General features: G+C 35.6%; 2 protein-coding genes across 2 annotated transcripts; one reads left to right on the plus strand and one right to left on the minus strand.

Moving 5' to 3' along the window:
• The first annotated feature begins 35,233 nt into the window (after positions 1-35,233).
• LOC131645795 (intracellular ribonuclease LX-like) lies at positions 35,234-37,817 on the plus strand. Its single transcript, XM_058916001.1, has 3 exons — positions 35,234-35,348; positions 36,917-37,129; positions 37,205-37,817. The coding sequence occupies exons 1-3, from the start codon at positions 35,277-35,279 to the stop codon at positions 37,646-37,648; spliced, it is 729 nt and encodes a 242-aa protein (XP_058771984.1). The 5' UTR covers positions 35,234-35,276; the 3' UTR covers positions 37,649-37,817.
• Positions 37,818-39,286: 1,469 nt separating this feature from the next.
• Positions 39,287-41,540, minus strand: LOC131645796 (F-box/kelch-repeat protein At3g06240-like). The gene is made up of 2 exons (XM_058916002.1): positions 40,740-41,540; positions 39,287-40,646 (listed from the first exon to the last, which is right to left on the minus strand). The coding sequence occupies exons 1-2, from the start codon at positions 41,380-41,382 to the stop codon at positions 40,162-40,164; spliced, it is 1,128 nt and encodes a 375-aa protein (XP_058771985.1). The 5' UTR covers positions 41,383-41,540; the 3' UTR covers positions 39,287-40,161.
• Positions 41,541-72,089: the final 30,549 nt, after the last annotated feature.

The raw sequence follows: 72,089 nt of genomic DNA on the forward strand, positions 1-72,089 counted from the left end.
TATTTCTAAGGATAAGGATGATATCGGCAACGGGTTCTACCAAGTGACCCAGAATTGTCAGCCCTCCTAAAGCACCCTCGAACATGATACATACATACCATGCAATGATACTTTGAGAAAGAACCTATCTGAGTTGTAGTATCGGGTAGCGACTATGCTCTCAACATACATCAAGAGTAGTCCCCCCACTACGTTCCTAAAAGTCAAGATGGGTTAAAGGTAACTAAAGGTCCTTAAGCTCCGACTCACCCACGGACATCCGCACGAACCTCCCTCATACAAGAGAAGCATGCAAACACCCATGGAGGCCTAACTTAAGCGTGAACTCTCATATTGACCAATCCTCCACATACGTGAAGGAGGTCGCCATGACTATGCCACTTCCTATCTTAGATGTACTTGAATCCGGGTGTAGGATTCGTCCTTCAATGAATTCCCAAAACAACCCTGAAAAATAAAGCAAGCAGAAGCAAACAACAGAATACAATTAAGTGAATCCTAAACTTTTAAGGTAACCCCTATTTTATCGAAATTTATCCCCAGCAGAGTCGCCAGTTCTGTAATACGGTGAACTGACTTTTTATCGATCGAAATGTCGCGGTAAGCAAGAGTCGCCACCGACTTTTATTTTATCCAAACAAATTCAGAAAGGCAAAAAGAAACAGAAAAAAACCTTTTAAAGAAAATCTAAGTTCGGGGGGTAATTTATGCAAAGGGAAGGTGTAAGGCACCCTTTGCATCCATGGTTTTCCATGGGCTCTTAATTGCTTTGCTTGCTCGTTTGTTTAGAAAATGTAGATGAAAGAGATAGGGACTTTAGCTCGTAAATGAGCGTAGCCCTTTTGAAAAATTATGAGAAAGAATATAATGAAAGTTTGAGCATTGCAAGGCAATTAGGGGCAATTACCTTAAACTCAGATGATAGGTCTCTTTTTAGCCTTTCAGAATGAAAGGGTCTATCCTTGCCATAAGAGGGCAGGAAGCCTTTCGTTTGGAGGTTGAAGGGTCGTCGAGTTATCGTTCGCCCGAAGACTGACCCATGCCATAGAGGGGCAGGTAGTCTAAGGGGAAGGATCAGAATAAACCTTTTCGTAGGCAACCAGAAGATACCTCAGCCTTTTTCCGTAGGCAACTTCCGAGGGTCGAGGTCATATTTGTGTATCGAAGGCAACATCATTTAGGGTCGCATGACCTTTATTTACCGAGGCAGCATGGCTGAGGTATCCTCAAATTCGAGGGACATGGCTTATTCTGCAAAAAACACAAAGGCAACAGGCAACAAGGCAACAAGGCAACAGAGAGGTTACCCCAAAAGCGTGCGTGTGTGCACCAATCACGTGATTCGATTCAGTTATTTATCTTGTAATTAGTCATTCTAGGTTCAATTCGAGGTTATCACTCCCTAAATTACTAGCCACGCAGATAATATAAGGCAAGAAACATTAATACGGGGGAGGGGACAATGAAACCAGCGGATCCCTTAATCAGGGTTTGACACAAGTAATAATAAAGCAGGAAAATATAAGGTTAGGGTTTAGGGTTACCAAACTCGTAGCTTTGGCGATCAACAACCCTGAAAATGCAAACCAATAAATAAATAGTGAGTGTATGGCTAATTCAAAGGCGAACAGGATTGACCTTAACATAAAGAATAAATAAATATAAAAAAAAAATAATTAAATAGGTAAGGGTACTTAGCTCTGATTTGATCTGATATGGTTGATAGGGCGCTTTTAAGATTAAGCCTGAAATGAAACAAGGCAGAAAAAGATGAAAGCGGAACAAACCCTAATTCTAAAAATAAACCAAATAGAATTTTAATTAAATTAAACAAAATACTTAACTTTGGGTTTTTGAATCAGGCGCGTAGTCGGAATTAATCATATTGCTAACCCTGAAAAGGCACAGAAGAAAAAGATTTCAGTGTATTGGAATGTTCATCGTAAACCCTAATGAGGGTACAAGTTAGCCATGGTTAATAGAACAAATAAAATCGAATTAATTAATTATTGGTTTTCAACCTAATTAATTAAATCGGTGAAAATAAGATTTCGATTAAATATATCACCTTAATATATTTTAATCAAATTATAAAGCAACTTACTTATACAAATAATTTATATAAATTAAAATCAATTGGAAATAATTAAAATTATTTAATAATAATAATAAGATAAATAAATAGGTATCTATTTATTTATTTTATGTTAAAAAGAAATTTTTATAAATAGATTTATGTATATATGGATCGAAAAGATTTAAATAAAATATATGTGTATATATTAAAAAAAGGAATGGTGTAATAAAAAATAAAATAACAATAAAAATCTTAGCTTTTTTGATCACGTGTGGTAGCTCCGTGGCCCCATGGTATACACCTCCTTTTCAGATGCGTTGGATTCCGCTGAGCAAGAAATATTTTGGAAAAAATACTGCAAAACCTGGGGATCGAACCCAGGCTCTAGGGGAACACATCCACTTACGTTAACCATTCCAACCAAGCGCGCGCTTCGTTATAGATACAATACCATTATATAATATATGAGAAAAAAAGAAAGACATGAATTCAAACTAACAGCCGCGCCTCCACTGTTCATCATCTTGTTCGTTTGGCACCAGACCTGCAGATCTCTATAGCAATTAAAACGCATTATAAACTTGTTATAACACCTGAGATCGAACGTAATTGGCCTTATAAACACGATTATGCTATCGGTTTCGCTCGATTTTACCTAAATCAAAAGAACCTAATTTGAAAGCTCTACACCCTAACAATGGTGTTATGTCATGTACGCATCAAACATCTAATTAAACCGATCAGAAACGTTCTAAACCTCAATATAAACACGTATACACAATCAAATCATGTTTAAGATGCATAAATCGTTCTCAGTGAATTTTGGAGAAAAAAAATGCAAACCGTGAATGATGCCCCTCGTGATTTCGGTGCTTCCGTCAATGGAAAGAGCGCGGCTGGATTCAGAAAGATGCGAGGAACGTGTTTTGATGCTTGAAATCTCTTGAATCCAAACGAAACTTTGTCTATGCTTCAGCTCTGGTGCACGGTTTTTTTTTTAATCTCTGTCCAGGTCTCCTTGCAGCCAATTCTCCTTACGGCCAAATCCTCCCCTCTTTTTGATTTCTGTTCTCAGTATATATACAAGTGATTTTAGGTTTAAGAACTTGAATCAAATCCCTCATATTTTGGATGATTGTAATTTGGTTTTGAATAGATATTGAATCCTTCCTTTTTAGTCTTCAATCAGATTCTACTCAATCCAATCTTACATGATTCCAAAAAATCAGAAATCAATTCCCATGATTCCAATAATTCAGAATTTAGGCTTCTAAAAAAAATCAGAATCTGACTTATAATCTAATCCAATTATTCCATAATTTTTATGATTTATTTAATATTTTAAATGAATAAAAAACTCAAATAAATATTAATAAATCCATAAAAAAAAAGTGGAATTAGAGATTTCTCTTAAAGTCATGGGCTTGGACTTTATTTCTATTTGCACCTAAAAACCAAAAAGAAAATAGAATGATATGTAAATATAATAAAATGATTCACTAATTTTAATTAAAATTCAACTTAAATTTAAATTGAATTAAAAAATATAATTGTAATCCTAAAAAGGGTTAGTGAACCGAAAATATTGTTAAATCGTAAAAACGACCAAAATACGCAAAGATGTACGTGTAATACATATTTTCGAAAAAAAATGCAAAATCAAGTTAATTTGTAGATGATATGCAAAGCACACGCTTAAAAAGAATCTGGAGGGCAAATTTTGGGGTATGACAATAATAATATTTAAATTAATACTAATAATTCTAACAATATATAGTTGAACTCCTATTTAATTTACAAATAAATACAACTATAAACTACAATTAATATACTTAAAAACATAAGGAATCATATTTTTTGATAAATAAACGAAAAGAGGTTAGAGAAAAAAACATTATGAAAATAAAAGAAGAAAAGTTAGAAGTGGGATTCGAGCCCGGGACCTCTCGATCGCACACTCTTATCCTTAAATTCTTACCGACTGCATCATATCAATCATTGGAAAAATGACATAGACAATCATAAGGGGGGCAAATTTTGGGGTATGACAGCTGCCCCTGTTCAATCTTCTTAAACCTGAAGAGGCGGACAGGCCTGCTCGCCTGTTGCGACCTGAAGGTGGAAGATTGTTGAACACTGAGAATGCCCTGAAATTTGCTGATATTGCGGAATGTGGAGTAGATGCGTTGCTGGCCACGGGATTAACGTGGTAGGGCGTGTTTGGGATTGGAATCTAAATTGAAATTGAAATGAGTTCCGGCTACTGCCGAAGAACGTGGTGCCATATCACTGCCGTGATAAGACGTAACGCGAGGGTTACGATTTGGATTGAAGTTGAAGGTGCCATTATCACTGCCAAGGGACTAACGTGATAAAACGTAACGCGAGGGTTACAATTTGGTTTGAAATTGCCATTATCACTGTCGTGATAAGACGTAACACGAGGGTTACGATTTAGTTTGAAATTGCCATTATCACTGCCGTGATAAGACATAACGCGAGGGTTACGATTTAGTTTGAAATTGCCATTATCACTGCCGTGGTAAGACGTAACGCGAGGGTTACGATTTAGTTTGAAATTGAAATTGCCATTATCACTGCCGTGATAAGACGTAACGCGAGGGTTACGATTTAGTTTGAAATTGAAGTTATCACTGCCGTGATAAGACGTAACGCGAGGGTTACGATTTAGTTTGAAATTGAAATTGCCATTATCACTGTCGTGATAAGACGTAACGCGAAGGATACGATTTGGTTTGAAATTGCCATTATCACTGCCGTGATAAGACGTAACGCGAGGGTTACGATTTGGATTGAAATAGGGGGTGCCATTATCACTGCCGTGATAAGACGTAACACGAGGGTTACGATTTGAATTGAAATTGAAATTGGAATAGCATTTGAAATTGGAATTGAAATGGGATTTGCAATAAAAATAGGAGTTTGGAGTTGGAATTATAATGGGAATTGGGATAGGATAGAAACATAGAAGTTTGGAATTGGAATTGGAATGGGAATTGGAATAGAGGTAACAGTCAGACGAGAACTGACTACTGGACGGGAACTGGCTTTGAAGTAAAAGTCAGACGCGAACTAACTACCAAACGAGAATTGGATTTTGAAATGTTTTGGACTGCTAATGAAGCTGGGCCTCTGTGATATGCAGTATGTGAATGCGCTAGATGATATGTATATGCTAATGCGTATGTACGTATGTTTATGAGTCAAATGGACGGCAAGGTTGCTATCATCGGTAGGGTTACCGGGATACATCAATCAGGTGATTGGAAATGAACCAACAGTAAGGTTACTGGCATCGGTAAGGTTACCGGGAAGCAGATGGATAGTATAGCTTAGCACCAGAGTTTTTTGCATTGGATGTTTTGATGTATGGGACAGTGCTTATGCATATGTTGATTGATGTAATGAGTGGAACGAAATAATGTCTTCTATAAGACTACCTGAAAAGGTTTCTGGAATGGACATGAATATTTGTCTTAAAGAAGACTACCTTAAAAAGGTTTTCAACAGAGAAAGAGGAATGTCTTGAGGGTGACTACCTGAAAAGGCTGGAAGAAATGTCTTAAAAGACTACCTAAAAAGGTTTTTGGAAAGGATAATGGATGTCTTAGAAAAGACTACTTAGGAAGGTTCGTAGAATGTCTTAAAGAAGACTATCTGAAGGGATTCCTGAAAAGGATGCCAAATTGTTTGAAAAAGACTACCTGAAAAGGTACTTAGAACAAGAATGTCTCGAAGAAGACTACCTGAAAAGGCACTTAGGAAAGGAATGTCTTGAAGAAGACTACCTAAAAAGGTACTTAGAAAAAGAAATATCTTGAAGAAGACTACCTGAAAAGGTACTTAGAAAAAGAAATATCTTGAAGAAGACTACCTGAAAAGGTTATTGGAAATGACGATGATTGTCTTAAAGAAGACTACCTAGAAATGTTCTTAGAATGTCTTAAAGAAGACTACCTGAAGAGGTTCCTGAAAGGATGATAAATGTCTTGGAAAAGACTACCTGAAAAGGTTCCTAGAAAGGATCGTAGGCTTTGTCTTAAAGAAGGCTACCTAAAAAGGTTCTTAGAAAGAGAATGTCTTAAAGAAGACTGCCTAAAAAGGGTTCTTGGAATGTCTTAAAGAAAACTACCTGAAGAGGTTCTTAGGAAAGAATGTCTTAAAGAAGACTACCTAAAAAGGTTATCGGAAATGATCATAGGATTTGTCTTAAAGAAGACTACCTAAAAAGGTGTGGTGTAATGTATCAGCCATTGTATGTAATGCATGAGTTATATGTACTTGCATGGTACTCGAATGATATGTTGTTGATAACCAAAGCGTATGCGAAATGTTGTGAGGTTGTTGGATAAGGTAGGGTGTGATGCTAGCGCGATTTCCCAATACCTGTTTTGTTCGAATTTTGAAGATCGTAGTTAGGAGGAAGATTTGTTCGAAGCTGCAGAGTATGAAAGTGTCTTTTGTTGTGCGCTTTATGGATTTAGTATCCATTGCCCCATTATTTTAGTGGAAGAAGATGCTTATGAGGGAAATGCCCCAGGAAATAACCTTGTCATATGCTTCGACGTTTAGATTGAAGGGTATGCCCTTGACTTCCCAGATATGGAGGGTTACTCATGGTGTTCTATCCTTTTGAATTTGAATTTTTCCCATGTTTGACATGCCCCTGATTGAAATTGCTTCGAGATGTGACCCAGGTCGATTGGACCTTAGGAAGAATGCCCCTAGTTAATAGGATGTTTGGTGGTATGCCCCTGTTTAGGAAAACCCTCTGGACGTGGTTTCCCCATTCAAGAGTCTTTATCAGAAATGATCGCCTTTGTGCAAAGTGTATATTCGTAAATGGCGTTGTATCCTTCGAAAGGTAATTCTAATGTAATGCGAATGCAAGTTTTGAAATCGAGGTCCGGCATGAATTAAGACTGAATGATTAGAAACGAATGTTTGAAGAAGCGTAGTGATTAGAAATAGTTTTAACAAACATAGGAGTCGGTATAACAAAATCTTGCTTAATATGCTTTCGTAGTTAACCTTGCCTCAATTAGGACTTTTGAAGTTTGTAACTTGGCTTGGTTCCAGGTTTAAGAAACAACGGATATAAGGCTCAAAATTTATTTAACCCACCCATTTCTCCTTGATGTTCTCCAAGTCCTAAAGATTCGACTAATCCAATGAATGTGCCTTGTTTGTAAGAGAAACGTTTCAGTTTTGATGTTGAGCAGAAGCCTTAGTATAGATGCAAGTATTGATGAAAATGTTGTAGAGATCCAAGCATTTATGAGAAGCTTCGATGATTTAGCAGTCACAAGATGGTATTTTGTATTTTGCTTTTTCTTTGTTTTTATCCCTTATTTTTGCATGAACTAATTCCTTTGAGTTTGATCCATCGGGATGCCCTAGTTTTTGCCTAAGTCATCTTTGTTTTTTTTTCTGAAATTCTCCATTTTGACTTAGCGGGCGTTTTTCTTTTGAAAGCTCCTTTTGAGATTTGATCCTTGGATATTGAATATTGCGACTGCTATGTTGACTTTGATTTGTAAGCTTCAATTTTGATATGTCCTCGATCTTAATTGATGTGTTGAGGAAGAAGATATTGTTATTCTCCATTGCCTCCTCAATCTTGGATGAATGCAAGGAAGAAGATGTGCTTGAACCTTCTGCTTGAACTTTTGCTTCAAATCTTGTTTGGATTGATTGATTCTCTTGACAACCAAAATACACCATTGAATTAGTCAAAATCTGCCCTGCCCCTGGTTGAAATCAGGGTTTATTTGAAAAGTAGAAACAAACTCTAACTCCTGGCTCGAGGGGGTAACGAGGGATTAACATCCTTATGTCTCCACTGTTTGGGAATTGAAACAATGCCTGTACATCCTCGGTTCGGTCTTACTTCGAAAGCATATGTTTAGCGAGACTTAAATATTTGTATTCGTCATTCTCCCTCAAGTTTGTTAATAATTGAAAGTTGAAATTGAAATGGAATAGAGGGGTGCGAGTAGAAAATCGTAGTAGTGAGAGAATGAAGCGAATGAATTAATTTCAAACATGCATGATTATTTTATTGAATTACTGTTCGAAAGATACAACGTTTTACATCAAATAGCATTTTGTGATCGTAGGAGTTACAACTTGAAGGATAGACCTATTAATCCTGAGGGCAATCTCCTTTGTAATTCTGTTGACCATATCCTACTCCTTAGTTCCTGGAATTGTAGGAGTGAAGGGTAATCTCGAATTCTCCTTGGGCACGTTGAATCTGTCGGGAATGAATTGTTAGTTGTGGGTTTTCGTCGTATCGGAACTTCACGAGTTTCCTTTGACTTAACCTCTTTTGCTTTTTCCTAAGGATAGTATCACACCATTTGCAATCTTCAGAGTTTGTAGATTGATATAGAAAACACATGACCTTTTTGCCCTTTGGTGGGGAGTTAACATATGTCGCTTTCCCTCCATCGTAGTTAAGCATCTTCGTTCAGGGTGTTGCCCCAGTTGGACTAACCCTTGCCCCCAGGTTATCGTAGAGCGTCCTTGTAACTTTGATATGTTCTAAGATGAACCCCTTTATGACTAGATACCTCTTAAGTGTATCTATGAGGGAACTCCTTTGTTGAACTAATCCTTGCTCGATGATAACCTTTGATGTATTTATGATACTGTTACGACAAGGCATGGACATGCGGCTGGCACAGTGATAGCTTATCTTCCTTTCTCCATAGTTTATGATCCTTTTATTTTTCTCCATGAGTTTCAGGAAACCGGCTAGCACGGTGAGTATGGATGCGGGTGAAGATGGAAATGCAAATGTGTATGTATGAATGCATGAAAATGCAAATGCATGCGTATGCAAAAGACTCTTTTATTTTTTGTATATTATGAATCCTTATATGTAATGCAATGCAGACGTGCAATAAATATAATCCTAAGGATAACCTATGCGGATTTAGGGATGACATTAGACTCTAATGAAACATTTGCGAGCTAGATATTATGACACGTTAATGGGAATAGATTAGGAAGTGCGTGGGAAGTAGCAGCTGATGACCGTTCAAGACGGTCACCAAGTCTCATGACCTTCGAGAGGTCGTTCGACGTGTACTTACGAAACTGTCCCTCGTGGGAAGGTTCTCTATGTGGAACGCATCCTATCTAAGGACGATATCGGGTGAAGAGAAATCCCTACAGGCTAGGGATGAAAGATGTATAAACGGAAATCCAAACCCTACAAGTTAGGGGTACGCGGGAATAAGCACGAGGAGACCGTTCAGGACAGTCACTGGATCTCATGGCCATCGAGAGGCCAATCGAACGCATGCTAATGAAGTTGTCCTTCAGGGAAGGACACGTCGTTGTGGAACACATGGATGTAAAAGAAAATCCCTATAGGCTAGGGAGTACGTAGGAGTAAGCACGGGGTGACCGTTCGAGATAGTCACTAAGTCGCATGGCCATCGAGAGGCCAATCGACGTATGCTAACGAAGATGTCCTTTGTGGGAACGACACATTTTTTTAGTTAGAATCCCTATAGGCTAGGGAATGTGTAGATGTAGGCACGAGGTGACCGTTCAAGACAGTCACTAGATCGCATGGCCATCGAGAGGCCAATCGACGTGCGTTAATGAGGATGTCCTTCGTACGAAGGATGCGATTTTAGAAATAGAGTCCCTACAGGCTAGGGACTGTGTAGGAGCACCTGCAAAATTAGAATGCAAGGCACTCGCAGTATATAAATTGCATATATAATAAGCACGTAAGCACATAAGCCCTAGGTTCATAGGTTCGACGTAACGGCTTAGGGTGCCTACCCTTCCCATTGGTATGTTCTAGAAGGTCTCATGGGGTCGTTCGTAGCCGCCGAGAATTTTTGTCTCTTTGGATTTTAGAACAACTCATTTTATCCATGAGGTTCGAGTTTTAGGGGTAGGTTCCTAGAGAGATCAGCCAAATACCAAGTCCAGCCCTCAACAAGGTCGAGCCTCGTATCAGACCTTTCCGGATATTCAACCCACTCTGAGTGGAATTATAATAAGACTCGTAGGCGATGTAATTCCCCTCTGGTCGTTATTATAATTCCCACGCTTAGGTTTCAACAACAATTTATATACAACCCAAAATGCAATAAAAATAACAAATATTCGAATAATCAAATATTTAATTTAAATTGCTATAAACAAATGTAATTGCGGCAAATAATTGAAATTGCAAGTAAATAATTGAAATTGCAAGTAAATAAATAAATAAATAAAATTTAAATATTTACAATAAACCATAAACCCTAATCCGAAACCCTAAAAATGGCAAAATTTGCCAAACCCTAAAATTCGCCAAAACCTAAACCGTTGACCACAAACCTAAACCCTCTCAAGCCTTAGGAGCATAATAATTCACCTATAGTGTATCTCCCCAGCAGAGTCGCCATCTGTAGCAACCTGCCCTAAAAATTATAGCTTTTAGAGTCGCCACCTATTCTAAAGGGCGAATAGGAAACCCTACGCAGTATAGAGATCGGGGTAAGATACTATATTCAGGTCGAGGGAAGGTGTTAGGCACCCTCAACCCTTTCCTAAAGGCTAACATTTCAAAGATAAAGGTTTATGGCTAAGGAATTGAATAGGGGGAAAATTGAGATATTGAGATTTTAGGGAGGGGGACTCACCTTGTTGCCAAATGCCTACGTACCTCCTTATGGAGGATCAGAGTCTACGTAGTTCGGGAACAGGGTTGTACGCCTTAGAATTGAATATAAATGTATTTGAAATTGTTTTGAAATGCGAAGTTCGAAGGTATTTTGAATTACCTTATCGTAGTTGTGAACATCGCAGTGTTGAAAATCTGTAGTGTCGTGGTTTAGTGTGTTTTAAATGTTTTGGGCGTACAACCCTGGTTTTAATTTGCATTATTAATCGCAATGATCAATAGGTTTGATCACCATAATAGAGAATTGCTGGCAATTCTAATCGATTGATTCGATTATCACTTTTAGCAAATGGATGTATTTTAATTATTTAATTTTATCGTTATCCCTCATAATCAATAGATTTGATTAAAAATAATAACGAATTTTTAAGGTTAAATGCTAATCATCGTAACCAATAAGATGGTTAAAACCTTTTAGCAAAATAAGCTTATTTGAATTATATTAATTAGGTAATTGATTATTAACCATCACGACCGATTAATTCGATCGAAACGAATAATAAATAAAATCCTAATATTAATTATTTTAATCGTTTTTGAATAGCTATTTCAAAAGCTAATAGGAAAATGTTCACGCTCTCTTTTATTATTTTATATAGCAAGACGAACTATAACAAATAACTTACATGTACTAATTTACATAAACTAAATAAAATCCTAAGGGAGTATGAATATGGATAGAGTAGTGTGAGTAGCAAAACTAAATTGGGCTAGTTAATTAAAACCCAAATAGAAATACACATAATTTAATAAATGAATAATAAGAAGAAAAAAAAATAGAACATAGAACCTTCAAAAATCCATTTGGGGCGGTGGATCCCTTGGCCATGTTTCAACCTACATTTTCTATCATTCGGAATTTAATTCACAAGAGCCAATCAACACTTTGACACGTGGCAGCCGCGGATCGGAAAGCAAAATGTCGGAGGGGATCCGATCGGGATCCAAGGATTCTGGTGGACTCTGAAGATGGCGGTGCTCGGGAGAAGTGGCTGTGCTCGTCGGCGATTGGCAGCGGGATGTGAGAACGTCGCGGTTGTTGGGTGGTTTATCCAGCGTGGATGCAGATTGCGGATTCAGAACAATTCATTGCGAGGGAAGGACGTGAGAGTTGCGTCGGCATTGTTGTTCGAGGCGGATCCACGGCATTGTCGGTTGAGATTTGTGGATCTACAGTGATTGTGTGGCTAACGTCGCGGATGGAGGGAGATGCGGTGGCGTTGTTGGTGCTGGTGTCGGTGTGGGTTGATTTACGGCAGTCTTGATTTTGCGACTGGAGTTGACCGCATCTCTTTTGCAGCGATGGAGCAAGTTTGGTTACTATCTTCCTCTTTTGTTCTTTCCACTTTTCTGCAAAAATAAACACTCAAACTATAGTGATAGTGATGTTATGTATGAGGTTATATAAAAGTGTGAAATATTGTTGTTACTTGATGTGGTTTTAATAACCGATATGTTACAGGTTTTAGAAAAATGTTAATAGGATCTAATCATGTTGCGTTGGTAAGTTCTATGGTTTTTTCATGTTCTGGTGATGATGAATAATAGAATTGAAACAAGGTTCTAATGAAGGGTTTTTTAGAAACGTAAAGGTTCCGAGAATTGAAAATTTCTTTTTAATGGTTAATATGTGTATTTGAATGGGAGGTCTCCATGGTGTTAGAAATTGTGCTGTTAATATGTGATATGGAGAATTATACAACAAAAGTTAGTGAATGGCTACTGTACGTGAGAGTTGTTAGAGTGGTAGTGTATGTGAGTGTCGAGAGATCAGGAAATTAGGTTGGCTCCTGTACTCTACATGTACGGCTGTGTAATAAGGGTTAGTTGGTTAGAAATTGGCCTCCCCTCATATGCACCAAAAATGTTTTATTTATATTAGTCAACATTAGGGTTTTCTACACCTAATGGGCCTATTGCCCAATTAACTAAAAAGTTATAAAAAGACTAAAAAATCCTAATAATAATATTTAAATTAATACTAATAATTCTAACAATATATAGTTGAACTCCTATTTAATTTACAAATAAATACAACTATAGACTACAATTAATATACTTAAAAACATAAGGAATCATATTTTTTGATAAATAAACGAAAAGAGGTTAGAGAAAAAAACATTATGAAAATAAAAGAAGAAAAGTTAGAAGTGGGATTCGAGCCCGGGACCTCTCGATCGCACACTCTTATCCTTAAATTCTTACCGACTGCATCATATCAATCATTGGAAAAATGACATAGACAATCATAAGGGGGGCAAATTTTGGGGTATGACATCATGTTGTTCTTTCTTCTTATTTCTCGTGGGAAAAGGGAGTTTAACTGCCTGTTTTGGTGTAACTATCTTTTCTTTTACTACCCTTTCGTCCCTCTTGATTTCTTGACTTATAACCTCATTCTCTTTAATCTCGATATCCACTTCAATCAACATATCCTCATCATCAGAATTCCTCTCCGGTTCGTCATTGGATTTATTGCTTCTGGTAATTACAGCGTTCACATGATTGTTGTCTCTGGGATTTGTAACCGTGGTACTTGGGAGAGCGCGTTGTGGTTGAGTGTTGGTCATTTGTTGGGCAATCTGACTCATTTGAATCTCTAAGTTTTTGATTGATGCCCCTGTGTTTCTCAAGTTGCTCCTAGTTTCTTCCTGAAATTGAGAGTTTTGAGCTGCCATCTTTTCAATAGCTATCTCCCATTCTGCCTTCTTCGGTACCTGTTGCTGCAATTGTTGAGGTGCTTGAGATTGGAACTGTTGTGGGTGGTGTTGAAATTGTTGCTAATAGGGAACTTGTTGTTGAGGAGGTCTGTATTGTTGTGACTGAGCTGGAGATTGATATTGGGTTGGTCCTTGCTTTTGAAAGTTTCCTTGTTGGTCCTTCCATGCAAAATTTGGATGATTTTTCCAACCCGGATTATATGTATTGGCGTAAGGATTATTTTGCCTCAACATATGAATCTGTTCCACCTGTTCCTGCGTTGCCACACAATGCATGGAAAAATGCGGTCCACTACATATTTCACATATAACTGAGGCGGTTGGCTCAACTTGTGCTACCTTCTGTTCACCGAGATTCATTTTCTTCAATCTTCTTTCTACTTCAGCTGCAATTTGTTCCTCCATTTTAACCACCTGATCAGCAAGCTTCATATCAATTTTCCCTTCTGGTTGGCTCATAGCGCGGTCATATAATTCAATGTGCTCATTGGCGGCAATCGCTTCTATGATTCTCTTGATACCAGTGGCTATTGCAAAGTTAGTTGAGCCACCGGCAGCAGTGTCGATAAGCTGTTTTGTCTTCAGTCGGAGACCATTAACAAAAGTTTGCATTTGCTCGGTTGGGTCCATGTTATGAGTAGGACAAGCAACCAAACACCTCTTGAACCTTTTATATGCATCTCCCAGCGATTCCCCTTCTTTCTTCTTGAAATTCACAATATCATATCTTTTACGAATAAAGACTGATGCGGGGAAATACTCATTAAGGAAAGCTGTTTCCATCTGTTCCCATGTTGTGATGCTTCCAGCTGGAAGCGAGTAAAACCACTCTTCCGCGTCTTCAGATAAAGTGAACGGGAACATCACAAGTCTCTTGGCTTCTTCAGAATGGCCTTCAATCTTCAAGGATGTTGTTGTGGTGAGGAATCTTTGTAGATGCTTATTTGCATCTTCATTGATTCTTCCCGCAAACGGCTTGCTCTCCAGCTGTCGGATGGTTGAAGGATGTAGTTGGAAGTGTGCCACATTGACCGGTTGGTTTACGATGGTCATTCTTCCAAGCGGGGCATTAGCCCTTCCATAGTCTCCTAAAAGCCTCTTTGGAGGAGGTGGATCAGCTGCCATAGTTTCAGGCTCAGATTCTGACTGTTCGGAGGAAATAGATATTCTTTCTTCGTCTTCTGATTCTGAAATGGTGGGTGATTCTCCTTTTGAAGCCAGTCTTTTTCGCTTAATTTCTCTTAGTCGTGCTCGTAGTAATCTTTCTGGTTCTGCGTCAAAATGAAGTTCAGCTGAGGCCTTACCTCGCATACAAGGTTAGACAATTATTAGTTGGGAGTAAACTATAAAAATAAATAAGTAAATAAAAATCAAAAATTTTTAAGAGAAATAAAATTTTAATTGCAGAGCAATAAAATTTTAATTGACTTAATAATAACTTATATTTTGGCAATCCCCGGCAACGGCGCCAAAAACTTGATCGGAAAAATAGCAAGTGTACTATTTTTACCGGTGTAGTTATAATGGGTTTTACCCCAAGTATCGATCACGAGGATTGCGCAGGAAAGATAAATTATTGTAAACAGTCAATTAAACAAAAGAGCATATGGGGTTTTTATATTGGAATAATAAAATATAAATAAGCTGAAAGTAAAATAGCTTTTGTGTATAAATTTAGAGTAATGCCAAGGTAGGTGTATGATCAGCCTTCTAATGACTCTGTAATAAGATCTCTTTAACAAGTTCATATGATGCAACTATTTGTTCTTAAGGGTGTTTCCCTAAGTCCTTAGTGAAAACCTTTTGGTTTGAAATCCTAATGCCTAAGTCCTTAGAAACAAAGGTTTGTGAACCAAAGATGTAAATAATCAAGAATTTTTCAAATAACCTAACGGTATCCCTATGCCTAGGTGATAACAATAAGATTTAATTGTTTAAAAACCTTAAAAAGCGTAGTCCTACAGATTGTTAACTGTGGATCAATCTTGTTTTGCCGACAAAGAAAGCAATAAAAACATTAAACAATTAAACTGCAAAATATGAAAGCTTGATTAAAGAACAACGATATTCAGAGTCATTACAATGCAAATCAGGGACACCCCCTGGAATTGGGGGGTTTAGCCTCTCATAATATTAAAGAAACCAAAATCAGAAAGTTTAGACATTTACAAAAGATTAGGAGAACTCTGATCTTCAATGGTTTCCACTGTTGAATCTCTTCGTCTTCCACAACCTTGATAACGCTATCTTGCTCTCTTCTGGAATTCTTTCGTACGATCAAAACTGTCTTCTCCTTGTCTCTCCATCCTCTTTTAATCTCCCTAGGTTTTCAGATCTCAGCCGCAATACCCAAACTGCCCCTGGACTTTAAAAAGATTGGAAAAACCAAAATTCAGCAATTCTGTCCGCACAGCTGACACGGCCGTGTCACTTGACACGGGCAGACCGTGTCAGCTTCTGGTCTTAGGGGTGTGTTTCTTCAGGAGGTCTGACACGGCTGTGTCAGGTGACACGATCAGACCGTGTCCGACTCTGCCTCCTTGCTCTTTTTTTGCTTCTTGCTTCCTTTTTGCACACCTCTTGATCATGCGACCTTCCATCAATCCGAAGCTAACCTGAAACCATTACCAAACGAGATCAAAAGCACCTAATTTACAATGAGAATGACACAAAAAAAAACTTCACACAAATAAACTTAAAACTAGATAAATTAAAGAAAACATTGGGAAATAAACATAAAGTGTTACCAAACATGATGATCGTGTGTCGGATTTATGATGAAATTGAGTGTAAAATGGTGACCGATCAACTGTGAATCCCTAATAAATTGAGTAGAATTAGGTTATGATGAGTAAAATCGAATATAGGTTCATGTACTATTGATGTTAGATGAATCCTATACTGTTAAGAGTGCAGAAATTCTGTTTTAGATCCAAAATCGCAGGCTGTGATAGGTGAATTCGCGAGGAAGACGAATAGGTAAGTTGCAGGTTTTGGGAAGACGCTGGTGATACGTGTATGATACACGTATGATACGTGTATGGGGAAGTGATACGCGTATGATACGTGTATGGGCAAGTGATACGCAGTGATACGTGTATGGTACGCGTATGATGTTGTTTTATGTGGTAATTTGATTCTGTTCATATGCGTATGATACGCGTATGGTGTGTGTTTGTGGAAATTTGACTCTGTTGGGTACACGTATGGTACGCGTATGGCCAACGTGAAATGCAAATTTTGCTGTTTATGTATATTTTGAAAGTTTGATGATGCGTAACTTTTGAACTGATGATCTGTTTTGAATGATGTTTGGACTATGATGTGCTGAATGAAATAATTTGTATGATTGATTGAGATATGATTTAATTGAATGATGTTAATGTAAATATAAACATGCTTTGAATATGATGATGATGATGAGGATGAAATGAGTATAAGATGATGTTACTCATATAATGATGATGATAAAATTATGTTTTATATATGTTTACATGCATTCATAACCATTTGTTGAGGGCTGAATCCTGATGATGCGGGGATTCAGTGAAGGGTATAATTCCCATTGTGTGGAATTGTACTGGCAGAGCCGTATCTTGACGAGGTTGGATCGGTCGGTGGGTGTAATACGGTGGGAGAACTGACTTTTTTAAATGTTGCGGATAGCAAGAGTCGCCACCGACTTTTATTTTATCCAATTTAAAGAAAGGCTTAAAGAACAGAAAAAGACCTTTAAAAAGATTTTGAGTTCGGGGGGTAGGTTATACAAAGGGAAGGTTTAAAGCACCCTTTGTATCCATGGTTTTCCATGGGCTCTTAATTGCTTAGCTCATTTGTTTTCAAAAAAATTTTGCAATGTATAAAAAAACATTTGAATAAAGACTTTAGCTTGTAAATAAGCGTAGCCTTTTTTAAGGTTTTGAAAAGAAAGGAATTCTGAATTTAAACCAGAGAAAGCAATTAGGAGGTAGTTACCCTTTAAGTTAAAAAAGGTTATTTTAGCCTTTCAGGGCTATCCATACCATAGGAGGGTAGGAAGTCCTTTTATTGGAAGTAAAAGGGTCATCGAGGGTATCGTTCGCCATAAGACTGACCCTACCATAAAGAGGGCAGGTAGTCTAAGGGAAGGATAAAATAGTCATTTTAGGCAACCAATGAGGATACCTCAGCAATCGAAAGGGACTATCATATAATATTGTAGGCAACCTCGAGGGACGAGATCATATAACTGGAGGCAACATCGAAGGGACTTATGATCTTTAATAATGATAATGAGCTGAGGGCAACACTTGCTGAGGCATCCTCGTATCCGAGGGACTTGACTATTCTGTAATAAACAACAAAACAAGGCAACAAGGCAGCAAATCATAAGGCAACAGGCAACAAGAGGGGTTACCCAAAAGTGTGTGTGTGGCACAATCAGGTGGTTCAATTCAATGGTATTTATCTTATAAATTATTTATTCTAATTCAATTCAGGGTAGCACTCCCTAGAATTACTAACCACGCAGTTAATCATACAGAAAATAAAGCAGAAAATTTAAACCCTAATTAACTATTACAACCTCGGAGCAGTTACATAATAAGGCAAAAAACAGTTTGTGGGAAAACCACAAGAAAAAATTAAATAGATGATACCCTGCAATGATAAGGCAAAACAGACTCGTGGGCAAACCACAAGAAAATAATAGTATAACCCTGCAAGGCAATTTAAGCAATAAAGAGGCAAAAAATAACAGGCAGACAATGAATCAATGTTAGAAAATAAGGTTAACAAAAAAACAATTTGAAAATAAATTAGTGGCTAAAAAGATTTAAGGGCTGGAAACCTAGACCTACAGTTAATGGACGACACCTACCAAAGATCCCTATGGCTACTAGGGTTTCTAAAATAATTGAGGCTAGACAAACCCTAAAAATTAATTATTGGTTTTTAACCTAATTAATTTTAATTCGACTATTCCTGATTAAATTATTTTAATGAACCCTAAATTAATTTTTAAATCAAACAAAATAATTAATTCTAATTTTTTAATAACTAATCCTATTTTTTAATTAATTAAATGCTAATTAAAACAATTATTTAAACTAAAATCATTATTTTTTTAAATAATTTATTTTTTTTATTTTATATAAAAAGGAATTTTAGTTATATATAAAAAAAGAATAAATAAAAAAAAAATATTTTTTAAAAAAGAATTTTTTTTTATGAATAACAAAACAAAGAATTTTATATAATTAAAATAGAAAAAAATTAAAAACCTGGCGTCCAGATCATGTGTGGCTCAGAGGTGAGGGATCATGGTGGACTGCCAGCTTGCGTACGTTGGATCTGGGGAGAAGAAGATCTGAAGGCTGGAACTAAGAGGGCGCATCATACGCGCGTGCACCAAGGCGCACATAATTTTCTTGTTTCAAAAACCAAAACGCGCGCGCGAATGGACCAATAAGGGGCTGCCACTTCATCATCTTCTTCATGCATCCGTCGTCTTAGACCGGGCCTTTTACCTACGGACGTTCGTCCGTCGCTAGAGCTTCTGCATATCATAAAATCCACAAAACACAAAAGAAGTTCTTCACGACCTCATGGACGTGATCGTCCAAGTCTCACGAACACAGACGTACCTTCAATTAGTCCTAATTTTGCCTAACCAGAGAAACCCTAATTCAAGCTTTCTAACCCTAACAATGGTGGTTCACTCATGTCATCCTATAAACACGATTCAATTTCCATAAACGTTCAACACATCAAGGCAAGTATAAATATGCATTCAAAATTCATTTATGATGCATGAAATTATAGAATCGAGTTTGAAAAAGTTTGGACAAACCGTGAGTTATATGCGTGTGTTCTTGATGCTTTAAGGCTCGAGAATGATTGGGAATTGTTCAATGGTGATCCAGGAATGTATAAGAAGCTTCAAATCCTCTTGAAAGTCTCTGCAAATTGAAATCCGAATTCACAATTTTCTTGGATTTTTTTGAGAGCTCTCCTTATGGCTTATGACTGTAAGAACTCGTGCCCTATGATCTGGTCATGTTGAATACTTATAGTTCAATGATTTAGGTCAACAAGATGGGACTAAATCTCTTAGAATCAATCTTTGCAAATTTTATTGGAAATTGGTTTTGAAAGTTTCTATTTTTGCCAAATTTCACATCCAATCTTTAACAAAATATTTGCACGAAATTAAATGGAAAATATGCTAGTTAATCAATTGAATTTGATTGGAAATCAAATCCAAACCAACTCTTTTCCATAATTCCTTGAATATTTGATTTTAATCACTTTTTAAATGAATAAAAATTCATATAAAATCAAATAAATCATATAATTTCGTGGCTATTGGATTTTGGGCTCTACATATCATGAGTATGGAGATTGTATCTTAAAGAAATGGGCCTATTTGCAAAGAAATTCATTTTGAGGCCTTTTCTTTCACATTTTCCTCCCTAAAATTGTCCAACTTTGACAATGCATATCTCCCTCAATTTTTAAGATATGGAGTAGTTCTAGGACTTTTTGGAAACCTTAAGATGTCCTCTGTAAGCCACTTTGGAAGATTTTTTCCATTTAGGTATTTTATCTTGATGATATGGGCTTTGACAAAAAACTGCTTTTGGTTGACTTTCAAAAAGGACCTATAATCTTTTGGCTCATATATCTCAAATGAAGCATTTTTTGACTTGGCTTGTGAGAGAAAATGTTGTAGAGAATTCAACTTCCTTCAAAATGAGGTTTGGATGGAAAATTTTTGATGTTCCATGTGAAAGTTAAAGCTGGTCAAAGTTCAGTTGACTTTAAGTCAAAAAACCCTAATTTAGAAACTTTAGGTTTTGTTGATTTCTGAATTTCCTTGATGAATCATGATCAATACTTGATCAAATGATGAATGATACTTCAAAATAAGGATGTTGACAAAAAATCGGGAGTCTTGACTGTACTTTGACCATAATTGACTTTTAGGTCAAACTAGTCAACTGCTGACTTTATGAGCAATTTACTAAGCAATCCTTGGATTTGAAGCCTGAATTTTGTCATGGAGATAGTTTGAAACAACATAAGTCATTTGAAATCCATTGGGGACCTTGATTTATTAATTTTCTTCAAATAAATCAAAACCCTAGTTTAGGAGATCATTGTTTAGGAGAATGTGTCTTTGAGTCTTTGAACTTTGGTATGAGCTTGAAAGGTGAAATGAGATGGGCAAATTTTGGGGTATGACAGTGGGTTTTCCCATTTATTATGTTTGTACCACATGCATAGTGCCAGTTTCATACATATGAACGACTTTTTATAACATGAATGATGTGTTTTATGTTATAGCTTGATGATTGGTGAATGTGTGATGATGAAACGTCTGAATATGAAATGATTGGGTGAATGATATAACTATGATATATTGTTGTTTATGATGCAATAACATTGGTTAATTGTGATGAGACTCACCCTTACTTGTTGTCATTTTCATATTGAGGATAGCGGCTTGACATGGTGAGGATTAGCTCATAAGTCAATTTGTTAGTTAGCGTCAGGTGTCATGCTCGGATAGATGTAACACTGGGAACGCGATGTTTTGAGTTCTAGTTGATGACTCTATTTGTTTAATTTATTTTAGAAGATTAATGCATTGATGATGTGATGTTGACTTGACGAGTTATTTCTGCTGTGTAAACATGATATTTTGGAAGTTAGTGTTATGTTAATAAGTTATTGGTGAATGCATGACATATGACAAATGAGGTTTATCTTATTATGAATTGTGACACCCTTGTTGCATGTTACTTTGAATTAATTTGTTAATTGCCGCGGGGAATTAGAGGGGTGTTACAATAGTGGTATCAGAGCATAGTCGATCGTTGTGACCAGAGTCTTAGTGTCAGTTTTTCCGTATATACGACTAGTACGAGTTAACTTGTCGATATTTTATTCTGACCGAATTGTTTGTGGTTTAAGCAGAACAATGGCTGGAAGAGGTGGAAGAAACGATGATGCTATCACTGAGGCTCTAGGCATGATTGCTGGTGTGCTGGGAGGGATTGTGAATGGAGATGGGATTGGTGCTGACAGACAATTGGGGAATTTTCAGAGGAACAATCCTCCATTGTTCAAGGGCACGCATGATCCCGAAGGTGCTCATAAATGGCTAAAAAAGATCGAGAGGATTTTCAGAGTCATCGATTGTGCTGAGAATCTGAAGGTGAGGTATGGTACACATATGTTGTTTGAAGAAGTTGATGACTGATGGATGTCGACCAGAGCCGAACTGGATGCTGATGGTATAGATGTTTCTTGGGTTGTGTTCAAAAGAGAGTTTTTGAGAAGGTACTTCCCTGAAGACGTAAGGGGATGGAAGGAAGTTGAATTTTTGGAGCTGACTCAAGGTAATATGACGGTACCAGAGTATGCATCGAGGTTTGTTGAGTTGGCAAAGTACTATGTCCACTACAACAATGATGAAGCTAGTGAGTTCTCAAAATGTGTGAAATTTGAGAATGGCCTTCGTGATGAGATCAAGCAAGGTATCAGGTACTAGAGGATCTGGCAATTTGTCGATTTAGTGGATTGTAGCAGGATTTTTGAAGAGGATAACATTAAGCTGAAGTCATCTCACTCTCACGAGTTAGATGACAGAAAGGGTAAGAAGCCTATTGATAGAGGTAAGCCATACGGTAGAGGTAAAGGTGTTGATTGGAAGAAATCTAATGGAGGAGATTCCATTGCTTGTATCAGATGTTACAATTGTGGTGAGTTGGGACATCATAGGCATGAAGAAAGTTGTCATATTGTTGCTGACTGTAAGAAGAAAGTTGTGACTTGCCGCAACTATGGTGAAGAAGGTCATATTAGTCCAAATTGTACTAAGCCGGAGAAGAACCAATCGGGAGGAAAGATTTTTGCTTTGACCGGATCAGAGACTACTCCAGAGGATAGATTGATTAAAGGTACATGTTTCATTCACGGTGCACCTTTAGTTGCGATTATTGATATTGGAGCAACTCATTCTTTTATTTCTTTGGATTATGCTAAAAGGTTGAATTTAGAGATATCTGACATAAATGGAAGTATGGTTATTGACACTCCTGCGTCGGGTTCAGTAACTACTTCGTCTGCATGCTTGAATTGTCCATTCGATATTTTTGGTAGAGAATTCGGGATGGACTTAGTGTGTTTTCCATTGAAACAACTTGATGTAATCCTGGGAATGAACTGGTTGGAATTCAACTGTGTTCATATCAACTTTTTTGCAAAGACGATAATTTTTCCTGAAGCTGTCAGTGCCGATGATCTGAACATGACAATTAGGCAAGTAAAATGATGCTATTAAAGACGGTGCAACTGTATTTATGTTGTTTGCATTAATGGATTTGAAAGAGAAAATGGCGAGTAGCGAACTACCAGTGGTACGTGAGTTTCCAGAAGTTTTTCCGGAAGATGTGAATGAGTTACCACCATAAAGAGAAGTAGATTTTGCTATTGATTTGATTCCGGGAACTAGTCCAGTGTCGATGGCACCGTATCGTATGTTGCCGTCTGAGTTGGCTGAACTCAAGAAGCAGTTGGAAGAATTTCTTGAGAAGAAATTCATTCGTCTGAGTGTTTCTCGGTGGGGGTGCACCTGTGTTGTTGGTAAAGAAGAAAGAGGGTTCGATGAGGCTGTGTGTGGATTACAGACAATTGAACAAGGTTACTATCAAGAATCGGTATCCACTTCCGAGGATTGATGATTTGATGGATCAGCTGGTTGGAGCGTGTGTATTTAGTAAGATTGATCTGAGGTATGGGTTTCACCAAAACCGTGTGAAAGATGACGATATTCATAAGACTGCTTTTAGAACGAGGTATGGACATTACGAGTATTCGGTAATGTTGTTTGGAGTTACTAATGCACATGGTGTTTTTATGAAATATATGAATAGGATCTTCCATCCTTATCTCGATAAGTTCGTGGTGGTGTTTATAGATGATGTCCTGATATATTCTAAGGATGAGGAAGAACATACGGGACATCTCAGAACTAGGTTAGAACTGGTAAAGGAGAAGAGACTCTTTGCCAAACTATCGAAGTGTGAATTTTGGTTGGAAGAAGTTAGTTTTCTGGGACATGTGATTTCTAAGAATGGTATTGCTGTTGATCCTACAAAATTAGAAGCGGTATCTCAGTGGGAAGCTCCGAAGTTAGTATCAGAGATTCGTAGTTTTCTTGGTCTTGCAGGTTACTACAGGAAGTTTATAGAAGACTTTTCAAAGTTAGCATTGCTTGTAACCAAATTAACCAGGAAGGGTCAGGCTTTTATTTGGGATGCAAAATGTGAAGGAGGATTCCAAGAACTGAAGGGAAGGTTAACTAGTGCTCCTATCTTGATTTTGCCGAATCCGGTAGAATCGTTTGTGGTCAATTGTGATGTGTCATTGATGGGTCTAGGTGGTGTATTGATGCAAAATCAGCAAGTGGTAGGTTACGCGTCGAGGCAACTCAAAGTGCATGAAAGGAATTATCTCACTCATGATTTAGAGCTAGCAGCTGCGGTCTTCGTTTTGAAGTTGTGGCGACATTATTTGTATAGTTCGAGGTTCGAAGTGTTTAGTGATCATAAGAGTCTGAAGTATCTCTTTGATCAGAAAGAACTAATATGAGACATAGGAGGTGGTTGGAATTTCTGAAGGATTGTGATTTTGGTTTGAATTATCATCCTGGTAAGGCAAACATGGTGGCTGATGCATTAAGTAGGAAGTCTTTGCACATGTCTATGCTAATGGTAAAGGAATTGGATTTCATTAAACAATTCAGAGACTTGAGTTTGGTGTGTGAAGATACTCCTAATAGTGTTAAATTAGGTATGCTAAAGCTGACAAATGGTATTCTTGAAGAGATTAGAGAATGTCAGAAAATGGATGTCAAGTTGATTGATAAGATAACTTTGATTAACCAAGGTAAAGGCGGTGAATTCAGAATCGACGAGAATGGTATATTGAGGTTTGGTGATCGAGTTTGTGTTCCTGATGTTGTAGAGCTTCGAAAGAGTATTCTGGAAGAAGGACACCGTAGTGGATTAAGTATTCATCCTGGTGCTACCAAGATGTATCATGATTTGAAAAAGTTGTTTTGGTGGCCTGGAATGAAGAAAGAAATTGTTGAGTTTGTGTATTCTTGTTTGACGTGTCAGAAGTCAAAACTTGAGCATCAAAAGCCATCTGGGTTTATGCAACCGATGTTTATTCTTGAGTGGAGGTGGGATAGTATATCAATGGATTTTGTTTCTCGATTGCCGAGAACTGTTAAGAATTGTGAAGCTATCTGGGTCGTTGTGGACAGATTGACGAAGTCTGCACATTTTATACAAGTAAGAATGGATTATCCGATGGAGAAGCTGGCTCAGATATGTATTGAGAAGATAGTTAGTCTACATGGTATTCCTTCAAGTATCGTGTCAGACAGAGATCCGAGATTTACGTCTAAATTCTGGGAAGGTTTGCAGAAGGCATTGGGTACGAAGTTGTGATTGAGTTCTGCTTATCATCCGCAGATGGATGGATAGACTGAGAGAACGATTCAGTCATTAGAAGATTTTTTACACGCTTGTGTGTTAGAGAAAGGAGGTGATTGGGATAGTTATCTGCCTTTGATCGAGTTTACCGAAAACAAAAGTTATCATTCGAGTATTCGTATGGATTCGTTTGAGGCTTTGTATGGTAGAAGATGTTGAACTCCGTTATGTTGGTATGAATCTGGTGAGAGTGCTGTGATCGGGCCATAAATTGTACAACAGACTACAGAAAAGATTAGGATGATACAAGAAAAGATGAAAGTTTCTCAGAGTCGACAGAAGAGTTATCATGACAGGAGGAGGAAAACACTTGATTTTCAAGAGGGAGACCATGTGTTTATGAGAGTTACTCCTATGACAAGTATTGGTCGGGCGTTGAAGTGAAGTTGACACCGCGTTTCATCGGTCCGTTCCAAATTTCTGAAAGAGTAGGGGAAGTAGCCTATCGTATTGCTTTACCGCCGATGCTTGCAAATTTTCATGATGTATTTCATGTGTCTCAGTTGAGGAAATACATTTCGGATCCGTCCCATGTGATCCAAGTAAATGATGTACAGGTGAAGGACAACTTGACGGTTGAGACTTTATCTGTGAGGATTGAAGATCGAAGGCTAAAGCAATTACGTGGCAACGTGATAGCTTTGGTAAGGGAAGCTTGGGGAGGACCGGCTAAGGAAAATGTTACCTGGGAGCTAGAGAGCCAGACGAAGGATGCTTATCCGGAACTCTTTACCTGAGGCATGTTTTCGAGGACGAAAACTCTTTTAGTGGGGGAGAGTTGTAACACCCGTATAATTTTAATTTTAATTTAATTTAGAAATTGAATTAATATTAGAATTATGTTGATTTATGGAAAATAAAATTAGACGAATAAAGGGTTTAAGGTATTGGACCAGTGTATGATGTTAGCAAGAAGGGAGGTGTGGTGATAGGAAGACTTTTACTAATTTTAATATTATTTTTCATAAAATAATAAGGAAGTTGGGAAAAGAGAAAGAACGTGAAAGGCTGAAGGTTTGGAATACGAAGAACGTGAAAGAGGAACTGTGGAGGGAGAGACCAACAAGAACTCTTGACTAAGGTAAGGGGGAGTCTCCAGTTAATCTCTATTATTGTATGCTATGAATGATAATATTGATTAGGGATGTTGTTTAGATCAATGGATTTCTGTATTCTGAATTTGTTGTTGTGTTCATCCTTGGATTGAAATCTATGACTGTGAATCCCTAATAAATTGAGTAGAATTAGGTTATGATGAGTAAAATTGAATATAGGTTCATGTACTATTGATGTTAGATGAATCCTATACTGTTAAGAGTGCATAAATTCTGTTTTAGATACAAAATCGCAGGCTGTGACAGGTGAATTCGCGAGGAAGACGAATAGGTAAGTTGCAGGTTTTGGGAAGACGCTGGTGATACGCGTATGATACGTGTATGGGGAAGTGATACGCAGTGATACGTGTATGGGCAAGTGATACGCAGTGATACGTGTATGGTACGCGTATGATGTTGTTTTATGTGGTAATTTGATTCTGTTCATACACGTATGACACGCGTATGGTGTGCGTTTATGGAAATTTGACTTTGTTGGTACGCGTATGGCCAGCGTGAAATGCAGATTTTGCTGTTTGTGTATTTTGAAAGTTTGATGATGGATAACTTTTGAACCGATGATCTGTTTTGAATGATGTTTGGACTATGATATGCTGAATGAAATAATTTGTATGATTGATTGAGATATGATTTAATTTAATGATGTTAATGTATATATAAACATGCTTTGAATATGATGATGATGATGAGGATGAAATGAGTATAAGATGATGTTACTCATAGAATGATGATGATAAAAGTATGTTTTATATATGTTTACATGCATTCATAACCATTTGTTGAGGGCTGAATCCTGATGACGTGGGGGTTCAGTGAAGGGTATAATTCCCATTGTGTAGAATTATACTAGCAGGGTCGTATCTTGACAAGGTTATATCAGTCGGTGGGTTTTCCCATTGATGATGTTGGTACCACATGTATAATGTCAGTTTCATACCTATGCATGACTTTTTATAACATGAATGATGTGTTTTATGTTATAGCTTGATGATTGGTGAATGTGTGATGATGAAACGTATGAATATGAAATGATTGGGTGAATGATATAACTATGATATATTGTTGTTTATGATGCAATAACATTGGTTAATTGTGATGAGACTCACCCTTACTTGGTGTCATTTTTAGATTGAGGATAGCGGCTTGACTAGGTGAGGATTAGCTCATAAGTCGATTTGTTAGTTAGCGTCAGGTGTCATGCTCTGATAGATGTAACACTAGGAACACGATGTTTTGATTTCTAGTTGATGACTCTATTTGTTTAATTTATTTTAGAAGATTAATGCATTGATGATGTGATGTTGACTTGACGATTTATTTCCGTTGTGTAAACATGATATTTTGGAATTTTGTGTTATGTTAATAAGTTCTTGGTGAATGCATGACATATGACGAATGAGTTTTATTTTATTATGAATTGTGACACCCTTGTTGCATGTTACTCTGAATTAATTTGTTAATTGCCGCGGGGAATTAGAGGGGTGTTACAACCAGCATACCTCTAGGTGAGAACAATAAGAAAAAAAACTAGTTACTTGATCCTCGAATCGAGAGAAGGCTTTCCTTATAAATTTCGATCTTACAATAACAATCTTCCCCTTTAACACCAAGCTACTCAATTATTTGGGTGCTCAAATTAACATAGGCTAGCTCATCATCTTTTTTCTAAAGAAAATGTATCCCTTGTTCCCAAATCCAATTAGGGACCAGTCAATAAAAGGCACGGGGCCATAAATAAATAGTTTGATCCATGATTCTTTCACACCGAGTTCATCCAGAATAGATATGTGAACAATATTATTGTTGTCATGATTTATGATAAAAGCAATTGATCCATTTAACACCGCCAATTATCCATAATCCAACTCAGATCTTTTTTCGATGGGTGTTGTAAAGAACACCTCATGAGTCATGTCAAATGACATGAGAGCTATTGTATCATGTATTTTACCATTAACCAACCAATGACATGCACCATCCATGTACAATTAGTCACCACTAAATGTGTTACCAACAATTGATAGAGACATATCGTCGATGTGGAGTATCTTCAAAGAATTATTTCTTAGACTATATATATCTCAAAAAAGGAGTAATACATTATACCTTGAGGTGGAGGAGAATCAAACCCATGAAATTTATGAAACACAGTAAGGAGAAGGCGTTTCAGTACAAGCTCGTCAGGGCTAGAGGGAGTATTGACAAATTCCTCGGTTGCTGGGTTCCAATATACATATCTGACATTCCTTGTATTCCCCCTATAATATCTTGTCCAATACAAAAAATACCGTTAACACTTGTTTTTCCTAAAATACTAAGAAAACGTTCATCTTCTGAAAACAGAGGTGGAAAATTTAATTTGATTCTACTATCGAGAAAATCAATTCAGCGTATTCACGATCAACACAGTCACGTAGATATATAAGAAGAAATGTATGATGATGATCATCAGAATTGTGATGAGATATGAAATGGTTGCGAAACAAGGCCATGAAACGAGAGTTATCAAATAAAATGGACCATGATTTGCGTACACATCCAAAACATTTCAATGATTTTATGGCATGTTTTTAAAGAACGTCGAAAGCAAGATCATCGTGAATATACTTTCTGCTAACCTTTGAATCGGAAGACTCGCTTAAAGATGGTGATTGCTTATGCTAATAATCCATGGTCGAGCTGAACATTGGTGATGGCTTCCAAAGAGAGGAAATTTCTTCAACTCACTATTACTACTGTTGTTGCTAGGTTAAAGAAATGTTTGAATTGGGGCTCCAAAGCCATTTATTATTAGCTTTGGTCAAATTAATTCAAATAACATGACACGTCATACTAATTATATTAGTGAGATATCTGTTTTCATCCGAGAGAATATTTAAATTGATTTTGGTCAAAACAATTCAAATATGACAATCTTTAAAAATAAGGGTTAATACCTATTTTGCCCCCTGCCATATAGGCGACATTTGAAAAACCCCCCTGCAAAAAAAAAAATTGCAAGAATTCCCCTAAGATTTGAAGATTCTCTCATTTTAAACCTTCGTCAGATCCAGTCATCCAAAAAGCTTACGTGGCATGTATTTTTTTGATTTTTTTAATTTTTTTCGTTGACTGGATAGCCCATGTGGCTTTTTATATTATTTATTTATTTTTTTTATTGCCAAGTAAGCATTTTTTATTATATAAATTTTTAGTAAGCATGTTAATGTCCAAAAATTTGTCTTGGGTGGGAGTTGAACCCACACCCTTCCACTTAAGATATGCTTCGCCTGACCACTAGGCTGGATATTTAAAATTGTTATATATTTGCTTTTAATTTTTCTTATACTATACTATCGGTATATATATATATAATATATATTATACTTACGTTATATATATATATATATAATAATATATATACTATATTTACGTTAAATATTTATGTTTTATATATAATAATAATATATTTACGTTAAATAATAATAATAATAATATATATACTAAACCAATCCTGTAGCTATTTAAATAAATTAAAAATAAACTAAACTAATTATATTAATACATATTAATTAATTTAAAAATATTTAAATACATTTTTAAATACATATTAAAAATATTAAAATACATTTTTATTTAATAATTAAAATGTATGTTTTTATTTAATATTTAAATACATTTTATTTAATTTAATACGTTTTAATTGTATTTGTTTAATAAGTTTAAATATTAAATAAAAATATTTAAATACATTTTTATTTAATAATTAAAATGTATGTTTTTATTTAATATTTAAATACATTTTATTGAATTTAATACGTTTTAATTGTATTTGTTTAATAAGTTTAAATATTAAATAAAAAATATTTAAATACATTTTTATTTAATAATTAAAACGTATGTTAGAAAATAAATAACCTCAAAACTAATAATTAAATACATTTTTATTTAATATTTAAATAGTAAAAATATTACAGAAAAAATAAATAAATAAAACAGAAAAATGAAAAAATGACGTTAATATAACAAAAATGAAAAAACGTTATTGTTTAAATTAAAATATAACAAAAATGAAAAAACAGAAAAATGAAAAAACAGTAACATATAAACTAAAATAGTAATAATTATAACAAAAATATAACGTTATTGTTTAAATTAATATAAAATGATTAAATTAAATTAATTAACTTAAATATAACGTTAATAGTAAAATAATGTTAAATTAAATTAAACTAATATTAATTAGAAAATATAAACTAAATTAAATTAATATAACTAGTATATAATTAGTTGTATATAATTATTAATTAAATGCAAATAATAAGTTGAATACTATAAGAATAATTAAATGTAAACATATATTAGCTTTGAACTTGCAGTCTAGTGGTTAGGTGCTGCATCTTGTAGTGGAAGGGAGTGGGTTCAATTCCTACCTCCAACAAATTTTTAACATGTTTTCTTATATTAACCTATATTAACAAAAAATAAAAACAAAATAAAATACATGTGGCATTAAAATTAATAAATAAATAAAATAAAAAACCACCTGGGCATCCACGTCATTAGAAACAATTAAAAAAATCAAAAAAATACATGCCACATAAGCATTTTGGATGACTGGATCTGACGAAGGTTTAAAATGAGAGAATCTTCAAATGTTAGGGGAATTCTTGCAACTTTTTTTTTGCAGGGGGGTTTTTCAAATGTCGCCTATATGGCAGAGGGGAAAATAGGTATTAACCCTAAAAATAATTGTCAAACTCCTCTAAAAATTAATGGTTTTGATTTCACTGACAGTGTCGATGTATTTCCATTAAATTAATTCTATTATAATATTATATATTTAATCTAATATTGGTCAAAACAGTTTAAATAATATGAATTATAAAAATTATTTTTAAGTTAACATTCTAGATCAAATATTTTTAATCTAATGATAATAATTAAATAAAAAATAAAAAATTTAATGTATAAAGAAATCTTATTCAATCTTACAACAAAAAGTCATTAATTTTTCAAATCATGTTAAAAAAAAAGATTTAGCGAGACGTGTCTCGTTTCTTAGATGACAGTGTAAAGTTAGTTTATATCTTTAGTGCATCTTTTATTTTCTCAAAAATAAATATTATTAGAATATGACCCGTGCAACACGCGAGTGTGTTTAGTCTATTTTTTTTTATATTTTATGTAATTAAAATACTTAAAATAATTTTTTAGACACTATGTTAGTAGTTATTAAGTAAACATAATTTTTGCATTTTTCAGGATTCGAACACTATGTTAGTAGTTATTAAATTAATATAATTTTTATATTTTTCAGGATTCCAACTTGTGACCTCAAGCATAATTTATTTGTAATCTTTAGCTTTTGAAAAGTGGAGAGATATTTTTTAAGATGCCACGTAGGATAATGTGTGATGTGGCAAAACTAATTTTATGTGGCATAAATAATGTTTGGACCAAAATGCAGGGACAACACAAGTTTCATATGAGAAAGGTCTATGAGATGCTGTTGGAAGAAAAACCGCATGTTGAATGGAAGGATTTTGATGTATTAAAATGCAGCAAGGCCTAGAACTGTCATAACACTATGGCTTGCGAGCCACGGGAAACTTGCCACAAAGGATATAATGAAAAAGTTTGGATTGATTGATAATTATAACTGTTCTATATGTGGAAAGGAAGAACTTAAATGGATTGCTAAGGCTTGTAAATGAAAGGGTTGAAAAGCTATCCTTCTCCAGCTTGTAGTGACGGAAACGATTTATGGCGCTTTGAGGTTTAGGAATGATAGAGTGTTTGAAAACTAAGTGGAAAAAAGAATGTAGAAAAGAGTATACTTGATAATATTGAGTATAGGGGGTGGTATAGTAGAAAGTTAAAAGAACAAATAGCTAGATTAATGAAGACTTAGTTGATTTTGGGTGGTATAAATTTGGGGATATCATTAAGGATCTCCTTGTACTCAAATAGTTATTTTTTATTTAATCCAAGTTGATTGATTAAAAAAATATATAATTTTTGCATTTTCAGGATTCGAACTCGTGACCTCAAGTAAAATTTCTTTGTGATTTTTAACTTTTGAAAAGTGAAGAGACATTTTTGAAGATGTCATGAAGGGTAATGAGGAGAAATTAACTTGATACCCCATTTTTATACTTGTTCATTTTTTAACCCAATTTTACCCTTGATGAAAAAAAGTTGGAAAACAAAGAATTTCCGAAACAAATTTCTGGTATCCCCTCCAAAATTTCCGGTACAAATCACCGTAAATTTCAATTAGAAGGAATTTTCCGGTACAAAGTTCCGGCATACCAAAATTTTCAAATTTTCGGTATGTTTCAATTTTTTATTTTTTAAACGGTTAGAATTTTGCCGACACTTTTGGAGGGTCCTGATTGCACCGATACATTTGTGTGTCTAGAATTCACTATCATTTATATAAATAGGGGGTGTTTGGGTAATTGAATAACACATCATTTTAACAAAATGTCTCTTCCTGAGTATTTGATTTAAGTATCTGTGTATCTCAACGACCGTAAGCTTGTTGTTCAAATTAAGATTCCAGACGACGGTAAACCCTTTGTCACCTTGAAAGAAACGTTGAATAAGTTGCTTCCTGATTCCTTTAACAGAAGGGTGACAAAGATCGAGTTTCGGGAGGACTGAATTGATATATATGGAAGGGTGAGATACAACTTAATCGAGTTGAAGAAGGATGAAGATGTGAGGGCCATGTGGAAATCATTTCGACGTAGGATAACTAAAGGTCTGACCGAATTGGATGCGCAGATCCAAAGATCCGTGGACCACATAACGAAGTGACTGATTCGTCCAGAGTCTTCCGGTATTGCCTAGGTTTTCATGTTTCGGAGTACTGTTTATGCTTATCATTTGCCATCTGATGTTTGTTAACTATGTTTGTTTGTTATTGATCTTGTTTTTTTTTTATCTACTCAAAACATGTACTAGCCAAAAAGATTATTCAATAAAAAAATGTTTATATATAAGATGGTGTTCGCACAAAATATACACTTATTTTTTTAATATTATTTTTTTTTGGTAAAACGTGGTATTATGTTTTGATATGCTTTAATCATTTAGACGGTTAATTTTCTAACATAGTCTTATAGATTAAAAAAAATGAATTTTTATTTAATTTTCATCATTAGAGTGTCCAAACTTTAATGTGCTTAGGTGTTGATTTGCATCTTAGTGATTTAATACAACACAATTCAATTATACTTTGAGAGAAAGTTATATATATAATGTAGGTGAGTAGTGCGGCTAGCTAGAGATTTAAATAAAGATAGAGGTTTAATTTATAGGTACATAAGCCTATAAAAATAATTGCGTAAAAAAAGCACATAAAAATAATAAAAAAATGATTTATAATAAAAAAAATGACATTTCAAAATAGAGAAAGAGGTTTAATTTATTGGTACATATGCATCTAAAAATGATTAAAATCAATCAATATAAAATATAATGATTTATAATTTAAAAATTGGCATTTGAAAAAAATTAAAATGTTCATAAACAATTATAGGTCATCACAACTATACTCCTAATTACGAAAAGTATGAAGCAAATTTATGTCATTGTTTATAAAAAAATTAGATTAATTATGTTAAAATAGTAAAGAGTATAAGAAGAAGTATTTCACAAAATAAGAAATTAATAATGATAATAATATTCTAAATTATATATTATTTTCTTAATGTTAAAAAAATCGAATTTTAATTGATTCATTTCTCACATGTATCTTTCCTGAGTGTCTCATATAATAAACTTAAATTAATAAAGTATAATTATTTTTATTCTTATTTAAAAGATATCAAAGTAATAATTAAATAATTAATAACAAACAGAGAGTGTTGTAAGTTTAGGAAGCCCTTAATTAGTTGAGGAGGTGATAAAAATTTAAAAAATCTAAGTGTAAGCAAATTATAATTAATGCAATATAGTTGTTCTTATTTTTATATCAAAGTTATTAATTTTTAGTCTAGACAATATTTATGTACTATAGTATAAAGTTATTAGTTGTAGTGTAAATGTAATAATTAATTTTTTGTATAGACAATATTTATTATAAAATATTTTATAAATGATATTATTAAATTAATTTACTATTTTAAAAAAATTATATAATTTAATTTATTAATGAAAAAATTTATATAATTTTGCAAAAGAGAATACCTATCAATATTAAGATAAAGAATAGAAAAATAATTGTCAAATAAATTCTCTAGCAATTAATATGTAAATGAAATAGAGTGTTGTGAAAATATATATATATATATATATATATATATATATATATATATATATATATATATGTGTGTGTGAATGATATTATAAAATAAGTTTTAAAATTAAAATTATATAAATTGTCTATAAAATCCTTGAAAAGTATCATGTGTCACAAAATTAAAGTCATGGTAATAAGATGCAAATGTAGTTTTGATGGTAATCTATTTTGTTAATTAAGTTTATAAAAGATTGAAATCTCTCAATATAAAAAGAATAATTTATAATAAGAAAAATGGTATTTTAAAATAGATTAGAGGTTTAAATTATTGGTACATATTGGTACATATGCATATAAAAATGATTAAAATAACTCAATATAAAAATAATAATTTATAATTAAAAAATGATATTTATAAATCATTACAGCTCATCACAACTATACTTTTAAATTGTAACTAATTATGAAAAGTAGGAAGTAAATTTACGTCATTGTTTATAAGAGAATAAGACTAACTAAATTAAAGTAATAAAGAGCATAAAAGAAGTATTTCACTAAAAAAAAAAATAATAGTAATAGTAATAGTGATAGAAAAAATAAGAAAACAAATTGGTTGATGGAAAAGGTCAAAATAAAATATATATAAATGATGTATTTCATTGTAGTTGGATTATTCTATTTTTCTTATAACTTATTTTTTTTAAGAAAGAAGTTAATTGACAAGTTGATGAATTAAACTACATGCTATTATGGAAATAGACGTGTAGTGTGTATAGTGTTATTTAAAATGGAAATGGAACATTATTTGACATCATGCTTGAGTTATAAATAAGAGAGCAATTTGATGTAAAAATATTCATCAGAGTGAAATGGCTTTATCATCATCAAGAATGAGTGTAGTAATAATTCTGACATGCTTTACATTTTCACTTAACATGTGTGTGGGAACTAGAGGTGTCAATTTATGGGGCCAATTAATTTGAGCTCCAGCCCCATAATAATGGGGCCTAAAACAAATTCAAAAATAATAGGCCCTTAAACACATAGGGCCCAAACTTAAAAGGCCCCAAAATTTAAAAGAGGGCCATTAGGCCCCAAATCAAATAAAATCTTAATTCAAGTTGAAAATTCTTGAATCACTGAAAAATTATCTATGTTGAAAATCCTTTAAAATGATTTTTATTGGGAAGGATGAGTAAGTAACGGTGATGATTATACTTTCTTTGATTTCGTTTCAACTTTCTTTGAACGTGGCAACGAAACAATAAATCATGGATATCCACCAAAATAAAAAAAAGTAGATAAACATGTTCGGATTTTGTTTTTACATAAGAAAAAGAAATTGAAAAGGAAAAAGTTAAAAAATTTAAATAATTATGTCGTAGTAATTTACAATTTTAATATTCTCTCGGGTCACAATTACAGAATTATAAAATAAAATCATTATTTTCGCCCCAATTAAAAAAATTGATTAAGTGTAATTAATTTTTTTAATTTCATATACAATCTAAATAAAATTTATTATAATATTCTTAGCTATAGTTGATGAATCAACTACTAACATATAATATTTTTGAATTAAATCAATAGTATAATAGTAATACGATTTGCTTATAATTGTGAGTTTGTGACTAAGATTTAATGTAATTTTTTTGTTTATAATAGTATCAGGAGGGAGTATTAAACAGAGACAAAACACATGTTAAATTATTAAATTGTGCATCTGACCATCCTAGACACTTATTAGTTGTAGTAAGAAATGGAGTGTAGCAATGATCTCAACAGTAAACATAGTTTTAAAAAATTGAAGTGCAATTTATAACTAATAAAGAAGTTATAATAAATGTAGAGTATATGGAATTAATATAGAAGGAGAAAGAGATAGTGATAGTGGAAAGAAGTTTCAAAATCATGGTAGTTTCTTTAGTGGGATCGAGTAGTGGATTAATTGTTTTATTTATTTAATTAAATATATATATTTAATCTATAATTTAAATTAATTAATAATTAATTAATATTTATTAAACCATAGTTGTTTTTTTAGTGGGATCGAATAGTGGATTCATTTTGATGCAGTTATCCATTCATTTTTTGATTTTTTGACGAAGTTATGAAAACAATACATAATTTGAATCAATTTTTAAATTGATTATAATAATTAAGAAAGTGTTTTTGAAATAGTAGGAGTTTTAATTCATTTAATTCATTTAATTAATTTAATTATTTATATTTATTAAAAAAATTGGCGGAAAATTTTGGTGGAAGATCTTCTAGAATTATAATTTAGTATGATGATATGATGATGATGATAATCCATATTGAAACTAGAAATGAAATTTTTGAAACAAAATAAGGCCCCTCAATAGGGCCCAAAAATAACATATTAATTAAGGGGCCTAAAATTATAGGGCCTAAAAAATTTCTCATTAAAAAAGGGCTTAATAAAATAGGGCTTTAGTGGGGCTAAAAAATTGGGGCTTTGAAAAATTGGGCTTATTTGACAGCTCTAGTGGGAACTGATTATGACTATTTGTCATTGGCTCTGCAATGGCAACCTGCATACTGCAGGATACCAGCTGATGTTAGAATTAACTGTCAAAGTAATTTAATAGTAAAGGACAACTTTACTATTCATGGTCTGTGGCCATCTAAACACTCGGGTCCTCAGCCACGTAATTGCATACCAATAGACTCTCAAGGAGAAACTCTGGATATTAAAAAGGTGAGTTTGTTTGTTTATCATTACTTTTGTTTTATATTACATGTACCAATAACATGAGCTTTTACTTGTTGACAGATTTTACCAGCAACATTTACAAAGCTCAAGAAATCATGGACAAGTTTAATAGGAGATGATACAGAGTTCTGGAAATCCCAATGGAAGGTGCATGGAACATGCTACTATACAAAGAACCAAAAGCAAGCGAAATACTTGAATACAGCATACAACTTTTGGAGTGGATTCAACCTTTTTAATAGACTTAAAGTGGAAGGGATTGTCCCTGTTAAAGGGGGCAAGTTGTACACTACAGAGGCTGCAATAAAAGCCTTCAAAAAGAGTTACGCCGAAGACACGGTTACCTACATTCCTGAGTTCAAGTGTTCTACTCCTACGCCATCCTCACCAAGTGAATTATATGAAATCATTATGTGCTTGGATCATGATGGAAATGAGCCCATCAACTGTACAACGACTTCTCCATCTTGTGGTAAACAATTTTTATGGAAATCAGAAAAATAATAATCATGTAAAATATATTGCTTCCAGATAGACATACTAAATAAAAAGGAAGCAACTATATTGTGTTTATGAATGAATTCTCATGAAACAGAGCATCTATATATTATGCAAGAGATTACTGTTTATTTATCTACTATGAATTTCAATAAAATATATATTCATTAGAGTACTTTTTCTAATCTACACTTAGTTCTCATTTGAATTCTACTTTACTTCTTTCCCTCTGAATAAACCAAACAAATGGTGTTTCTTGTTTCCCATTCTCACTGCGACAAGAAGCTTCATCAGGTTTCTCTTTCGGTGTTCTCTATGCGTCATTTCCTAAATTTTGAACATAATACAAATGAATCAATTAAACAATTAACTTTACTACCTACTGTCTAACAAAACACACACTATACAGATGAAGAAACATATTTTGATTAGTGCACATTTCGACACCATCTACAATCGATTTCGCAAACGTATCATGTTGCACTACTTTGGCCTTTTATGCAGAGTATTGGAGTCGAAATGTTGCTCTTGTACCTTTTGTAGGTGAAACAAGTTAGATTATCAAACGTATCATGGAAAAAGCTATCATTCTGCCTGAATTGCATTTACATGTGAACTGCGACGGTCTCCTTCCATAATCTTTAACGGTTTTATGTTATCTTCAATGGTTTTCTCTTCTGTCCAAAGATCCGATTATTCTCGAACTTGTTCGCAAATTCAGAATTTACAACACTTGCGAAACTCTGATGCCATCCAAAATTGTGATTACTTTCATATAGGATAAACAAAGAGGAGGAACTACAAATTAGCTTTTCTGAAACTTAGACTCATTGACTAAACATTATTTTTGTCAATTTGTTTTTCACATACCTCAAGTCAAAAGTAAGATTTAGAAAATACATATTTGTGATGAGATATGAAATGGTTGCGATGAAACGAGAGTTATCAAATAAAATGGACATATGATTTGCGCATCCAAAGCGTTTCAATGATTTAATGGCAAGTTTTGAAAAAAGAGAGAAAGCAAGATCATCGTGAATCAGACAGCTTGTTTTCCCCAAAATACATGGCTTTCTCTTATAGAATGGTCCTTTTCAGAGTTTTGCTCCTTGTACTAATCATTTTTGTTACATCTCAACCAGGAGGAGTAAATTGCAGACCATTATTGATACACTACAGAGGATGCAACAAAAGCCATCAAAAAGCACTACAGCCAAGACCTACAATCCTGAATTCAAGTGTTCTACGAACTCACAAAGTGAATTATATGAAATTATAATGAGTTTGGATCATGACGGAGATGATCCCATCAACTGTACAAGGACTTCTCCATCTTGTGTTTTCTTGACGCATCTCTGCTTCAACATTGATCCAGAGGCTATTAAAATTTGGACAATTAATAAGAAGAATATATTAATTTTATGTTTATTTGATTTTCAATGTAATTTTACATTTCAGTTAAGAATGCGCGAAATTTAGCTTATTTCATATTCGTCCCACTGTTCCTCATTTCTCTTGTTATTTTCTAGCAACTTTATATTCAATGTTTTCTTTTTCTCCAAATATCTGATGGCCCCTGAAAATCAATTCATGTGTTGGCATGGACTACCTTTGCCACTGTTGTAGATTATTCAATACCACCTTTAGGTAAACAGTAGAAAAATTATTTTGATAAATATTTACAATAGTAAAAATAACATTAAAAAAAAGTTTCATGACTTGAATTTTGTTTATCAAGTCAAATTAGCTATAGCTGCTAAGCCTTTTTTTCTCCATTGCAGGGAGTTGGAAATACAGTCTATGACATTATGAAACCTTCCTTTTAGAATATGAATTGATTTCTTCCCAGAAACTATCAAAAGACGTCATTGAAAGCATTGGAAAATTATTTCCAAGCAATGCACGTTTGATTGTTCGATCCAGCGCCAATGTGGAAGATTTGGCTGGAATGTCAGCAGCTGGACTTTATGATTCAATACCAAACGTGAGTCCTTCCAATCCAACAGCTTTTGCAGATGCGGTTGGCCGAGTATGGGCTTCACTGTACACACGGAGGGCAGTGTTGAGCCGCAGAGCTGCTGGCGTGCCTCAGAAGGAAGCTTCAATGGCAATTCTGATCCAAGAAATGCTTTCACTAGATTTATCATTTGTACTACATACTATGAGCCCGACAGACCAGGATAACAATTCTGTGTTGGCCGAAATTGCTTCTGGCCTTGGTGAAACTCTGGCTTCTGGAACCCGGGGTACACCATGGCGTATATCATGTGGGGAATATAATGAGTAAAATTGAAAAGAAATTCAAAAATAGATATATAATATAATGAGTAAAATTGGAACACATTCATTAAAGAAAACATATCATCCTTACAAATGAAATAGAAAAGAAACAAGATCCATATCACCAAATGTCTTGTTAAATTATCAAATACATGGTGTACAAATCCTTTAAATACAAGGTAAAAATCCTACTAACCATAGCAAGTATACCTCCAGGTGAAAACAATAAGAAAAAAAAACTAGTTACTTGATCCTCGAATCGAGAGAAGGCTTTCCTTATAAATTCCAATCTTACAACAACAATCCTCCCCTTTAACACCAAGCTCCTCAATTATTTGGGTGCTCAAATCAACATAGGCTAGCTCATCATCTTTTTTTCTAAAGAAAATGTATCCCTTGTTCCCAAATCCAATTAGGGGCCAGTCAATAGAAGGCACGGGGCCAAAAATAAATAGTTTGATCCATGATTCTTTCACACCGAGTTCACCCAGAATAGATATGTGAAAAATATCATTGTTATCATGATTTATGATATAAGCAATTGATCCATTTAACACTGCCAAATGTCCATAATTGAAATCAGATATTTCACCAATGGGTGTTGTAAAGAACACCTCATGACTGAGGTCAAATGACATGAGAGCTATTGTATCATGTATTTTACCCTTAACCAACCAATGACATGCACCATTCGTGTACAATTCGTCACCAGTAAATGTGTTACCTACATTGCGCAAAGACATATCATCGATGTGGAGTATCTTCCAAGAATTATTTCTTAGACTATATATCTCAAAAAAGGAGTCATACCTTATACCTTGAGGTGGAGGAGAATCAAGGTCATAGCCAACACAACTTGAGCTATCAAATGATACATACTGAATCACCTTATAGTCATCTCTTAGTTGGTCATAACCAAATCCGTGAAATTTATGAAATACACTAAGGAGAGGGTGTTTTGACATAACCTCATTGGGGCTTGGAGGAATATTGACGAATTCGTTTGTTGCTGGGTTCCACAATACATATCTCACCTTATTTCCCCCTATTAAAAGTTGTCCAATACAAAAAATACCGTTAACACTTGTTTTGCCCAAAATACTAAGAGAATGGTCATGTTCTGAAAACGGAGGCGGTAAATTTAATTTGATTCTACTATCGAGCAAATGCAATTCAGGATGGTAATGATCATCACAGTCAGGTTGATATATGAGGAGAAATGTATGATGATGATCATCAGAATTGTGACGAGATATGAAATGGCTGCGAAACACGGTCATGAAATGAGAGTCATCAAATAAACTGGACCATGATTTGCGTACGCATCCAAAGCGTTTCAATGATTTTATGGGAAGTTTCGAAAGAACGTAGAAGGCAACATCATCGTGAATATACTTTTTGCTAACCTTTGAATCGGAAGACTTGCTGAACGCCGGAGATTGCTTCTGCTGATAATCCATGGTCGACCTGAACGGTGGTGATCGCTTCTGCAGATAATCCGTGGTCGAGTTGAACGATGGTGATTGCTTCTGCAGATTTCGCTCCAAAGAGAAGAAATTTCTTCAATTCACTGTTACTACTGTTGTTGCTAGGTTAAAGAAATGTTTGAATTGGGGGCACTTAAAATATATCACAATCTTTTAAAGAAATTGTCAAACAACTACAGAATTTCACTAAAAATATAAAATTGTTTTAAATCAATTCTATTATAATAATTATATATTTAATTTAATATTGGTCAAAGAATATGATTTACAAAAATTATTTTTAAGTTAACATATATTTTCTAGACCAAAGATATTTAAATTAATAATAATATTTAAATAAAAAATAAAAATTTTAATATGTAAAAAACTTTATTCAATCTTACAACAAAAAATCATTAATTTTTCAAATCATTTTAAAAAAAAAATATATGATTTAGCGAGATGTGTGTCCTTTCTTAGTTGAACTTGACGGTGTAAAGTTAGTTTATATCTTGAGTATATATTTTATTTTTTCAAAAATAAATATTACTAGAATATGACCCATGCCAATACATCACACAATCCTTAAAGAAAATTGTCAAACTTCTCCAAAAAATTAACGGTTATGATTTCACTGCGGTGTAAAACTGCTTTACATTATCAATGTATTTCCATTAAATGAATTCTATTATAATAATTATATATTTAATTGAATATTGGTCCAAACAGTTCAAAGAATATGACTTATAAAAATTATCTTTTAAGTTAACATATTTTTTTACATTTTTTAGGATTCAAACACTATGTTAGTAGATATTAAATTAACATTTTTTTTTTACATTTACAGAATTCGAACTCGTGACCTCAAACATAAATTCTTTGTAATTTTTAACTTTTGAAAAGTGGAGAGACATTTTAGAAAATGCCACGTAGGATAATGTGTGATGTAGCAAAACTAATTTTATGTGGCATAAAATAATGTTTGGACCAAAATGCAGGGACAACACAAGTTTCATATGAGAAAGGTCTATGAGATGTTGTTGGATGAAAACCTGCACGTTGAATGGAAGGATTTGATGTATCAGAATGCAGCAATACATAGAACTGCCATAACACTATGACTTGCGTGCCACGGGAAACTTGCCACAAAGGATATAATGAAACAGTTTGGATTGATTGGTAATGATAATTGTTGTATGTGTGGAAAGGAAGAAAGTATCAATCATCTATTCTATGAATGTGAAAAGCTTACAGAAATATGGTGTAAGAGTTTGGCGTGGTTGCATATCCGGCATGAGCCTCAAAAGTGGAAGAAAGAACTTAAATGGATTACTAAGGCTTGTAAAGGATAGGGTTGAAAAGCTATCCTGATAGGGTTGAAAAGCTATCCTTCTCAAGCTTGCTGTGTAACGTTCGGAAAAATAATTATTTGCTTAATTTAGTCATTTGTGATGTTTATTGAAATTTTTGCGTTTTGAGACGATTTAGTCGGTATTAGTTCGGGATAGCGGATCGATATTTAATCAAAATTTTTAATATTTTAGTATTAGAAATATTAATGAGTTAATATTTAGCGTTTGGGAATTTTCCGAGTAATTAAGATTAGGCCAGAAATACGAGACATTGAGTTATTAGAGAATTATATCTATTGGGGGCCTAATTATTAAAAGTAGAAGTAAATTGGGGGTGTTATCTTATTAAGCCCATTACATAAGATAGTAAGATTTTGAAGAGAGTAGAGACATCATTTCATTTGTTCATTCTCAAGAGAAGAGAAAGAGGAGAAAGGAGACTAAGAGAGGAGAAGAACAAAAGCTAGGGTTTCAAGAAATTAAAGAGGTAAGGGGAGAATCCTTATTATTATGGTTTAGTATGATTGGGTCAATGGGTAGATTAACATGATTTAGAGATTTTATTCTTCAATTTTTATGGTTTTGAAATTGTTAGGTTTTGGTGATAATTCGTGATATATGATGATTAATTGTGTTTGATTTGATGGATTGTTGTTGTGTGATTATGGATATTGAGAATTACAATTGCATCTTTTCCTAAAACAAAACCTTTGGCAAGCATGGTGCTCATAATACCTTCCGCCTTCTTAATAGCAACAAGATTTTACTTTTGGTTCTAAGAAGAGAAAAACATACCACTAGTGCATATAGGTTACTTTGATGATGATATTATTCCTACAGGAACATGGAACAAATGATAAATTTTGTTTAGAGTAATTGAAATAGGCATCATATAAATTGAATCACTAAATATAAATCACTTTCAACTGGTGTGATGATGATTCATTACTGTAGCGGCACATATTTATTAAGTTGAAAATTTTTTTCGAGTTTACTGATATGAGTACCGTAGCGTCAATTCATTCTTATATACACTGTAGCTGTAATACCCTTCGAAACCCCGCGCCAATTAATAAAATAATCAGAGTAAAACATAAATAACAAGGCTGCCACAATTAAAAACAATATTAATTAAAATCAAATGCAATTCATCTATCATGCTTTATTAGGAACGATTCATCAAATATCAATCTCATGTTTATCATAGAGAAATAGTGTAACATCACCAAAGCAACCCAATGGATTATCCGATGGAGAAGCTGACTCAGATATATATTGAGAAGATAGTTAGTTTACATTGTATTCCTTCAAGTATCGTGTCAGACAGAGATCCGAGATTTACGTCTTAATTCTGGGAAGGTTTGCAGAAGCCAGAAGGCATTGGGTACGAAGCTGAGATTGAGTTCTGCTTATCATCCGCAGACAGATGGACAGACTGAGAGAACGATTCAGTCATTAGAAGATTTGTTACGTGCTTGTGTGTTAGAGAAAGTAGGTGCTTGGGATAGTTATCTGCCTTTGATAAAGTTTACCTACAACAACAATTATCATTCGAGTATTGGTATGGCTCCGTTGAGGCTTTGTATGCTAGAAGATGTCGAGCGTCGTTATGTTGGTATGAATCTGGTGAGAGTGTTGTTATCGGGCCAGAAATTGTACAACAGACTACAGAAAAGATTAGGATGATACAAGAGAAGATGAAGGCTTCTCAGAGTCGACAAAAGAGTTATCATGACAGGAGGAGGAAAACACTTGATTTTCAAGAGGGAGACCATGTGTTTATGAGAGTTACTCCTATGACAGGTATTGGTCGGGCGTTGAAGTGAAGTTGACACCGCGTTTCATCGGTCCGTTCCAAATTTCTGAAAGAGTAGGGGAAGTAGCCTATCGTATTGCTTTACCGCCGATGCTTGCAAATTTTCATGATGTATTTCATGTGTCTCAATTGAGGAAATACATTTCGGATCCGTCCCATGTGATCCAAGTAAATGATGTACAGGTGAAGGACAACTTGACGGTTGAGACTTTATCTGTGAGGATTGAAGATCGAAGGCTAAAGCAATTACGTGGCAACGTAATAGCTTTGGTAAGGGTAGCTTGGGGAGGACCGGCTAAGGAAAATGTTACCTGGGAGCTAGAGAGCCAGACGAAGGATGCTTATCCGGAACTCTTTACCTGAGGCATGTTTTCGAGGACGAAAACTCTTTTAGTGGGGGAGAGTTGTAACACCCGTATAATTTTAATTTTAATTTAATTTAGAAATTGAATTAATATTAGAATTATGTTGATTTATGGAAAATAAAATTAGACGAATAAAGGGTTTAAGGTATTGGACCAGTGTATGATGTTAGCAAGAAGGGAGGTGTGGTGTTAGGAAGACTTTTACTAATTTTAATATTATTTTTCATAAAATAATAAGGAAGTTGGGAAAAGAGAAAGAACGTGAAAGACTGAAGGTTTGGAACACGAAGAACGTGAAAGAGGAATTGTGGAGGGAGAGACTAACAAGAATTCTTGACTAAGGTAAGGGGGGAGTCTCCAGTTAATCTCTATTATTGTATGCTATGAATGATAATATTGATTAGGGATGTTGTTTAGATCAATGGATTTCTGTATTCTGAATTTGCTGTTGTGTTCATCCTTGGATTGAAATCTATGACTGTGAATCCCTAATAAATTGAGTAGAATTAGGTTATGATGAGTAAAATTGAATATAGGTTCATGTACTATTGATGTTAGATGAATCCTATACTGTTAAGAGTGCATAAATTCTGTTTTAGATACAAAATCGCAGGCTGTGACAGGTGAATTCGCGAGGAAGACGAATAGGTAAGTTGCAGGTTTTGGGAAGACGCTGGTGATACGCATATGATACGCGTATGATACGTGTATGGGGAAGTGATATGCGTATGATACGTGTATGGGCAAGTGATACGCAGTGATACGTGTATGGTAAGCGTATGATGTTGTTTTATTTGGTAATTTGATTCTGTTTATATTCGTATGATATGCGGATGGTGTGTGTTTATGGAAATTTGACTCTGTTGGTACGCGTATGGCCAGCGTGAAATGCAATTTTTGTTGTTTGTGTATTTTGAAAGTTTGATGATGCGTAACTTTTGAACCGATGATCTGTTTTGAATGATGTTTGGACTATGATGTGCTGAATGAAATAATTTGTATGATTGATTGAGATATGATTTAATTGAATGATGTTAATGTATATATAAACATGCTTTGAATATGATGATGAAGATGAGGATGAAATGAGTATAAGATGATGTTACTCATAGAATGATGCTGATAATAGTATGTTTTATATATGTTTACATGCATTCATAACCATTTGTTGAGTGCTGAATCCCGATGATGCGTGGATTCAGTGACGGGTATAATTCCCATTGTGTGGAATTGTACTGGTAGAGCTGATCTTGACGACTTTTATTTTATCCAATTTAAAGAAAGGCTAAAAGAACAAAAAAAGACCTTTAAGAAGATTTTGAGTTTGGGGGGTAGGTTATACAAATGGAAGGTTTAAAGCACCCTTTGTATCCATGGTTTTCCATGGGCTCTTAATTGCTTAGCTCATTTGTTTTCAAAAAAAGTTTGCAATGTATAGAAAAAACATTTGAATAAGGACTTTAGCTTGTAAATAAGCGTAGCCTTTTTGAAGGTTTTGAGAAGAAATGAAATATGAATTTAAACCAGAACAAGCAATTACGAGGTAGTTACCCTTTAAGTTAAAAAAGGTTCTTTTAGTCTTTCAGGGCTATCGATACCATAGGAGGGTAGGAAGTCCTTTTATTGGAAGTAAAAGGGTCATTGAGGGTATCGTTCGCCATAAGACTGACCTTACCATAAAGAGGGTAGGTAGTCTAAGGGAAGGATAAAATAGTCATTTTAGGCAACCAATGAGGATACCTCAGCAATCAAAAGGGACTATCATATCATATCGTAGGCAACCTCGAGGGACGATATCATATAACTGGAGGCAACATCGAAGGGACTTATGATCTTTAATAATGATAATGAGTTGAGGGCAACATTTGCTGAGGCATCCTCGTATCTGAGGGACTTGACTATTCTGTAATAAACAACAATACAAGGCAACAAGGCAACAAGGCAGCAAATCATAAGGCAACAGGCAACAAGAGGAGTTACCCAAAAGTGTGTGTGTGGCACAATCAGGTGGTTTAATTCAGTGGTATTTATCTTATAAATTAGTTATTCTAATTCAATTCAGGATTGCACTCCCTAGAATTACTAACCACGCAGTTAATCATACAGAAAATAAAGCAGAAAATTTAAACCCTAATTAACTATTACAACCTCGGAGCAGTTACATAATAAGGCAAAAAACAGTTTGTGGGCAAACCACAAGAAATAATTAAATATATGATACCCTGCAATGATAAGGCAAAACAGAATCGTGGGCAAACCACATGAAAATAATAGTATAACCCTGCAAGGCAATTTAAGTAATAAAGAGGCAAAAAATAACCGGCAGACAGTGAATCAATGTTAGAAAATAAGGCTAACAAAAAACAATTTGAAAATAAATTAGTGGCTAAAAAGATTTAAGGGCAGGAAACCTAGACCTACAGTTAATGGACGACACCTACCTAAGACCCCTATGGCTACTAGGGTTTTTAAAATAATCGAGGCTAGACAAACCCTAAAAATTAATTATTGGTTTTTAACCTAATTAATATTAATTCAACTAATCCTGATTAAATTATTTTAATGAACCCTAAATTAATTTTTAAATCAAACTAAATAATTAATCCTAATTTTTAAATAACTAATCCTATTTTTTTAATTAATTAAATGCTAATTAAAACAATTATTTAAACTAAAATATTTTTTTTAAAAATAATTTAATTTTTTTTTATTTTATAAAAAAAGGAATTTTAGTTATATATAAAAAAAGAATAAAAAAAAAGAAAAGATTTTTAAAAAAAGATTTTTTTTTAAGAATAACAGAACAAAGAAATTATATAATTAAAATAAAAAAAAATTAAAAACCTGGCGTCCGGATCATGTGTGGCTCAGAGGTGAGGGATCATGGTGGATTGCCAGCTTGCGTATGTTGGATCTGGGGAGAAGAAGATCTAAAGGCTGGAACTAAGAGGGCACATCATACGCACGTGCACCAAGGCGCACAGAATCTTCCTGTTTCAAAAACCAAAAAACACACGCGCAAATGGACCTATAAGGGGCTGCCACTTCATCATCTTCTTCATGCATCCGTCGTTTTAGACCAGGCCTTTTACCTACGAACGTTCGTCCGTCGCTAGAGCTTCTGCATATCATAAAATCCAGAAAACACAAAAGAAATTCTTCGCGACCTCATGGACGTGATCGTCCAGGTCTCACGAACACAGAGGTACCTGCAATTTTTCCTAACCAGAGAAACCCTAATTCAAGCTTTCTAACCCTAACAATGGTGTTTCACTCATGTTAGCCTATAAACACGATTCAATTTCCAGAAACGTTCAACACATCAAGGCAAGTATAAACATGCATTCAAAAATCATTTATGATGCATTCAATTATAGAATCGAGTTTGAAAACGTTTGGACAAACTGATCCGCTGTCGCGCACGGATCAAAAACGAGTATTTTGAAAACGTAGTTTAGCGGTAACGACAACTCGAATATCGTTCTCACAAGGATTCTTAGTTATTACTAACCGACGGTAAATTGAATTAAAGGGGGGGTTTAGGATTGATTTAATAATAACATAGTGAAAAAGTGATTAAAATAAGTGATTATGTAAATAAGCTAAAACGACAATTCTACTGATTCGGTTACCGACTTATCATTGGTTCAATAAACTTCAATCCCCTAAGCGGATTCTATTCCCCTACCGATCACAACATCAATTAACAAGCGAAATTGACATTATAAGATTTCATTCCTATTTTCCGAATAAAGCAAACGGATTAAGCACAATCACGAATTAAGCAAACGTGATTCTAACATACACACTTTAACGATTAAGCAACGATAAAGTACGATAAAAGTCAAGGAACATAAATCAATCGGTATAAATCAATAATATTCTATATAACTCGAATTAAGCAAACAAGACATATAGATTAATATCGAAAGGGAAAAGAAATTGGATTAAAGATTAAAAACCTCAAAGTATTGGAAACCGTAACCAGCAGAAATTGCCTTTGGGGATTAGTTCCTCATCATTCGTACAAAGCTTTCAAAATTATTTGGTGAAAAGTAAAAAGTGATATTCCACTGTACGGCCAGACCTAGACTAAAGAGAAGACAAAAGGAAATTCGGGTCATAACCCAACTGGGTCAAACAAACATAACCCAGGCCCAAAACTAATGATCCAAAACTAAATAAAACTAATGCTGCAACTTCAAACGAAATTCTGGAAAATATGCGCTCCGAATCTGACTTTGACTCCAACATGAAAGTTGTAGATCTTTCTCTTAGCTTTCCGTCGATTATTAGAACGCCTCAATCGGACTCCTGGAACTCCAGTTATGATCGTTTCCGTGCAGACTGCTAAAGCTGAAAATTAAATACAAAAATCAAATAACAATAAAAATGAATTAAAATATAAAAACATAATAAAATAGAAAAATAAACAAATCAAACCATAGAAATGCCTAAGTACAGACATAAAGGAATGTGCATCAAAATGCACTGATCAAATTCCCCCACACTTGAACTTTTGCACTCCGAGCAAAATGAAAAGAAAGCAGAAATACATCAACAGTTACTCATCATAGGCTACAAATCTTCTTTGGGTAAGTTTGCATCGACAGGTACTAATCTTGCATATTAAGGACATCGTAAAAACACTAACCACAGATATGCAGACATAAGCCTCCTAAATACACAAACCAATTCAAATCATATTATTATACCATAGCCTAACTTACTCATCCTTTTTGCTCTTTTTCATTCAGGCGCAATCACATTAAGCCCGTTATCTCCACACACTTATAGCAGGACGACCGGTTAGTGACTCTGATCATTTTGCACTGGGTTCCGGTACTTGTGTGGCATAACCCTTTGCTTACTCAGATGTAGTTGCGGGGGATCGGACCGTAATCCTCCCTACCAAGTTCAGCACCAGAAACCGCTGAACCAACTAACAAAGAGTTTTGAAAACCTTTTTATTGAAGATTACACAACCGTTGGGTTAAGTGACCGGGTGAGGGTCACCAAACTTAGAAGGTGCATTCCCCTTTTCTTCTTTTTTTTTCTTTTCGGAACATTCACTTATATTCATCGGCTTCCCTGCGTAAAGTGTGTGAGAGATGGTGCCGATTGCTGAGATAAACTACTCAAGAGCTGTCAGAGAATGAGAATTTAAGGCTAAAACATAATAAAAAATTAAAATCAATTTCCATATGCAGGAGACTTACGGTGTTAAAACGATACCGATCTTGTGAATTTTTCCCAAGTCTCCGCAAACTCGACTCAAATAAGTCTATAGCCTAAAACTTATAAACCGATGCATATTTATTTACTGATTGAAATTAAACAAAATACTAACAAAAACAAATAAAAAATTGAAAGAAAACAAAACAAATAAATGATTCCCTCCCCCACACTTAAGACATACATTGTCCTCAATGAAAAGACATAAATATTAAAGTAAGAGGGAGAGAAAGGAAAGAACACACCCGATGAGTCATGGAGGATAAGTGATTACATAAGCTGCCTTTCCCAAAGAGAGATCTTCTACATTCTCTTCTTCCAAAGTGGGACTCTCATGGAGTAGCTTTCGGTAATGCTCATCATCCTTAAAAAGTGGTTTAGCTCCTTCGCCTTTTATTCCAGGATCAAAGAATGTTCTTTTAAAAGTAAAAGTGTCAAATGGGCACGTGAATGTGCTCTCATCTTTCAGAACATCAAGGAACCAAAGGTTATGGGGCTGCCTCACTACTTTTGCTACATCTTCAAGTGAGATCCTATGCACACACATGGACGAACTAATATCATAAATGTCATCCAAGGTCCATCCAATTCCTTTCTTATGCTTCTTCAAAACCTGCAAAAACTTACTTTCTTGATCAAAATCAAGGTTAGAAGAAATTATAACTGGTAGCTTCTCATTCATCTCTAAATAAACATGTTTTAGATTTTCAGGAATTGGTTTCAACTCTTGGGAATGTGGTTGTTCGATGGATGATTTGTTCCGGGCAGCCGGGGTGTCAAGAGCTTCAGCCGCATAAACAACTTCATGTATGACTTTATCTGCATGAGAAACATCAACCTGCAAGGCAGCCTCAATCTCAGCACAAACAGAGCAAATTTTAGTGTCAGTACAAACATCACAAAAGTAAACATCATCAAAATCGGGCAATGATGGAAAATCATCTGCAAATAAATCAGTACAAGTTTCATCAACAGTTTCAGAAAGTAACTCTATTTGAAAAATAGATTGCTCTTCCAAGGGTTTTTGGTTTGATCCTTGAGCTTGTTGCATGGCATTCATCAAAGTGGCAAGCTGTCCAATTTGTGTTTGCAAAGTCTGAATAGTAGAATCTATTTGTTGTTGATACTGGAGATTATTCGCAGCCATTTGTTTGACAATATCCTCTAGTGAAGGTTCGGAAGGTGCAGAGCACACAACCTCAAATTCATTTAGATGCTTATGCGGATCCTCACCTGCAAAACCATTAAACCTAGGCAACAAATGTGTTAAACCATATTCCAATTCAAAAGGTGGATCATCTTCAGGATACTCAATGCATAAACCATTATAGTTTGCATCAGGGGCAGCCAACTGTCTCAAAGTTCTTTGTTCAGCCATGGTTTAAACAAACACAGAAATACCAACCATGTCCAAAGCAGATAGAAATAAATAGAAATAAGAAAAACGATTAAAGTAAATTCATAAAAATATAAAAACACCAAATTTGATCTAATTAAGACAAATACGAATTTTGGGAATTTTTTTGGATTTTTTCGACTCTATGAAAATAGTAAAAAATTCATTAAAAATAGAAAAACGATGAATTTGCGATTTTGAGGGTCAAATTCTTTTAGAATTTTATTCTAAAGGAGTACTGTTCGTCGATTTATTTCTGACTTTGTGGAAAAAATTCGGAACGATTCGAAACAGTAGCTTTCAAACTTACCTGATAGGCTGGAAAACTTATCAATGTACACCAACCGGAATTGCAACCCTGAAAATCAACAAACACAACACAAAAAAAAATCCAAGCAACAACACTATGCCTAATATTAGTTAATAACAACAAGAATCCCCGGCAACGGCGCCAATTTGATCCGCTGTCGCGCACGGATCAAAAACGAGTATTTTGAAAACGTAGTTTAGCGGTAACGACAACTCGAATATCGTTCTCACAAGGATTCTTAGTTATTACTAACCGACGGTAAATTGAATTAAAGGGGGGGTTTAGGATTGATTTAATAATAACATAGTGAAAAAGTGATTAAAATAAGTGATTATGTAAATAAGCTAAAACGACAATTCTACTGATTCGGTTACCGACTTATCATTGGTTCAATAAACTTCAATCCCCTAAGCGGATTCTATTCCCCTACCGATCACAACATCAATTAACAAGCGAAATTGACATTATAAGATTTCATTCCTATTTTCCGAATAAAGCAAACGGATTAAGCACAATCACGAATTAAGCAAACGTGATTCTAACATACACACTTTAACGATTAAGCAACGATAAAGTACGATAAAAGTGAAGGAACATAAATCAATCGGTATAAATCAATAATATTCTATATAACTCGAATTAAGCAAACAAGACATATAGATTAATATCGAAAGGGAAAAGAAATTGGATTAAAGATTAAAAACCTCAAAGTATTGGAAACCGTAACCAGCAGAAATTGCCTTCGGGGATTAGTTCCTCATCATTCGTACAAAGCTTTCAAAATTATTTGGTGAAAAGTAAAAAGTGATATTCCACTGTACGGCCAGACCTAGACTAAAGAGAAGACAAAAGGAAATTCGGGTCATAACCCAACTGGGTCAAACAAACATAACCCAGGCCCAAAACTAATGATCCAAAACTAAATAAAACTAATGCTGCAACTTCAAACGAAATTCTGGAAAATATGCGCTCCGAATCTGACTTTGACTCCAACATGAAAGTTGTAGATCTTTCTCTTAGCTTTCCGTCGATTATTAGAACGCCTCAATCGGACTCCTGGAACTCCAGTTATGATCGTTTCCGTGCAGACTGCTAAAGCTGAAAATTAAATACGAAAATCAAATAACAATAAAAATGAATTAAAATATAAAAACATAATAAAATAGAAAAATAAACAAATCAAACCATAGAAATGCCTAAGTACAGACATAAAGGAATGTGCATCAAAATGCACTGATCACAAACCGTGAGTTATATGCGTGTGTTCTTGATGCTTTAAGGCTCGAGAATGATTGGGAATTGTTCAATGGTGATCCGAGAATGTATTAGAAGCTCCAAATCCTCTTGAAAGTCTCTGCAAATTGAAATCCGAATTCACAATTTTCTTGAATTTTTTGAGAGCTCTCCTTATGGCTTATGGCTGCAAGAACTCATGCCCTATGATCTGGTCATGTTGAATACTTATAGTGCAATGGTTTAGGTCAACAATATAGGACTAAATCTCTTAGAATCAATCTTTGCAAATTTTATTAGAAATTGGTTTTGAAAGTTTCTATTTTTGCCAAATTTCACATCCAATCTTTAACAAAATATTTGCACGAAATTAAATGGAAAATATGCTACTTAATCAATTGAATTTGATTGGAAATCAAATCCAAACCAACCTTTTTCTATAATTCCTTGAATATTTGATTTTAATCACTTTTTAAATGAATAAAAATTCATATAAAATCAAATAAATCATATAATTTCGTGGCTATTGGATTTTGGGCTCTACATATCATGAGGATGGAGATTGGATCTTAAAGAAATGGGCCTATTTGCAAAGAAATTCATTTTGAGGCCTTTTCTTTCACATTTTCCTCCCTAAAATTGTCCGACTTTGACATGGCATATCTCCCTCAATTTTTAAGATATGGAGGAGTTCTAGGACTTTTTGAAAACCTCAAGATGTCCTCTGCAATCCACTTTGGAAGATTTTTTCCATTTGGGTATTTTATCTTGATAATATGGGCTTTGACAAAAAACTTCTTTTGGTTGACTTTCAAAAAGGACCTATAATCTTTTGGCTCATATATCTCAAATGAAGCATTTTAAGACTTAACTTGTAGAGATAAAGTTGTAGAGAATTCAATTTCCTTTAAAATGAGCTTTGGATGGAAAATTTCTGATGTTCCATGTGAAAGTTATGGCTGGTCAAAGTTCAGTTGACTTTAAGTTAAAAAACCCTAATTTAGAAACTTTAGGTTTTGTTGATTTCTGAACTTTCCTTGATGAATCATGATCAATAATTGATCAAATGATGAATGATACTTCAAAATAAGGATGTTGACAAAAATCAGGAGTTTTGACTGTACTTTGACCACGATTGACTTTTAGGTCAAACTAGCCGACTGTTGACTTTATGAGCAATTAACTGAGCAATCCTTTGATTTGAAGCCTGAATTTTGTCATGGAGATAGTTTGAAACATCATAAGTCATATGAAATCCATTGGGGACCTTGATTTAATAATTTTTTCAGAGAAATCAAAACCCTAGTTTAGGAGATCATTGTGTAGGAGAATGTGTCTTTGAGTCTTTGAACTTTGGTATGAGCTTGAAAGGTGAAATGAGATGGGCAAATTTTGGGGTATGACAGTGGGTTTTCCCATTGATGATGTTGATAACACATGTATAGTGTCAGTTTTATACATATGAACGACTTTTTATAACATGAATGATGTGTTTTATGTTATAGCTTGATGATTGGTGAATGTGTGATGATGAAACCTCTGAATATGAAATGATTGGGTGAATGATATAACTATGATATATTGTTGTTTATGATGCAATAACATTGGTTAATTGTGATGAGTCTCACCCTTACTTGTTGCCATTTTCATATTGAGGATAGCGGCTTGACTTGGTGATGATTAGCTCATAAGTCAATTTGTTAGTTAGCGTCAGGTGTCATGCTCAGATAGATGTAACATTGGGAACGCGATGTTTTGAGTTCTAGTTGATGACTCTATTTGTTTAATTTATTTTATAAGATTAATGCATTGATGATGTGATGTTGACTTGACGATTTATTTCCGCTGTGTAAACATGATATTTTGGAATTTTGTGTTATGTTAATAATTTATTGGTGAATGCATGACATATGACGAATGAGGTTTATTTTATTATGAATTGTGACACCCTTGTTTCATGTTACTTTGAATTAATTTTTTAATTGACACGGGGAATTAAAGGGGTGTTACAATAGTGGTATCAAAGCATAGTCGGTCGTTGTGACCAAAGTCTTAGTGTCAATTTTTCCGTATATGCGACTAGTACGAGTTAACTTGTCGATATTTTGTTCTGACTGAATTGTTTGTGGTTTAAGCAGAACAATGGCTGGAAGAGGTGGAAGAAACGATGATTCTATCGCTGAGGCTCTGGGTATGATTGCTGGTGTGCTGGGAGGGATTGTGAATGGAGCTGGGATTGGTGCTGACAGACAATTGGGGAATTTTCAGAGGAACAATCCTCCATTGTTTAAGGGCACGCATGATCTCGAAGGTGCTCAGAAATGGCTAAAAGAGATCGAGAGGATTTTTAGAGTCATCGATTGTGCTGAGAATCTGAAGGTGAGGTATGGTACACATTGTCATACCCCAAATTTGTCCTACCCTTGCACTTTCATCTGGTTTGGGCTTTACCTTCATGTACATACCTTCATTAGGACATCAACATAACATCATGCATCATTAATCAATAACTTTGCATTGGATCAAGGATCTTGGAAACTAGGGTTTTATATGGTCATTCATTGTGTGCTTTTTCTCCTAAAGCTACGAAGTTTTCCTCTATGAAGATTCACCAAGGGCAAGAGGAATATGGGTTTTATATGTGGCGTTCGCAATCGTTAATCTGGTTGAGGTTCATCGGATTTCATGTCGATATGTCCTTATGCGCTTCAATTCTTATCCTCTTCAAGAATTCCTCAAGGCATTACTGTTGTGGTGGTTTGAAATACAAGAGCAGTGGCAGGAGAGGTTGACTTGTTCATTTATTCTTGATCAACACAACTTTTGGCTCGCATCATGTACTTAGTACTTCAATTGCGGGTTAATTGAGATTTCGAGAATTAATGATTTGAGACTTGTCGTTGAAATTTGAAAGTGAAGATTTATTAAATGGACTTGAGTTTATTCATTAAAACTTGAAGTGGAGTTGCGTAAATAAAAAAAAAAGAGTAATCGGAAGTGTTTGGTATTCCCGTTACAAGACTAAGGCGTGCATGAATATTCATCAAAAAGATTTGTTAGGTGTTGGTGCAATTCTATTCAAATTCATTCAACCATTCGTTCAAGATCCATACATCTTACCGCTCATTATCATCCAAATTTCAAGCCTAAGTCATGTGAACACCAATCATCATTCAAGTGTTTGAATCATACTATCAAATTCAAAAGTCAATCTCATTCATCACCATTCAAATATCCAACCAATGTTCCAAAACAGAACTGAAAAATTCACATACACTTCATTATATTTCCTAAACAAAGCCATATAAAAACCATACAAAAATATCTAAACAAAGTCATCAATTTCCTAAAATTCTAAGTGCCTCTTCAGGTATTCTTCAAGTCCTCTATTTAAAACCTCATCAAGTCATTTTCATGAACCAAGTGACTTCATCCACAACTTACAAGCTTTTCATAACTTCACACTTCTCCCGAAAGGTATGAACCTGCATCAATATGACCAAATCTGTACATAAGCATCATATGAATATAAACCAGCCCATGAGAATTAACCAAACAGCCCCACAACAATAAATCATTGCCACATTAACAAGAGGAAACCTGCAGCATTTCTAATCCGTGAGAAGATCGCTTCAGAATAATAATCCATACCATACACATCAATACCACCATACCTGCGCATCAACCGCATCGGTTCGGTTCGCCCCATAACCCATATCAGTCGCTAAGCCCGGTTGCAGTCGTTCCTAAAGCTCAAGGGAGTTCTGCAGCGGCTCTCATTAACTGAAGAAATGACCTTCTTTTGATAAGAGGTGCCAACAATTGCAGACTGTCATCCGGCGTATTGAACTTGTCTCAAACTTCGACAGCATTGTACAAAGTGACAGGATTCCTGCATATTCAAAGAGAGAAGCTTCAGACCATGGGAATAATTCACTTGACATCAGTTCAAAGCAAAGGCATCATCCTAATTCATTCAAAATCAAAACTCTTGTTAATATCAGTTCATACAGGTTCACATCAATACAATACCTGATTCTATTAATTCAGTATGGCAAAAAGGAACAGAAGCATACATACACTCGACTCCTAATTGACTCAGTGCCATAGCAGTCTTAAACCAAACATACAGCTTTACACATCCCACACAATTAACCAATCAACACATCCAGCATCCTGCATATACAAATCTCTAAACCATCCCCTAACCTTTTTTACAGAATAACAGAGTTCCCACTTAAACACATAACTAACAGAAATTAACTTTCAACAGAAAAACTAACATAACTACCTTAATTCAGTTAGTTAACAGTAAACAGAATTTGTAACTACCTCTAACAAACCTATAACCGAAAAAACAGAATTTGGAGCTAACAATAAGTGAGTCAATCTCAGCCCTCCAATATCATAACCGAAACTCAATCCAATGGCCCTAAGCTCCTAATCCGTAACTGAAACACTCTCCTCTAACTGAATTCTCAGCCCTCTCATTCTATATAAACCACCTTCTCCCTCAGTTTCAGCTCTACACACACCATAACCACACTTCCTCATCTCTTCACTCTCTCTGAACCATTCATCACCTTCTTCATCACCCTCACACTCATCTTCAATCTCACTCCACCTTCTCCACTCTCAGAACTCTCTCTCTCTCCCTCATTCCTCACCACTATACGCTCAGAACAAGAGACTCCATTGAAGCCTCTCATTGAGCTTCAATGGAGTAGAGCTTAGCCTCCTTCAATCTCACAACCTTCCTCGGTTTAAGCCTCATCTTCACTTTCTCTCGACTCAACGCAACAACGACAACCGAGCGATACGAAGCAAGGCTCGGAAAACAGAAGAAGAAGAAGAATATGGAATACGAAGAGTGAAGCAATCAAAACTTTACCTGAAGAAACATCATCTTCTCTGCCGCCTATCATGCTCAATTTCGCACCGTACAAATCGATTCAGAAGCATCTCCGGAATTCTTCAAATAACACCAATCCATACTCCAGGTAACTTTCGCGTCTCACTGTGTACTTGCCTAATCTTGCTTTGCCCTGAGTCGAATTGCACCACGGAGCTCCGTTAGACTCCAATTCCTCGGTTGAATCTTGATAGAGTGTTGAACCGTAGAGATTGAGAGCCGAGTTGATTTAGGATCTTGATTTGGAGAGATGAAGGCGTATACGGTGGCGTTTTTGAGCTTTGATCGGAGAGTGAAACTTATCGCCGCCGCCGTCGCCGTTGGAGAGAAACGAGGGCGAAAATCTGAAGGAGAATTGGGAACGTCACTACGTAACCCTACTCTTTCAATTTTTATTTTATTTGTTAGTTTATTTATTTTGAATAATCATAATAATCTGAGTTGGATCAATTCCCTGGGCCTTCACCGAATTTCATGCATATTTCCCCCACAGCCCAATTGCATTTTTTTTGTGTGCTGAGAACGATAACAAAAATCACTTTGGGCCTCTATACGAGCATACTACTGAATACCCCTGCGCCCTATTCCCATATGCACCACTGGATTCAATCTGCACCCCCCTGGTCACATATTTTCCTTATTAGAATTTAGGTTTTTTTAACATAGTTTTTTCTTATTTTTCCTTAGTAGTAAAACAACAATAATCACCATAAAATTTGTTAGATTTTTAGGTAATAAAATGAGACCTCATCGAAAAAACCATTAGAATTGTGTTATACCTTTTAGGTGATTTTTTAGAGTTTAATTCTTAGTCTTTTAGAAATTTCCTTCATAAAAACTCATAAAAATAGTAGTATTTTTTAGGTTAAATTTTGCACTAATGTTTGAATTACTTTTGTATCATTTACATGTTAATTTTTGTATAATTGTTGTGCGATTTTGTTGCTTAGCTTTTGGCCATATTTTTGGCCTATTTTGTTAATACTATTTTAATACTCCTTTTAGAATTTAGTCATCATGTTAACACTAGACTTAGACTAGAATAATCATTAGGCGAGTTATAGGATAGTCTCCCTTTCATCTTCTTTTTCTTTTCAACTTTTAAAATACTTAATAAAATACCGACAAGGATCATACCGTTACTATATTTCATAGTAGGAAAGAAATGATTGGGGCGTAGGCCCCGATGTGTGTTCTTTTCTACTTAGCGGAGAAGAAATGATTGAGGTGTGAAGCCTCGGTGTATTTCTTAACCGCTATTTAGAAAAACGATTGTGGCGTAGGCCTCGATGTGCATTCTCTAAATATTCATAAAAAACTTCTTTTTGTATCTCTTTTACTTAGCGGAAAAGAAATGATTGAGGTGTGAAGCCTCGATGTATTTCTTAACCGCTATTTAGAGAAACGATTGTGGCGTAGGCCTCGATGTGCATTCTCTAAATATTCAAAAAACTCTTTTTGGTATGATCTAAGTCACAAACAAAATTCCCTTAAAAAACACCAACCAAAAACACTTAAAACACTAATGAATGGTCAGATTTAAAGCAAAAGTAAGGAAGTGATGCGAGACCTTGTAGTGGGTTCTCGTCATCATGGAATTACCCTAAAAGATACAAACCAATCTCTTTTTCTCCTTCCTAAGGGCAATGTCATTTCCGTTTGTACGCATCGTAGGTCTTCCCTTATGCGAAAACGTGAACGTTGACTCCGCCCAATTAAAAAACACAAAAACAAACAGAAAATCTTTAGCCGAGCTACGGTAACTCTGATTCCTGAAAAGGATACGTAGGCAGCGGGGTAGGGCCCGTGCGAGTACAATTCTTTATTTTCCCTACATTTTGCATTCATTCGCATATATAGACATAGACATAGATATACACCCTTTAGATAGAAACAAACATAGGTGGATACCATCGAGTACGATGGGCGTGAGGGGTGCTAGTACCTTCCCCTCGCGTAACCGACTCCCGTACCTTGATTCTCTGGTCGCAAGACCCTGTTCCTTCCTTTGTTAGGTTTTCTGATATTCCTTTCCCTTATGGGATAAATATATTGGTGGCGACTCTGTTCATTTTTCGCGAGCGTGCGACAGCTGGCGACTCTGCTGGGGAGGTGATAGACCTGTGCTGGTCCATTCTTAGCGAGTCGATCCTAGCCTTTGTTTGTTTCTTTTCTTTGGGTGTTTTTCTTTGTTTGTTTATATGCTTGCATCCTGTATATATATGTGTTTGCATATCATGTCTATTTTCCGCTTGCATATCATATTTACTTTCTCGCATTTTGGACTATATTATGGGTCCCCGTGGGGGCCACATATCTTCACTGTTTGCAGGTTGGGTGGGATTGTTTCTATGAGGTAAAAGGCCCAATACCCAGGCCAGAGTTGACACATAGGACACCTAGGATAGAGTGGATAGTCATGACGCCGATGAGATGTCAGGTCTTGTCTAGTGCGATCATGAGACCCACGCCCAGTCGAGGTCCAAATGGGGTATCATTGTTGGCATGTAGATGCAACAACATTGGTGCCTCAGGAGGACTGATAACGCTGGTTGCCATTTTGACCTACCCTGACCTAGACTACACCCGTGAGTGGGGAGGGATATACATGACAGGTACCGTTGGTGACTATTCTGTTATGATGGTGACTATTGTTCCTATGGTTCCATGATACAAGGCCGAACCTTTGATCTCATGACATCTGATCTATATCAGTTATTCAGAGGATTGTACAGTGGTTATTAAGATTATATGGATCTTGATCCCATGCCGTTGCATTGCATAAACATCATTGCTTTATCCACGTCATTTGTGGGGTATCCTAAAGTCTATTTCCAAAAAAAAGAGAAAAAGAAAAAGGAAATAGAAGAGCGAAAAAAGAAAAGGAAAAGATACTCCATATGAAACAAAGCCTTGATTTCAAAAAAAAAAAAAGAGATAAAAGAGAAAAAGAAAGAATGTGTGAAAAGACTTTAGAATTCCTCGGAAATGAAACATTGCATTCACATCATATTGCATTTCATGGTTCCATATCAGAGGCTAATTGGGGTCCCTTCTTCAGATTTCTGCTTCTTCAACAAATTTGACTTCCCTACATCCGTAGCATACAAGGATTAATCAGAAGAGAATCATGGACCGTCTTGAACAGAATCAGGCTGAACTTCGTAAAGACTTGGATACTATGGGGGAAAGGATGACCCAACTCCTTGAGACACTCCAGGTTGTTCTTCAAGGACAAGAAGAGCTAAGACAAAGTGTTGCTAAGTTGGCTAATGGTACTCATACTACTGTTGCTAATGGGGGATCAAAACCTGTGCCCGTGGAAGTTCCTAATAAGGAGGGTTCACATCATGAGAACGATTCTGAACTTGAAACTTTCAAGTTTCCGATCGAGGAAAATGAGAGAAAATTCCGTATCCTGGAAGAAAGATTGAATGCTTTAGAAGGTCGAAGCTCCTCTGGTTTGAATGCTATTGATTTGTGCCTAGTGCCTGATATCAAGATTCCCGCTAAGTTCAAAGTCCCTAGTTTTGAGAAATACAAGGGTACCACTTGTCCGATGAGTCACATCAAGGCATTTTGCAACAAGATGGCTCCGTATGCAGAAAATGATAAGCTTCTAATGCACTTATTTCAGGATAGCCTAAGTGGGGCATCCCTTGAGTGGTATACACGACTCGAACGAACCCATGTCCGCACATGGGATGAACTAGCAGAGGCTTTTCTCAAGCATTACAAGTACAACAGCGATATGGCTCCTACTAGACTACAACTCCAAAGTTTAACTCAGAAGGTTGATGAGTCTTTTAAAGAGTATTCACAAAGGTGGAGAGAATTAGCTTCCAGAGTCCAACCTCCTCTTTTGGAACGAGAGCTTGTAGACATGTTCATGAATACTCTGAAAGATCCTTATCTGAACATGATGATTGGGTGTGCTTCCTCCGAATTCTCAAGTTTGGTTGTCGTAGGAGAACGAATTGAAAACGCCTTAAAGATGGGTAAAATCCAAGATATGGCCAATGCTTCCGAATTCACAGAAGAAGAGAAAAGTGAAACAAATGCAATTTCAGAGAATAGAGAAGAAGAACTCCCTGCTTATCCTCAGGTTCATGTTCTTAACTATCACCAAAATTACCAACAACAAGGTCCACGAAGGCCGAGAAGACCACCAAGAAAGATTGACCCGATTCCTATGACCTACAGTCAACTGCTCTCTCATTTACTCAATGAATCCTTGGTCGAACTAAGGGAGGCTAAGCCCCCTCCAACACCGATTCCTCAAGGATATGACTTAAACGCCAAGTGTGAGTACCATTCTGGGGCATCTGGACATTCAACTGAGGATTGTAATATTTTGAAACGCAAAGTCCAAGATCTCATTGACTCCAAAGCGATATCATTCACTCCAAATGGTCTTCACATAAATTGAAGGGTTCATGGGGCTCCCGCACGAGGGATAAGCAAGACATACTCTTATCTTGAGCATTGCATCACTCGCATTGCTCGAATCCCTAAAGTAAGGCAAAAGTTTACAACTCTTGGGTGACTTCGTCGGAGTTTTCTTTTGAAGTAATCTGAAGTGTTTGTAAGGAACTGCAGAAAGTATTCAAGATCAACAAGTCCAGACGGAGTCAAGCCTCCTCAACTATGGCAATCATCAATTCATTTTTGCATTTTCATTTGTAATTTTCCTTGTTTTGTTAAATGTTACTTCCATGTAAAACTTGTTTGTTTTTAATAAAAATAAAAATGCACTGCATATGCTAGTTTCGAACCAATCCATTCGTGTTCACTCATATCTTTCTGTCTATCGATATCAAACTCTTGACTAAAGCAAAAAACATCAAAAGGAGAATGATGAAAAAAAATAAAAACGCAAAATCTCTAATTGTATGCTTTTGAATAAAACCCCGCTGAGGATGTACAGGCATTGTTTCTAATCCCCAAACACTGGAGATATAAGGGAGATAGACCCTCGTTAACCCCTTTGAGCCTTGAAGTAGGAGTTTCTTTTCTATACAAAAAAAAACCTCACATTTAACCCAGGGGCAGGGTAGCATTCAATTAATCTGATCGAGCATTCAAAATTCATCAGGAGTGTGCATCCAAGGATACAACAATGGTTATCTTTCAAAAGGTTGAGAAAAATCAATATCACAATGGTAATCCCTCATCAATCAAAGAATGAGGCAGTCACTCATTTCCAACAAATTCAGAGATTTAGGATCACTCGACTTGTTCAACAATAACAAAAAGAAAAGATTGAAAAAAAAAAGAGCCCGCTAAGTCAACAACTTGAAAACAAGTGACTTAGGCAAAATTAGGGCATCCCGCTGGACTCCAAAATAAAATTCAAAAAGAATTTGTCCAGGCAAAAGTTAGGGAAATAAAAAAAGAAAGGCAAAGCAAAAGCAAAAAACGAGGATTACAACATAAAGATCCTCATCAAAGGAACGAAGTCGTGTGATCAGACACCAAAAAGAAAGTGAGTGACTGCCATGTCCAAGAAGGCTTCATTGGTTCCTCAATCATTTCAAACTCCTCTTGAAGGATGGACGCTCGTATCAGGTTAAATTGAACTTAGGACTGGAGAACATCACGAAGAATGGGTGGGTTAGGTTAGACTTTGAGCCTTAAATCCTTTCTTTCTAAAAAACCCGTGAACCAGGCCACGTTACAACCCTTAAAAGACCTAATTGAAGCAGGGTTCGTTTCAAAAGCAAGTTGTGTAAAACTGACTCCTAGATGTTTGCTTACCATTTATGTTGATATCGATATGACAAATAATTCAAACACTGAATGTCACAACTTTATTTCAATAACTTTGATCTCGAAGCTAGCATAAGCATTGCATTAGGATTATCATCTTCAAAACAAATATCTTTTACTTGTGAATAAACACTTGATATCAAGGAAGATCAAACAGTGAACAACTGCAGAAAAAGTTGATCGATTCCATGAGCCATTCACTTCAAAGGCTGATTACTCCAAGGGACAAGTTGTGTGAAGACTCTGTCAACTGAGGCATCCATTCACCATTTGTCAATCTGGGGCAATCAAGTCGAGGAATCTCTCTTGAGTTCAACCAGTCTGGGGCAATCATGTCGACAAATCTCTTCAAGCTTTGATCAATCTGGGGCAATCACATAAAGGAATCTCTCTTAAGTTCAACCAATCTGGAGCAGTTACGTCGAGATTTGACAAATCTCTCCAAGGACCCTTTGGGGCAAATTCCCTCGTAGTTCATGAAGCTTGGGGCACAATCTTCTGAGTCGTACTGTCTCTCCCCAATCATAGGAGTTTATTTCTCCTGGAACTTTGGTCTCTCCTCAAACACATGAGTTTATTTCTCATGGGGGGGTTGTTCCGCTTCCCCAACCTGGGCTCCTTATCTGAATTTCTCATCCTCAACATGGTGAATCGAGGGAATCTCCTCAAACTCACCATCCCCAAGCAATTCAAGATGTAGGGAAAGTCAAATGAAGTCACTTCCTCCCCAACGAAGCTACATTTCAACCCTCAGCGCGGTTTCCAATGATCTTTGGTACCGCATGGTTTCCAACGCCGATTCATATTGATAGCTCAAGACAACAAGCAACGGACCCCAATGATCATGCTTCTCTATCTCACTAACGCCTTTATTTGGCACTTTTGCATATAGAATCCATTGCATACAGCATTGCATCCTCAAAGCGTAGCATATCCATTAAAATGGAGCATTACGCCATAGAAAAATTCAAACACGCATACAAAGCATAAGCCAGATAATATAAATCAACACTCAATCAAGACGATGATACATCCCCACAGAAAAAGTTGTCCTTACAAACTCTGATTGATATCTGCTACTACATCACAAATCTCCTCAAACCATGGTGCCAATACCTGGTATTCTCAATCCCAAAAAGAAATCTTATCTTCTCTCTCCTGTCTTTCTTCGTCAGAATCGTTGTCTCCGAGGTTATTTCCCGTGTGCTGCGTGAAGATTAGAGTGTGAGTGAGGGTGGGCATTCAACCCACCTCATTTTTCAATCATTTGAATAACCATACTTGGTGTGTGGCAATTCGAACGATTGCCGCTCTTGATGAGTTACACCCCGCCTTTGGCCTTAGGGATTAATGTAATTCTTATGCTTCGCCAGCATCAACATCTTCGTGATTATGTCTTTTGATCGAGCCTAGTCGTGACTAGTCTCCGTGATCTCTTCCCTCGTACGGGAAAACTTTTAGATCCAACCCCCGTGTTGTGTATTCTTTGCCTTCCGTCCTGGCAAACCATTTCAAAACTAATTTCCAACCTCAGTGTTGATATTAATTCTTTCTTCCTTTGACCTCATTGTCGATACCTTTCTTTTCCAACCTCAGTGTTAACGCTTATCCCTTCCTTGTCCAACCTCTGTGTTGATGCCTATCACTCCTTCACCGACCTCCGCGTCGATGCCAATCGTCATACACAACCTCAGTGTTGATGTTTATCTTTTCTCGTTCCAACCTCAGCGTTGATGTCCTCGACCTCAGTGTCGACGCCTTTCCTTTCACAACCTCAGTGTTGATGTTTATCTTTCCTCGTCCTAACCTCAGTGTTGATGTCCTCGACCTCAGTGTCGACGTCTTTCCCTTCACAACCTCAGTGTTGATGTCCCCCAACCTCAGTGTTGACATGCTCCAACCTCAGCGTTGATATCCTCCAACCCCAGTGTTGGTGTTTATCCTTTCTGTCAATTCTTGTGGATCGTAGGTCTGTTGACCTTATCCCCATCTTTTTCATTTCTTATGGATCGTAGGTCCGTTGACCTTATCCCAATCTTTTTCATTTCTTGTGGATCGTAGGTCCGTTGACCTTATCCTCATCTTTTTCATTTCTTGTGGATCGTAGGTCCGTTGACCTTATCCTCATCTTTTTTCAATTCCTGTGGGTCGTAGGTCTGGTGATCTTACCCTAGTTTCGAGTCATGGATCGTAGGTCTGACGACCTTATCCTCTTCTTTTTCAATTCTTTTGAGTCGTGGATTTGTTGATCTCACCCCAATTTCGAGTCATTTATCCTTGTTTTCTTTTTTGGGTCAGTAGATCATATCCTTCCATCAAACCCGTGCTTTCCAATCACAGTCTCATACAACAATCATTTCCATTGAGAACCTTGTATTGGCACTTTGGCTACGTTACAAGTTATCACCATTCAACCACAATTATTCATTATATATTTCTCCACCAGAAAAACAAAATAACTTCTCTTTCCCCAGCAGATATCAAAACAAAACAAAAAATAAGGATAACACTCATACCATCTTCTCTTTAGGACAAATTTCGGGTACTTTGATATTTAATCTTCTTCTACCTCGAACGTTCGAAAGGCTAGCGCCAATCTCACCTTCAGGTTTAAGACGATTAAATAGGGGCAGCTGTCATACCCCAAATTTGTCCTACCCTTGCACTTTCATCTGGTTTGGGCTTTACCTTCATGTACATACCTTCATTAGGACATCAACATAACATCATGCATCATTAATCAATAACTTTGCATTGGATCAAGGATCTTGGAAACTAGGGTTTTATATGGTCATTCATTGTGTGCTTTTTCTCCTAAAGCTCCGAAGTTTTCCTCTATGAAGATTCACCAAGGGCAAGAGGAATATGGGTTTTATATGTGGCGTTCGCAATCGTTAATCTGGCTGAGGTTCATCGGATTTCATGTCGATATGTCCTTATGCGCTTCAATTCTTATCCTCTTCAAGAATTCCTCAAGGCATTAATGTTGTGGTGGTTTGAAATACAAGAGCAGTGGCAGGAGAGGTTGACTTGTTCATTTATTCTTGATCAACACAACTTTTGGCTCGCATCATGTACTTAGTACTTCAATTGCGGGTTAATTGAGATTTCGAGAATTAATGATTTGAGACTTGTCGTTGAAATTTGAAAGTGAAGATTTATTAAATGGACTTGAGTTTATTCATTAAAACTTGAAGTGGAGTTGCGTAAATAAAAAAAAAAGAGTAATCGGAAGTGTTTGGTATTCCCGTTACAAGACTAAGGCGTGCATGAATATTCATCAAAAAGATTTGTTAGGTGTTGGTGCAATTCTATTCAAATTCATTCAACCATTCGTTCAAGATCCATACATCTTACCGCTCATTATCATCCAAATTTCAAGCCTAAGTCATGTGAACACCAATCATCATTCAAGTGTTTGAATCATACTATCAAATTCAAAAGTCAATCTCATTCATCACCATTCAAATATCCAACCAATGTTCCAAAACAGAACTGAAAAATTCACATACACTTCATTATATTTCCTAAACAAAGCCATATAAAAACCATACAAAAATATCTAAACAAAGTCATCAATTTCCTAAAATTCTAAGTGCCTCTTCAGGTATTCTTCAAGTCCTCTATTTAAAACCTCATCAAGTCATTTTCATGAACCAAGTGACTTCATCCACAACTTACAAGCTTTTCATAACTTCACACTTCTCCCGAAAGGTATGAACCTGCATCAATATGACCAAATCTGTACATAAGCATCATATGAATATAAACCAGCCCATGAGAATTAACCAAACAGCCCCACAACAATAAATCATTGCCACATTAACAAGAGGAAACCTGCAGCATTTCTAATCCGTGAGAAGATCGCTTCAGAATAATAATCCATACCATACACATCAATACCACCATACCTGCGCATCAACCGCATCGGTTCGGTTCGCCCCATAACCCATATCAGTCGCTAAGCCCGGTTGCAGTCGTTCCTAAAGCTCAAGGGAGTTCTGCAGCGGCTCTCATTAACTGAAGAAATGACCTTCTTTTGATAAGAGGTGCCAACAATTGCAGACTGTCATTCGGCGTATTGAACTTGTCTCAAACTTCGACAGCATTGTACAAAGTGACAGGATTCCTGCATATTCAAAGAGAGAAGCTTCAGACCATGGGAATAATTCACTTGACATCAGTTCAAAGCAAAGGCATCATCCTAATTCATTCAAAATCAAAACTCTTGTTAATATCAGTTCAGACAGGTTCACATCAATACAATACCTGATTCTATTAATTCAGTATGGCAAAAAGGAACAGAAGCATACATACACTCGACTCCTAATTGACTCAGTGCCATAGCAGTCTTAAACCAAACATACAGCTTTACACATCCCACACAATTAACCAATCAACACATCCAGCATCCTGCATATACAAATCTCTAAACCATCCCCTAACCTTTTTTACAGAATAACAGAGTTCCCACTTAAACACATAACTAACAGAAATTAACTTTCAACAGAAAAACTAACATAACTACCTTAATTCAGTTAGTTAACAGTAAACAGAATTTGTAACTACCTATAACAAACCTATAACCGAAAAAACAGAATTTGGAGCTAACAATAAGTGAGTCAATCTCAGCCCTCCAATATCATAACCGAAACTCAATCCAATGGCCCTAAGCTCCTAATCCGTAACTGAAACACTCTCCTCTAACTGAATTCTCAGCCCTCTCATTCTATATAAACCACCTTCTCCCTCAGTTTCAGCTCTACACACACCATAACCACACTTCCTCATCTCTTCACTCTCTCTGAACCATTCATCACCTTCTTCATCACCCTCACACTCATCTTCAATCTCACTCCACCTTCTCCACTCTCAGAACTCTCTCTCTCCCTCATTCCTCACCACTATACGCTCAGAACAAGAGACTCCATTGAAGCCTCTCATTGAGCTTCAATGGAGTAGAGCTTAGCCTCCTTCAATCTCACAACCTTCCTCGGTTTAAGCCTCATCTTCACTTTCTCTCGACTCAACGCAACAACGACAACCGAGCGATACGAAGCAAGGCTCGGAAAACAGAAGAAGAAGAAGAATATGGAATACGAAGAGTGAAGCAATCAAAACTTTACCTGAAGAAACATCATCTTCTCCGCCGCCTATCATGCTCAATTTCGCACCGTACAAATCGATTCAGAAGCATCTCCGGAATTCTTCAAATAACACCAATCCATACTCCAGGTAACTTTCGCGTCTCACTGTGTACTTGCCTAATCTTGCTTTGCCCTGAGTCGAATTGCACCACGGAGCTCCGTTAGACTCCAATTCCTCGGTTGAATCTTGATAGAGTGTTGAACCGTAGAGATTGAGAGCCGAGTTGATTTAGGATCTTGATTTGGAGAGATGAAGGCGTATACGGTGGCGTTTTTGAGCTTTGATCGGAGAGTGAAACTTATCGCCGCCGCCGTCGCCGTTGGAGAGAAACGAGGGCGAAAATCTGAAGGAGAATTGGGAACGTCACTACGTAACCCTACTCTTTCAATTTTTATTTTATTTGTTAGTTTATTTCTTTTGAATAATCATAATAATCTGAGTTGGATCAATTCCCTGGGCCTTCACCGAATTTCATGCATATTTCCCCCACAGCCCAATTGCATTTTTTTTGTGTGCTGAGAACGATAACAAAAATCACTTTGGGCCTCTATACGAGCATACTACTGAATACCCCTGCGCCCTATTCCCATATGCACCACTGGATTCAATCTGCACCCCCCTGGTCACATATTTTCCTTATTAGAATTTAGGTTTTTTTAACATAGTTTTTTCTTATTTTTCCTTAGTAGTAAAACAACAATAATCACCATAAAATTTGTTAGATTTTTAGGTAATAAAATGAGACCTCATCTAAAAAACCATTAGAATTGTGTTATACCTTTTAGGTGATTTTTTAGAGTTTAATTCTTAGTCTTTTAGAAATTTCCTTCATAAAAACTCATAAAAATAGTAGTATTTTTTAGGTTAAATTTTGCACTAATGTTTGAATTATTTTTGTATCATTTACATGTTAATTTTTGTATAATTGTTGTGCGATTTTGTTGCTTAGCTTTTGGCCATATTTTTGGCCTATTTTGTTAATACTATTTTAATACTCCTTTTAGAATTTAGTCATCATGTTAACACTAGACTTAGACTAGAATAATCATTAGGCGAGTTATAGGATAGTCTCCCTTTCATCTTCTTTTTCTTTTCAACTTTTAAAATACTTAATAAAATACCGACAAGGATCATACCGTTACTATATTTCATAGTAGGAAAGAAATGATTGGGGCGTAGGCCCCGATGTGTGTTCTTTTCTACTTAGCGGAGAAGAAATGATTGAGGTGTGAAGCCTCGGTGTATTTCTTAACCGCTATTTAGAGAAACGATTGTGGCGTAGGCCTCGATGTGCATTCTCTAAATATTCATAAAAAACTTCTTTTTGTATCTCTTTTACTTAGCGGAAAAGAAATGATTGAGGTGTGAAGCCTCGATGTATTTCTTAACCGCTATTTAGAGAAACGATTGTGGCGTAGGCCTCGATGTGCGTTCTCTAAATATTCAAAAAACTCTTTTTGGTATGATCTAAGTCACAAACAAAATTCCCTTAAAAAACACCAACCAAAAACACTTAAAACACTAATGAATGGTCAGATTTAAAGCAAAAGTAAGGAAGTGATGCGAGACCTTGTAGTGGGTTCTCGTCATCATGGAATTACCCTAAAAGATACAAACCAAACTCTTTTTCTCCTTCCTAAGGGCAATGTCATTTCCGTTTGTACGCATCGTAGGTCTTCCCTTATGCGAAAACGTGAACGTTGACTCCGCCCAATTAAAAAACACAAAAACAAACAGAAAATCTTTAGCCGAGCTACGGTAACTCTGATTCCTGAAAAGGATACGTAGGCAGCGGGGTAGGGCCCGTGCGAGTACAATTCTTTATTTTCCCTACATTTTGCATTCATTCGCATATATAGACATAGACATAGATATACACCCTTTAGATAGAAACAAACATAGGTGGATACCATCGAGTACGATGGGCGTGAGGGGTGCTAGTACCTTCCCCTCGCGTAACCGACTCCCGTACCTTGATTCTCTGGTCGCAAGACCCTGTTCCTTCCTTTGTTAGGTTTTCTGATATTCCTTTCCCTTATGGGATAAATATATTGGTGGCGACTCTGTTCATTTTTCGCGAGCGTGCGACACACATATGTTGTCTGAAGAATCTGATGACTGGTGGATGTCGACCAGAGCCGAACTGGATGCTGATGGTATAGATATTTCTTGGGCTGTGTTCAAAAGGGAGTTTTTAAGAAGGTACTTCCTTGAAGACGTAAGGGGCAGGAAGGAAGTTGAATTTTTGGAGCTGACTCAAGGTAATATGACGGTACCAGAGTATGCATCGAAGTTTGTTGAGTTGGAAAAGTACTATGTCCACTACAACAATGATGAAGCTAGTGAGTTCTCAAAATAAGTCAAATTTGAGAATGGCCTTCGTGATGATATCAAGCAAGGTATCAGGTACCTGTTAAGTGCCAAATTGTAGTTATTTTGTGTATGCAAATAGTGGCACTTATCGATACTTTTTGTTAATACCGTTTGAATAATCCCCCGTTTTTGTGTAATTACGTTTACTTTACGGATACTTGTATTTTCATACACTTTTATACCGTTTGATAGTTTTGTTTTTTTATTGTAGGTATTCTTGCGTTTTCGGAGCCTTGAAGAATAAAGTGTCAAAGACACGGCTGCGAAACAAGAGGAAATAATTCTGCTATTCTGGTATAGGGCGCTTCGCGCGCTGTAGGGCGCGTTGCGCCCTCTTTGAGTTTGAAGAACATAAGCTGGAAGAAGTTTGGGAGCGTCGCACGGTTTTTAGGGCGCTTCGTGCGTTAGGGCGGTTTAGTACATAAGTGAGAGAGCGCTACTCGCGCTGCATCCAGCGCGTCGCGCGCTGTGCGTAACTCGGTTTGTATAAATAGTTTTAAACAGATTTTTCTAGGTTTTTTATCACCTCTTCTTGACAAGTTGAGCTCTGATCCTTTCTTGGTATTTTAGAGGTTTAGGAAACACCATTGGGTGTGACGTCATGTGGATTGATCATGGATCTATCTCGATTTCATTATACCGGTGAGATCTTCCGGTTCATCTTCTCTCTTCCCTTTGTTTCATTCCAATGGTGGGTGTTTGCTAGGAGTGAATTATTGGTGTTTTCATATGTTAAATTAACTACCTTTTGAGCTAAAAGTGAACCTATCTTGTGATTTTTAAGGACTTTAT

This window comes from Vicia villosa, linkage group LG2 (genome assembly GCF_029867415.1).
Source record: "Vicia villosa cultivar HV-30 ecotype Madison, WI linkage group LG2, Vvil1.0, whole genome shotgun sequence".
In the NCBI taxonomy this organism is placed as follows: Eukaryota; Viridiplantae; Streptophyta; class Magnoliopsida; order Fabales; family Fabaceae; genus Vicia; species Vicia villosa.

Excerpts from the sequence above, each read along its gene's own strand:
- LOC131645796 (XM_058916002.1), bottom strand. The coding sequence starts at position 41,382 with ATGGATTATCAGCAGAAGCAATCTCCGGCGTTCAGCAAGTCTTCCGAT. Across the intron at positions 40,647-40,739 it reads TGATTCTCCTCCACCTCAAG|GTAACACATTTACTGGTGAC; the intron begins GTATAAGGTATG and ends TGCGCAATGTAG.
- LOC131645795 (XM_058916001.1), top strand. The coding sequence starts at position 35,277 with ATGGCTTTATCATCATCAAGAATGAGTGTAGTAATAATTCTGACATGC. Across the intron at positions 35,349-36,916 it reads CATTTTCACTTAACATGTGT|GTGGGAACTGATTATGACTA; the intron begins GTGGGAACTAGA and ends TTGACAGCTCTA. Across the intron at positions 37,130-37,204 it reads AAACTCTGGATATTAAAAAG|ATTTTACCAGCAACATTTAC; the intron begins GTGAGTTTGTTT and ends ACTTGTTGACAG.